The following is a 72,089-nucleotide window of genomic DNA, read 5'->3' as shown; positions in this document are numbered from 1 at the left end:
CCGCCCGGCAAGTGGAGAAATGGTAAAGGGGGGTGTGGATTAGAGTTAGGAAATCCTATTTTAATACCTGGCTGGAAACAAAACAGCTGAGATGGTGTAGGCTGGTTTCTAAAGGGGGAGAAGAAAGAAAAGGATGAGTAGAAGAAAGAAAAGGATGAGTAGAAGACCTTAGGCAACCCTCATGGGTCAGTCTGTGAAGAATAAACTCATGGGCAGGGAATGTGTCTGTTCGTTGTTATACTGTACTCTCCCAAGCACTTAGTACAGTGCTTTGCACAGTAAGCATTCAGTAAATACAATTGAGCTAAATAGCATGGCCTATTGGAAAACGGATTGGGTGTCTGGAATCCCAGCATGTGACTGACGGATGATCCTGCACAAGTCACTTAAACTCTGGGTGCCTCAGTTTCCTCATCTGCCAAATGAGGATAAAATAATTGTTCTCCTTATCTCTAAGTCTGTGAGCTCCATGTGGGACAGGGATGGGGTCCAATCATTTTTGAGTATTCACTCAGGGCTTGGCACTTGATAAATCACAACAATACAATTATTATTAGCCAGTGGTCCATCCAGAACAGTATTCTGTCTCCAACAATAACACCAAATGATTGTTCTGTAACATTGTATTCTCCCAAGTGCTTGGTACATTTCTCTGTCCATAATAACCACTCAATAAAAATCAGTGATTGATTAATTGTAAGTACCAAATTATGGTTAAAGTTGGGCCATTTAACAATTCTAACCTCTTCTCACCTTAACTTTCCCTTTTTTATGGTATTGTTAAAGTGCTTACTATGTTCCAGGCACTGTTCTAAGCACTGGAGCAGATACAAGTTTGTCAGTTTGGTCTCGGTCCCTGTCCAGCATGGGGCTTACAGTCTTAATCTCCCTTCTACAGGTATGTGAGGCACGGAGAAGTTGTGACTCGCCCTAAGTCACACGGTAGACAAATGGCAGCACCGGGATTAGAACCCAGACCCTTCGGACTCCCAGCCCTGTGCTCTAGCCACTAGGCCACATTTCTGACAATATGAATCTGCATCCCTTTCATCTACTCACTTGTTGTTCCCAGAGCCCCAGTGAAAATGCAACTAGCAGGAATGAGTGTGAGGGTACTGCATAAATTGTTAGCCCTAGAATCAATTCCTTCCCCAACTTCTAGGTCTCAAAGTCTTCACTACTAGACCCAGGCCCCTCTTGAACCTACTAAAAGTTCGGCCTTCACCACGTGCTATCGTTACTGACTGCGGTAACTCTTTGGGGTAACTTGCTCTGGTAGCTTTTTGTGGCAAATGGCTGTGGTAGCTGGTTGTGGAAACCGGTTGTCATAACTTTGTGGTAACTGGCTGTGGTTAGTGTGATTACTCTGTGGTAACAGTTTGTGGTAATTGATTGTGGTTATAGGCTGTGGAAACTGACTGCGGTAAGCGGTCGTGGTAACTCGGGGACACCTGGTTGTGGTAACTGCGTGTAGCAGCTTTCCATGGTAACTGTGATCATTTTGTGGCAACTGGTTGTGGTAACTGCGTGTGGCAGCTTTCCGTGGTAACTGTGGTCATTTTGTGGCAACTGGTTGTGGTGACTCTTTGTGGAAGAGTCTCTTTGGGGAAGACTCTCCCCCTCTTCCCCCTCTCCATCCCCCCCCGCCTTACCTCCTTCCCTTTCCCACAGCACCTGTATATATATAGATATATATATATATGTTTGCATGTATTTATTACTCTATTTCTTTATTTTACTTGTACATATTTACTCTATTTTATTTTGTTAATATGTTTTGTTTTGTTCTCTGTCTCCCCCTTCTAGAGTGTGAGCCCACTGTTGGGTAGGGACCGTCTCTATATGTTGCCAACTTGTACTTCCCAAGCACTTAGTACAGTGCTCTGCACACAGTAGTGCTCAATAAATACGATTGATTGATTGATTGATTGATTGATTGATTGGAAGCTTTCTGTGGGGACTGCAATAACTCCATGGTAACTGTTTTTTTGTTGTTGTTTTTTGTTGTATGTGTTAAGCACTTACTATGTGTCAAACACTGTACCAAGGGCTAACGTAGATACAAGCTAATCAGGTTGGACACAGACCATGTCCCACATGAGGCTCACAGTCTTAATCACCATTATACAGATGAGGTAACTGAAGCACAGAGACGTGAAGTGACTTGCCTAAGATCACCCAGCAGAGCAGATAAGTGGCAGAGCCAGGATTAGAAACCAGCTGCTCCTTCCTCTACTCTATCCACCAGGCCACACTGCTTCTTGTGGTAACTCCTGGTGGTAACTCACCATGGGCATTTCCTGAGGTGACTTTCTGTGGTAATTCGCTTAAGTAACCAAGTCCCAAGGGTTTACCACAAACTGTGGACGGATGTCCTCAGAGGAGATTTAAGGATCTAGAAAAAAGTCCCAAACTGACATTTGCAGGCAGATTAAAAGGAGTAGGTGGAAGAGAACCAAGTTGGAAACAAACAGGAAGGAATGGAAATGGGCTGAGGCCACCCCTTTCACAGACCGGAAGAAAACAAGCTAGAGGAAAAGGCAGAATGATCAGACCTGGACGCTGTCCAGGGAGTCTCCTCTTCTTACAGAGTGGGGCCAAGGAGATGACCAGCAACCACAAACCTCGACCGAGACTGTGGGATTCTCACATCTGAAGTCAAGCCGTGCCCTTGTCCGTTTACTCGGGCCTCCTTTGATCCTGACTCAGAGAGCAGGTCACCACCTACTGAGCCACCACCCTCTGTTTGCCTTGGAGTTTTCTTCAAAGCAACACAGCTCACATCCTCTGCCAAGACCATAGTTCCTAATAACACAGTTGTAGATCACGAGGAGGTCAACTGCCCAGTGCCAGACTGATGTGGGCTTCCCCCAGGCGGAGAGGGGAGCTGAGGTGGAAGGCTCTGGTGATATTCTTATCTCCACTAAAGCTGTCGTTCACCTGCCCAGAAAAAAGGTGAGAAAAGAGGACCACCAAAGGTGCCAACCCCATGTGTTGAGGCGGCAACAGTGTAAGCTCCTTTTGGGCAGGGAAGGTGTCGTTTCTTTATTTTGTATTTCTCAAGCACCTCGAACAGTGCGCCCTACCGAGCTCAATAAAATGCTACTACTACTACTACTGCTACTACTACTACTACAATATTACTACTACTTCACCATGGGCACTGCTGTGCTGGTTTTGAAATAGCATCTGTCCCAAATTCCACCTTCCTGAGGGAATCTCGCAATTATAGGCTGTTCAGAATGAAGTCACCTGGCCTGGCAGATCCTCTTCTTTAAAGCACTCAATCACCTTGCCCCCTCCTACTTCACCATGCTACTTTCTTACTCCAAAGTTTCGCTCCTCTAATGCTAACCTTCTCACTGTACCTCAATCTCATCTATCTCACCACCAACCTCTTGCTCATACCCTGCCTCTTGCCTGGAACGCCCTCCCTCCTCATATCTGACAGACAATTATTCTCCTCTCCTTCAAAGCCTTATTGAAGGCACATCTCCTCCAAGAAGCCTTCCCTGACAAAAGCTTCCTTTCCTCTTCTCCCTCTCCCTTCTGTATCACCCTGACTTGTTCCTTTTATTCATCCCTTCTCCCAAACCCATGCACTTATGTACAAATCTGTAATTTATTTCTATTAATGTCTATCTCCCCCTCTAGACTGTAAGCTGCTTGTGGGAAGGGAATGTGTCTGTTTATTGTTATATTGTACTCTCCCAAGAGTGAGGTACAGTGCTCTGCACACATTAAGTGTTCAATAAATATAATCGACTGCCTGACATCCTCAGACCCTAGAGAATCTCTCCCTCTTTACTCCCTACCTCCTTCTCTTCCTCTTGCCCGCTTTCTCAGTCCGCTCTACTCCTTTTGGCTTTTTTCCCTCTCTCCCTTTAGTCTGTCCTCCCTCTCCCTCTTTTTTCTTTTTTCCAACTCTCTTCAACTTTATGTCGACGTGAGGCAGAAGGTCAGCAGGCACGCTCCCTCTCCACTAGCTCCCGTCTTTGCCCCGACCACAGTGAAGAAGGTGCAGTTTAGCCAGGTGAGCAAAGATGCTAACTGGGACAGGGAACGTCCTCTGCCACCCACGCCGGAGGGCTGTACTCTGTATGCTTTGCAGCAGGGCTCAGAAACTTCACAGAGAGAATCCTCCCCTTGGCCTGGGGCTACATTACGTAGTCCCCGGGGATTTAGGGAGCGTCTGTGGGAGAGACGACTCGCCCAGTGAGAGGAAAAAAAATTGGCTTCTGATACCCAGACTAGCTTGTTTCCCTGGCCACAGTGAAGGTTTCATTCCACTGTCTCCAGGGGACTTCTCTAAGGGCATAGGGAAAAGGAGATCCTTCCTTGATCCTCTGCAATCTGTCCTTCATTCCCTTCACTTCCTTGAGACTAGTCTCTCCAAAGTCACCGATGACCTCCTTCTTGCCCAATGCAACAGACCACTCCTCCTCCTTGACCTGTCAGTAGTCTTTGACACTGCAGACCACCTACTCCTCCCGGAAACACTATCTAATCTTGGTTTTACCAACACTGTTCCCTCCTGGTTCTCTTCTTACCTCTATGGCTTCTCTTCTTACCTCTATGGCCGATCCTTCTCGGTCTCCTTGGTCAACACTTTCTCTGCCTCCCACCCACTAACTGTGGGGGTTCCTCAAGGCTCAGTTTAGATCCCCTTCTCTCCTCAGTCTACACCTGTTCCCTTGGCAAGCTCACCATCTCCCATGGCTTCAACTCCCACTGCTATGCACAGCCTCAGAAATCTACCACGATAGTCCTGACTTCTCCCCTCTTCAATCTTGTATCTTCTCCTGCTGCCAGGACAACTGTACAAGAATGTGACATTAGCACCGCAAACTCAATATGTCCCAAGTGGAACTCATCTTCCCTCCAAAATCCTCTTCTCGGCCTAATTTTCCCATCACAATTGATACCACGATTCCCACTTTCTCTCAATCATTTAACCTTGGCATTATCCTTGACTCTTTTCTCCCTTTCAGCCTCCAAGTTTGGTCTGTCAATGAATCAATCAATGGTATTTATCGAGCGCTTACTCTGTGCATAATGCTATACTGAACACTTGGGAAAGGACAATAAGAAAGTCTGTAGAGGTGGTCCCCATGGTACTTCCCAAGTGCTTAGTACAGTGCTCTGCACACAGTAAGCGTTCAATAAATACGATTGAATGAGAGCTCACCTCCTCCAGGAGGCCTTCCCAGACTGAGCCACTTCCTTCCTCTCCCCCCCTCATCCCCCCTCCATCCCCAACTTACCTCCTTCCCTTCCCCACAGCACCTGTATATATGTATATATGTTTGTACATATTTATTACTCTATTTATTTTACTTGTACATATCTATTCTATTAATTTTATTTTGTTAGTATGTTTGGTTTTGTTCTCTGTCTCCCCCTTTTAGACTGTGAGCCCACTGTTGGGTAGGGACTGTCTCTATATGTTGCCAACTTGTACTTCCCAAGCACTTAGTACAGTGCTGTGCACACAGTAAGCACCCAATAAATACGATTGATTGATTGATTGAATGTAGAAGCTTATCTTCTACAAGGGTGGGGCAGAGGCAGACATTAAAATAAATTATGGATAGGGAAAACAGTAAAGGATATTTACATAGGTTCTGTGGGGTTGAGCTGAATTTCAAAGTACTTAAAGTGTAGGCAGTCAAGTGCACTGTCAACTAGAGTGGAAAGCAGATAAGGAAATTAAGGACTTGGTGACAGAAGGCTGATTAGTTGATTGTTTGACTGTTTGCCACTATTGTCTCAGCAGTTCATTGTTCTACTATAATGTTTGCATCTGGGCTCCCCTGTATCCTCCCTTTCCTAAGTGCTCTATTCCTAGCCCCAGTATGACAACTGGTTGGATATTCTTCTTCAGGCCCACCTCAAATGTCCCATCCAGAGGAGTCCCTCCCAATAGCAAGAATGTACGTAATGTGTTTTAAATTCCTTCCTTGGGGAAAGGAAGATGGGGAGGAGAGGGAGATCGGTGAGAGGCCATAATAAGAAAGCCTAATGAGTTTTTTTGGCTTGGGATTCTAAACAGGAGGCAACTAGAGATCAAATACCACTACACTCAGTGCTAGAGATCAAATACCACCAAACTCGGTCTCCAGCCGAGAGCTTGTCGTGGAATGGGGGAGATGCAGGGTGTGGAGCAGGGGAGGCGGTCCGTCCTTTTCTTCAAAGTGTCCAGAGGGAAGAAAACACCTCAGGAATGCATTTCACAGAATTCTTTATATCCTAAAAATAAACGGAAATGAGAGCAGGGTCCCGAGGAGTCCAGAGAGGGAGAGAAGAAAGCCAGAGGAAAATGATTATCAAAAGGAAAAACAGTCTTCTGTTTCCAGTCGGGGCTTGAAGCTCTACATGATGCAGTTTCCAAGGTTTTCTTGGCCTATCCAGAACCCTGCCAAGGCCACCCAGCCCGTGGGGAAATGAGGGAGTGAAGGGGAAATGTGTCTACCAACTCAGTTACACTGTACTCTCCCAAGCGCTTAATATAATACCCTGACAAGGTCAGTGCTCAGTGAATGCCATTGATTGACATTAGTGGCAGACACTTTTACCCCCACTACTTGTCCCCGCTTGTTTTTTTTTGTGCTCAGAACCCCTTTTTCAGCCATCCAACCTCGAGCCACTCCAACCCTAGAAGAGAGGAATCCCCTTCTCCTTTCAACTGGGGAAACCGGGGCTCAAAGCAGTAGCTAAACAGAGAGGCAGGGAATATTGTTAGACGGTCATTATGTGACACTGTGTTTCCGATGTAACCAAATCACATGCACCATAGTGTCTGCTCTTCCGTGAGGTTACCGACATCCCTCCTAGCCACGTCCACAAAATAACCTTAGACAGATCCTGCACCAAGATACTTAGCCAAGGTAAAAAAGCTGATTGGAGAACTTACGTCTACTGTCTGCACATTTTTCAAACTTCCCTCTACATCTCCTCCCCACCTCCTCACGTGTATTTTTTATTTATTTTTTATTGGGGTTTGTGGCGTGCTTATTATGTGCCAGGCACTGTACTAAGCGCTGGGATAGATACAAGGTAATCAGGTTGGACAGAGTCCATGTCCCACATGGGGCTCAGATTTTAGTGCCCATTTTACAGATGAGGTAACTGAGGCACAGAGAAATGAAGTGACTTACCCAAGGTCAAACAGCAGACAAGTGGCAGCATGGCTCAATGGAAAGAGCACGGGCTTGGGAGTCAGAGGTCATGGGTTCAAATAGCAGCTCCGCCAATTGTCAGCTGTGTGACCTTGGGCAAGTCACTTAACTTCTCTGGGCCTCAGTTACCTCATCTGTAAAGTGGGGATTAAGACTGTGAGCCCCATGTGGGACAACCTGATCACCTTGTATTCTCTCCAGCGCTTAGAACAGTGCTTTGCACATAGCGCTTAACAAATGCCATCATCATTATTATTATTAAGTGGTAGGGCTGGGATTAGAATTGAGGCCCTTCTTACTCCCAATCAATTTATTGAGCGTTTACTATGTACTAGGCATCCCAGGCCTCTGCTGTATCCACTAGCATATTGAGGAAACCTCAGGCAAACCCCGGGTGAATGTAGCTTATGCACATATGCAGCAACTATTCAAAAAGCTGTATCCTAGCCATTGCAGACACTTACCAGATTATTCCACAGTGAACAGTCGGTATACAATCTCAGAGTGGCCTGCTGCTGTTTTCAAAGGGATTTGTCTTCAGAATGACGGACTTGGGTGGAAGACATTTCAAACGGAACGAGAGCAGACTTCAGGAAGATTGGCTCTCACTAAAGATCCACTGCTTCTCTGTTCTGGTTAAAGCAAAGTGCCCAGGAGTTGCATTGTCCTCTAGGAAAGAACCCAAAAAGCCCTGCAGTGATAATAATAATAATGATAATAGTACTTGTTAAGCATTTATGTCAAACACTGTTCTAAGCACTGGGGTAGATACAAGGTAATCAGGTTGGACACACTCCCTGTCTCACATGGGGCGCACAGTCTAAATAGCGGGGAGTAAGGTTAAATCCCTATTTTAAAGATGGGATAACTGAGGCACAGAGAAGTGACTTGCCCAAGGTCTCACAGTGGACATGTGGCAGAGCCAAGATTAGAAGCGAGGTCCTCCCAAGCCCATGCTCTTTCCACTAGGCCACGGTGCTTCTCTCTTACTGCCTTTCTGGGAGCGTTTGGGCTTTCTGGTCTTTGTTTTCGGTGAAACAAAACAACTACATTAAGGTGCTCATATCCAACGCTTCAAGCCCCTCATAACTCATAACTCCCAGGCCAAAGCTTGATTTCTGAGTTCTCCTTTGAAAATTTGTTTTTAATAGGAACAATCAGGTGATACCAGACACTGTCAAAACACCGCACAATCAGAACTCGCTGAAGGGTAAATTTTTAATGGTTCAACATACTACAAGACCTTTCAAAGAAGGTCTGAATTCTGGCTATTTTGCAAAAACCAAGTATAACATTGGGACATAAAATAAATAAATATATATTTGCTCAGAGGCCAGGAAGCTACATTGGTAAAACCAAAAAAAGGCAACCTCATAAAACAATTCTCAAGCATTGAACTTTATACACATCTTTCTTTGAAACACAAAAGTTGTTTAGAGAATCTTACAAAGATCAAAGTTATTGATTTGCACCAAGCCAAGACTGATGAAGTGTTATCCTTTTTCAACCGAATTACCCACTACAAGACCCAAATAAGTGTCAACCTTTTGACTTCCCTCCCCCAAATACTGTGTATCAATAATTTATCGTTCAGGACCCCATTTTGCCCTTTGCAATAGCTGGCAAGCTTCCTGTTTGTTGAAAAATAGGACTCACCAACCTCAAATAAGCCGTGTATAGCACTGGGTAACCATAGTGGCAAGGAGAAAATTTGAACTTTTGTGTTGGAATTGCTTTGTGCATCCTTGGGGCATCCTTAAGAAAGCTACATGATCACGTTCATTTCTAAGTTGGAAACAAATGAGGTTCCGTAACAAGCAGCTGAGAGAAGTGGGGGAAGAAGAATGCAGTTTTTCTGGTCGGAAAAAAAACAGTATGCTGAGAATAGCCAAGCTCAGGATTATGTACTGTTGACTTTTGTATTTGAGAAAGCCATTTCTGACTGTGAAAACTGACATATGTGTGTTTGTGAGTTTGCACATGTGTGTGTGTGTGTATCTGAAAAGGCCAATGCAGGACCCACAATCCCAGTCATGTTGAGAACACATTAAAGGTGTCCCTCTGTCCCATTGTTATGTCTGATGCTTTCAAGGCCTGGCTCTATTTTTGTCTTGCCTCTTTGTCTTGGATCCTTATCGAGGTTTTGTTCAAAAAGAGATGCTCTTTTCTTGCCTGAGAAATGAACTTGATCTTTATAGTGTCTGTAAACTTCCTTATGAAAGTACTGGACTGTGTATCCAGATTTGAAGGTTCCTGGAAGGGCGCCTGGCTAGATTTATCCCATTAGAAAAATGTAATTTGCTAACACTGTGTTTCGTGGTGCTGGGAGGAAATCCGGGTTCGTTATGTGATAGGTAAGAAAGGTTTTGAAATCCACTACGATGTCGATCATTAAAGATAAGCTTGAGTCTATGAAACTTTCTCTCGCTCTCAAAACACCAAAACTCTGCTTGCAGCAGGCCAGCAACAGTGGCAGGATTAGAACCTATGTCTCCTAACTCCCAGGCCAATGCTCTTTCCGTCCCGCAAATACCCTCTGATGAAAACCGGTCAAATTTTATAGATGACAGAATCATAGCAGTAGGTGGGGGAGGACCATTTTTTAATATTTAGAAAAGAACTTCTGGTTTCATGCTGATTTACCTGATTTCCTCTAAAAAAAACCTACGGGAAATGTCTCTGATCTCCCTAAAGATCATCAGAGCGATATTCTCATTTGGGAGAGAGAAGTTCCAGTAATTGCTGACAGAATAATTTCCTACTGTGACAACAAATTGATCACAAAATGATGGGAAGCATGTGGCCTAATAATCAGAGCATAGGCCTAAGAGTCAGAGGACCTGGGTTCTAATCCCATCCAGTGCGTGTCTGCTGCGTGTCCTAGGATAAGTCACTTTACTTCTCTGTTTCTCAGCTTGCTCATCTGTAATATGGGGATTAAATCCTACTCCTGTCTACTTAGAGTGTGAGCTCCATGCAGAACAGGGACTATGTCCAATCTGATTACCTCTTATCTACCCCAGGGCTTAGTACAGTGTTTGGTACTTAATAAGTACCATAATAATGGACTCTCCGGCGAGGAAGGAAGACAAGCCTCGATCCTGAGACACTTGTGTTTAATCTCCTCCATTGTACCCTCCCAAGTTCTTAGTACACTCTTCTGCGCAAACCAAAGTGCTCAATAAATACCGCTGATTGACTGACTGACACTGCACAAGGGAAGAAGGCAGGTAAAGTAAGGCTATTCATGGTTTCAGTGGAAAAAATTTCTGGCCCACCTCCCCATTTTTGGACAGGGGCCTTTTGTCCCACTGACCGCTGAATTTCATGTAAATACAGAAGTGTTTCGCCACACACAGATCATCCTTTATGGAAGTGTACGAAAACTTGGGATTCAGAAAATAACGCTTCACATTTTGAATCATAAAGATCAATGGAGACCTTTTCAATCCTAGAAAGGAAGGTTCTTTCAATGAACTCTTTCAAGATGTTGAACCTCAATGCAGTTTCAGCAAGCATTACCAAGAAGGAACCAAATTCAGAAAGGCAATTCCTAATTGGCTGACTCTACCTCAGTCAATCATATTTATTGCCCGCATACTGTGTTCAGAGCACGGTACTAAGCGCTTGGGAGAGTACAGTAGAATAATGCAAGAGACACATTCCCTGCCCACAATGAGCTTTAAAGTCTAGAGGGCCCAGAAAGATTGATCTGAAAGGAAATGTAAAGACAGGGAAGTAAACTCCCTCTGATCTCCTCAACAGCACCCATCCAAAAACCACTCCCGAGAATTCTTCACTCCACGACTCTGATCCCTAATTTGAAGGCCTCACCCCAGAGCCGACCAGCATGTCTCCAGGGCTTTCTCCAGTTGGGATGCTTGACTGGAACGATGGAGTCCCAGGAAGGCACGGGGAGGGGATTTAATGTTGCTCACAAGAACCGTTGATCCCCAGGAGCAATTCCAAATCTGCCACAAGGTTGATAAATAAATGTATTTATATTAACGTCTGTCTCCCCCTCTAGACTGCAAGCTCGTTGTGGGTAAGGAATGTCTCTGTTTATTGTTATATTGTACTCTCCCAAGCGCTTAGTACAGTGATTTGCACAAAGTAAGAGATCAGTAAATACGAATTAATGAACCTACCTCAGTTTAAGCATCCTGAGTGCAGAGGGCTCCAGGGTCCACTCTAGTCTGATGGAGATGGTTTCAGTGGGAGCAGTAATGTCATTTATTGAGCGCCTACTGAAAGCAACACACTGCACAAATTGCTTGAAATTGCAAAGATGCAGACTTTAGGTAGTGATGTGGCTATTTCCTCAGCAACCTTGGTTTTCTCCCTGCTCGATCCACTCCATTAATCAATCAATCATATATATTTAGCGCTTACTGCATGCAGGGCAGCACTACAATACAGCAGACACATGCCTCGCCCACAATGACTTTCCCTTTCCATCCCACCCCAATGGACACTTGGTTTGGGTTAGGACAGAACCACAATCAATCAATCAATGGTATTTGTTGAGCACCTGCAATGTGCACTGTACTAAGCGCTTGCCCCAATGCTTTTCACATAGACTCCTCGGCCCCAGTGAGATGAATCTTTCTCCGGTGGTCAGCCACTGCTCTCCCCTATCTTGATCAGCACCAAGGTAGAGGTCTTTTTCATGAAGCAGAACCAGAAAGTAGGGCATAATGAGCTCTGCAAAGAGTTCAGGATGGCAAAGTGACCCACCCACATTATTACTGAGTGCTGTGTGCAGAGCGCTGTACTAAACACTTGGAAGAATACAACAGATGGTAGACATGTTCCCTGCCCACAGGAGGCTTACACAGTGGAGGAGCTTACAGCTACAGGGGAGGACTTACAGACCGGGGGAAGACTAGGAAAGCTGACATTGCCCACTATTCTTGGAGTTCAGTATTAGATTTAAGGTCATAAACATGATTGGTCTCCAACACACCCATACCACCGGTAACAAGTTTGTAACAACTGAAAACGGGAGCTTTTAGGTACAGAAAGCCTAACTTTGACCCTTTTATTGGTAACCATTTCTTCGTGATGTTAGGGATTTTCAGTATGGCTGCACATGCGCTAGCAGGGGAGAAATCACTCTGGAGCGGTCAACAGTGACTCAAAACTAGACGTACATAGGTATACCATATTTACTCACTTGATTGCCTCCACCACATAATTTCCCCTCCCTGATTTTGGAGGAGGAAATAAAAGGTTATTTTTCATACCACACAATTATAAGAAGTAATAACGGTAGGCCAGAGAAGGAAGAGCAGAAGGATGAGAATGTGGCATCACAGTAGAGCGGGATGTTAATTCACCGAGTGCCTACTTGGGAGACTGCGATAGACGAGACAGCCCCAAGCGCCCTTTAACTTTCCTTCTCCTCTCCATTTTTGTTCCTTCTCCTCCCCGCTTACTGCTAGACTTAATTGTTACACAACCCGTGTAATTTCCCTACCCCATTTTCATTTTTACAAAAACTACCCCCAAAAGTGGGGCAATTACATTAGTAAATACAGTACACCTACACACGTGTACGTACAGGTGTATTTTTGCTTTCAGTTCATGGTAGGTCAGCTTCACATCTTGAGCTCTGAGGACTATAGAGTCCTTGGGACCCCTCTACAATCCTTCACCGGAGGAAGTACAAGTCTGGGGACCACCACACCGATTCCCGAGCAATGTGGGCTGAGGAGGAACTCAATGTGACCCTTTGCACAGTGTAGGGACTGAATGGGCAGAATGCGGGGAGGAAGGCTTCTATCGCTCTCCCTGCTGCAGGGATATTCCTCCCTCCATGCTACTTCTGCTCCACGAGAAGCCCACTAGGGTTCAGGAGAGGCACTGTGATGAGGAAGTCCATCCCTCACCCACAGAGCGGGTTCATTTCAAATTGCCGAGGTGGATCCAGTGGCCCAGCGCTCCCGTCCCCACTCCCCCATCATGAAAGAACAGGTACTGAGAAGCAGGGAGAAGGTTAAACGACTGAGGTTTGCCTCTCCAAGCACTGGCAAAATATGCTCGTGCTCAGACCACGGCAAAATTCTGCTCAGCACCATTCCACTCTCTTAGCTCAGTCTGAAAGTGAGCCCTTAGAAACTGGTGCCCATTTCTTTGAACCTTTCCCTTGCACGGAGATGCTTCGCTTTGCTTTCCTCTCTCCTCCTCTTCCTCAGAGAAGGCAGGTAATGAATTATTCTCCTCTTCTCCTGCCAAAGGTGTCAACCACCCTATCGGCACCATTCAGAAGACAGAGTGGATCCAAACGGGCTCTTCCCATTGGCCGGACACAGAACGATGGGTAAGTTCACTGAGGACGATGCCCACCGCTTGGCCATGGCAGCTTTCTGTATCCGCCGTGATCCCTGTTGAAGGTACCATCCCAACTCCTCTGGGCAAAGCTACTCAACGCCCCCCGCCCCCCAACTAAAGCTTAGCTTTTCCCCACGCTGCATTGAGTTCATGATCTGGGCAGATCCTGGCAGGTGTTGGGAAAGGGGAGGGTGCCCTGACTAGGTCTTTGAGCTTCCCCACCCATTCTGTACACACATACATATACACGGGCCCTGGGGGCAGGTGGTTCTAGGTGGTGGGTGGATCGTGTTTCTGCTTCCGGCTCCGACAGGACTTGCAGACACAGCAGATGATGCAAGGGGAGGCCAGGAGCAGCAGCGGAGAGGTCACCAAGGCGATGATTCCCAATCCCACCAGAATCCCCACCACCTGAAAAGGGAAAGAGGGTACATTTTAAGCCAAGAGCACTTGAAGTTGTTTCCACCCATTGCGGGCAGTGCATTCGTTCATTCATTCAACCATATTTATTGAGCAGAGCACTAAGCTCTTGGGAGAGTACAATACAATAAGGAACAGACACATTCCTTGCCCACAGTGAGCTTACATCTAGAGACTGCAGTGCACCCCATCGGTCCACAGAATGGTAGGAAGCATTGGTTATTATCTGGGTGCAACTTGAACCCCATGAGAGGAGGTGCAGGAAGGTTCACCACAAACTCAAGAAAAACAATCCCATCCCAGTTCCAGCTCTAGAGGGGCAAACTGCATTCCCTCCCGACTTCAGCTACCACACAGAAGGCTCGAGGAGTCCCAGAGCAGGAGTTAATCAATCGATCAATGGAATTTATTCAGGCCTTTCTGGGTGCAGGGCTGAGCGCTTGGGAGAGCACAAAACGGCAGAGTTGGTAGACACGCTCCCTGCCCACAAGGACCTTACATGAGCAAGTAATTAAACAGGCAAATTGCCACCATCTGACAGATCATAAGGTAGTACAAGCTCAATCTGCTGGTTTTATTTCCAACTCAGATTGCGGCAGGCTGCGTGGAAGAGCAAAAGATGTGCTCTACTATATAGCTCAGTGAGGCTTTTGATTCTGCACCTCACGATCCCTCGCAATAATAATCGGGAAAAGTTTGGTCTTCAACCCACTGTTTCCTGCTAGGGGAGGACCAGCTGGCCTAGGCTGAACCTAAAGGGGAGTCATCAATCAACCGATGGCATTTACTGAACGCTTACTGTGTACAGAACGTCAGGCTAAGCTCTTGGGAAAATACAATAATGTTGATAGACGTGATTCTGGGCCACAAGGCGTGACTCAGTGTCATTCGTTGGCCTGCTCTGTTCAATTAGTAACCGGGCCAGGAGGAATGGAGAAAGCACTGACTGGACTTACAGACAGTGCACAATAAGACGGGTTTACTAGTAATTAGAAGCTCTCGGAAGAACAGTCAACCTGGAATGCCTCTGTTCCTTCCCTCCTGCTGGTAAACTGTAGCCTGATAAGATTGCCTTCCCTAAAGTTATGTTCATTATGCTGCTGATTCCTCTCCTCACTTTTTTTTTTAATAGTATTTGTTATGTACCAGGCACTGTTCAAAGCACTGGGGTCCCTGTCCCCGACAGGGCTCACAGTCTTAATCCCCATTTTGCAGATGAGGTAGCTGAGGCCCAGAGAAGTGAAGTGACTCCCCCTAGGTCACACAGCAGACAAGGGGCAGAGCCGGGATTAGAACCCGTGACATCTGACTCCCAGTCTCATGTTCTTTCCACTAGGTCACACCGTTTCTTGGGATCTCTAAAGAGATGCTTCTGGGATCGCTCCCAGTGAGATTTTAATCCACCTTTAGATCTCCTTTCTCTTTTCTCCCCCTTCTAGACTGTGAGCCCATTGCTGGGTAGGGACCATCTCTATATGTTGCCAACTTGTACTTCCCAAGTGCTTGGTACAGTGCTCTGCACACAGTAAGTGCTCAATAAATACGATTGAATGAATGAATGAATCTCCCCCTCCTCCCCCTCCCCATACCCCCCGCCTTACCTCCTTCCCCTCCCCACAGCACCTGTATATATGTATATATGTTTGTATGTATTTATTACTCTATTTTATTTGTACATATTTATTCTATTTATTTTATTTTGTTAATATGTTTTGTTTTGTTGTCTGTCTCCCCCTTCTAGACTGTGAGCCCGCTGTTGGGTAGGGACCATCTCTATATGTTGCCAACTTGTACTTCCCAAGTGCTTAGTACAGTGCTCTGCACACAGTAAGCGCTCAATAAATATGATTGAATGAATGAATCTCTGATCTTCAGATGGTGATCCCCTTTCTTCCCTGAACTAGCAAAGCCCCTGCCCCTTTGGAGCTTAAGGCATAACGTTGAGGCTACGGACCATGCAAGCAGCCACTGCTTCCTCCCCAAGCTCTCTCCCTCTAGACCGTAAACTTGTTGTGGGCAGGGAATGTGTCTACCAACTCTGTTGTACTGGACTCTCCCAAGTGCTGTCCTGCCTCTAGCCTGGAATGCCATCCCTCCTCATATACGACAGACAATTTCTCATCCCACCTTCAAAGCCTTAGTGAAGGCCCATCTCCTCCAAGAGGCCTTCCCTGACTAAGCCTCCCTTTCCTCTTTTCCCACTCCCTTCTGTGTGACCCTGACTTGCTCCCTTTATTTAGGGAGAAGCAGCATGGCTCAGTGGAAAGACCATGGGCTTTAGAGTCAGAGGTCGTGGGTTCTAATCCCGGCTCCGCCACTTGTCAGCTGTGTGACTTTGGGCAAGTCACTTAACTTCTCTATGCCTCAGTTCCCTCATCTGTAAAATGGGGATGAAAATCGTGAATCCCCTGTGGGACAACCTGATCACCTTGTAACCTCCCCAGTGCTTAGAACAGTGCTTTACATATAGTAAGTGCTTAATGCTATTATTATTATTATTACTTACCCCCCACCCCCAGCCCCACAGCACTTATGTCCATATCTGTAATTTATTTACTTATATTAATGCCTGCATCCCCCTCTAGAACATAAGCTCCTTGTGAGCAGGGAATGTATCTGTTATATTGTTCTACAGTACTATCCCAAGTGCTTAGTAAAATGCTCTTCATACAATAAGCACTCAGTAAATATAATTGATTGACTGACTGCTTTGTACACGGTAGGTGCTCAATAAATACGATGGATTGGCTGATCAATCAGCGAGACATTTGTTCTGGACTGAGCTAGGCCAGGGAATCCGTGCAGCTCCCCATTCCTCACCTATTCCGACTGAGTTTTCTCAGCTGAGGCCCCTGCCACGGTGAAAGGCCGAGACAATTATTCCTCACCGTCCACCCTTCCCATGCTCTCCTGCTTCCCACATAGGTTCTCGGAGCGTCCCCGATCCGGTTCAGTGGGTTCATTTCCAGCGTCCGGACAGCATACCTGTGTTCGGTTCCACATCACTGAGGCTCTGGAATGGCCGAGTTTATTTCTGCAGGGCCCTTTGTCGTAGTGTCTGAGGAAAATGTCATTCTGAAAGACAGGGAGGGAGCTTTCAGCCAGCACCGTAATTTTGGTAATCATGAAGTTCATTCATTCAATTCATTCATTCATTCAATCGTATTTATTGAGCGCATACTGTGTGCAGAGCACTGTACTAAGCACTTGGGAAGTCCAAGTTGGCAACATATAGAGACGGTCCCTACCCAACAACGGGCTCACAGTCTAGAAGGGGGAGACAGACAATAAAACAAAACATGTGGACAGGTGTTAAGTCATCAGAATAAATAGAAGTAAAGCTAAATGCACATAATTATCAAAATAAATAGAATAGTAACTATGTACAAGTAAAATAGAGTAATAAATCTGTAGAAACATATATACAGGTGCTGTGGGGAGGGGAAGGAGGTAGGGCGGGGGGGATGGGGAGGGGGAGAGGGAAGAGGGGGCTCAGTCTGGGAAGGTCTCCTGGAGGAGGTGAGCTCTCAGTAGGGCTTTGAAGGGAGGAATCAATCAATCAATCGTATTTATTGAGCGCTTACTGTGTGCAGAGCACCGTATTAAGCGCTTGGGAAGTACAAGTTGGCAACACAAAGAGACGGTCCCTACCCAACAGTGGGCTCAGAGTCTAGAAGGGGGAGACAGAGAACAAAACAAAACATATTAACAAAATAAAATAAATAGAATAGATATGTACAAGAAAAATAAATAGAGTAATAAATACGTACAAACATATATACATATATACAGGTGCTGTGGGGAAGGGAAGGAGGTAAGGCGGTGGGGGGATGGAGAGGGGGCCGAGGGGGAGAGGAAGGATGGGGCTCAGTGTGGGAAGGCCTCCTGGAGGAGGTGAGCTCTCAGTAGGGCCTTGAAGGGAGGAAGAGAGCTAGTTTGGCGGATGTGCGGAGGGATTGGGGGCATTCCAGGCCCGGGGGAGGACGTGGGCTGGGGATCGATGGCAGGACAGGCGAGAACGAGGCACAGTGATCAGAGAAGCAGTGTGGCTCAGTGGAAAGAGCCTGGGCTTGGGAGTCAGAGGTCACGGGTTCTAACCCCAGCTCTGCCGTTATAAGCTGTGTGACTTTGGGCAAGTCACTTAACTCCTCTGTGCCTCAGTTACCTCATCTGTAAAATGGGGATTAAGACTGTGAGCCCCATGTGGGTCAACCTGATTACCTTGTATCCCTCCAGTGCTCAGGACAGTGATTGGCACATAGTAAGCGCTTTACAAATGCCATCATTATTATTACTCTATTTATTTTACTAGTACATATTTACTATTTTATTTTGTTAATGATGTGCATAGAGCTTTAATCTATTTGTTCTAACGACTTTGACACCTGTCTACATGTTTGTTTTTTTGTTGTCTGTCTCCCCCTTCTAGACTGTGAGCCCGTTGCTGGGTAGGGACCGTCTTTATATGTTGCCAACTTGTACTTCCCAAGCACTTAGTACAGTGCTCTGCACACAGTAAGCGCTCAATAAATACGAACGAATGAATGAATATTATTTTTATTGAGCACTTTATGAAGAGCACTGTACTAAACGCTCGGGAGTTCAATCTAACAGTAGACGCATTCCCTGCCCACAGTGTTGCTAAAAGCCAAACTAGTACCAAGCACTTGGAGTCAGTCCAAGGCGATCAGATCAGACATGGTCTCTATCCCACATGGGGTTCGCACTCAAAGTGGTACAGCAAGAGAGTATGTTTGGTTTTGTTCTCTGTCTCCCCCTTCTAGACTGTGAGCCCACTGTTGGGTAGGGACCGTCTCTATATGTTGCCAGCTTGTACTTCCCAAGCGCTTAGTACAGCGCTCTGCACACAGTAAGCGCTCAATAAATATGATGGATTGATTGATTATCCCGGTTTTGCAGATGAGGAAATCCAGGCCAGGGGAAGAGTGTGAGAAGAAGCCAGTAGCAGCTGCGGCAAGCTCTGGCCATGAGACTGGTTTTGGAGAAACGCTTCGGGGTGAGTCTCTTTGTTGGTGAGACATCGGTGACTAAGCAGGCCTGTGCTCCAGGACTTCATGAGAAGAAGAACCTGCAGGTCCTGAAGGGTGGAGGACTGAGAGACACCACCCAAAGGGAAAGCGAAGACTGCGAAGACTGTCCAGACTGGCTAGTTCATGGTAATTCTCAAAAGAAAGTGAAGCAGCGTGGCTCAGTGGAAAAAGTCCGGGCTTTGGAGTCAGAGGTCATGGGTTCAAATCACAGCACCGCCAACTGTCAGCTGTGTGACTTTGGGCAAGTCACTTAACTTCTCTGGGCCTCAATTACCTCATCTGTAAAATGGGGATTAAGACTGTGAGCCCGCCGTGGGGCAACCTGATCAGCTTGTAACCTCCCCAGCGCTTAGAACAGTGCTTTGCACATAGTAAGTGCTTAATAAATACCATCATTATTATTAAAGAGCAAGCAGCTAGCTAATCAATCGTATTTATTGAGAGCTTACTGTGGGCAGAGCACTCTACTAAGCACTTGGGAGAGAACCCTATAACAGTATACCTGTGGGACAACCTGTTCAGCTTGCAACCTCCCCGACGCTTAGAACAGTGCTTTGCACGTAGTAAGCGCTTAATAAATGCTATCATTATTATTATTAACAAAGTTGGAGAACTCTGTCCCTGTCCTCAACAAGCTTCTGGCGAGCTCATGGGAAGCCCTGCCTTAAATCACGGACGTGAGTTCCCAGGATCCTAACCGCCCACCTAAACGGTGCCACGCGCGGCTCAGCCCCGAGTCCCTCGCCGAGCGGAACTTACGTCCAAGTTCTGGAGGCAGTACCAGCAAAACGTGTGCTTGCAGTTCTTGCACATCATCTGAGCACACCCTGCGTTGCGTTCGATATAGATCCGACACACTGGACACTGTTTAATCGGGGCTTCTGGGTCCGTACCTATCAGGGCACTGGAAAGAGCGGACACAGACAAAATATCACACAAAGCTGACCCCTGGCACTGTCTATTTCTTTTAGTGGTATCTGTTAAGCACTTACTGTGTACCGGGCTCTGCGCCAAGCTCTGGGATAAATAATAATAATAATGTTGGTACTCGTTAAGCGCTTACTATGTGCAAAGCGCTATTCTAAGCGCTGGGAGGATACAAGGTGATAAATATAAGATAATCAGGCGGGACAGGGTCCCTCCATTTTACACATGAGGCCCAGAGAAGTGAAATGGCTTGCTCAAAGTCACACAACTTACTGTGTGTCGAGCACTGTACTAAGTGCTTGAGGAAGTACAACAGTCGGCGGAGCCGGGATTAGAATCCAGGTCCTCTAACTTCCAGTCCCGTGCTCTTTCCACTAGGCCGCTCCGCTTCCGCCGTTATCCTTATTAAGAGTGGGAAAGAGTGGTGACGCTCTTCGGGCTGGTTCTTTTTGGCAAGGCTACATCAAACCTTTCACCTCGCCCACCTTCCCAGGAGGGAGGGCTGGGATTGCAATTCAGCCCGGTTTCCGTGAAATGTTAAGAACGGATGACTCAGGAAGGCAGGGTGAGGCTCGTTGAGTTGACTGAGCCGGAACGCTAGGCTAGTTCGGGCTTCCCAAGAACGACCACAGCCTTGGGCGCTCACGGATCAAACCTAAAATATCAAAGCCTCTCTGAGGCCCACCAAAGCCACTCCCGTCTGGATTCGGTCTCTAGCTGCTAGGGGGTCAGGGCTGAGCCAGTTTTTCTCCAAAAGGAGACCAACGTGGCCAACGAACCCGACACGGGATAAGGTTTAAGATAAAACTGGGCCAACGCGATCTATCGATGGTATTCACTAAGCACTTACTGTAGGCAGAGCACTGTACTGAGAATTTGGGAGAGTAATAATAATAATTCTGGTATTTGTTAAGCGCTTGCTATGTGTCAGGCATAGGCGCTGGGGTGGACACAAGCACATCAGGTTGGACACAGTCCTTGTCCCATATAGGGCTTAAAGTCGCATTTTACAGATGAGGTCACTGAGGCCCAGAGAAGTGAAATGACTTGCCCAAGGTCCCACGGCTTACTATGTGCAGAGCACTGTACTAAGTGCTTGAGAGAGTACGATAGAGTTACTTTATGCACCTTCGAGGAGCTTATAGTCTATAGTGCCTGGCCTCTCGTAAGTGCATAACAAATATCACATTATTATTAATAATAATAATAATAATAAAAAGCATTAGGCATTTCTGGGATAGATGGTTCCCACACTCACCCTCGCTCCGTCGGGATTCCCACGGGCTGGCTATCGCGACAGGGGGGCTCCGAATGCCAGGCGTCCTTGCAGGAGGAGCAGAATTTGAGATGGCAAGTCGGGCAGTCTACGGGGACGGGCAGTCCCATGTCGCTGGGTCCGACGAGGCAGACCGTTTGGCAGTCAGCGGCTGGACACCATGTCCGGCAAGGGTCCAGATGGATCTCTGCGATGTAAAAAGGAGACGAGGTTAACCGGCTTCCCTCCCACAGACTCATCCACCTGTCTGTGTGCTTCCAGCTCGACCGATTAACCGAAGGTATAGCCTGGATCTGCTGTCAGTCTGCTGTGTGACCCCGGGCAAGTTACTTCACTTCTCTGGGCCTGTTACCCCACCTGGAAAATGGGGATTAAGACTGTGAGCCCCATGTGTGACAGGGACTGTGTCCAAACGGATTACCTTGTATCTATCCCAGCGCTTGGCACATAGTAAGCTCTTAATAGCAATAATAATGATAATGGCATTTGTTAAGTGCTTACTTTGTGCCAGGCACTGTACTTAAATACCACAATTATTACTATTGAGCATTGACAGCATGCAGAGCACTGAACTAAGCACTTCGATCAATCATATTTATTAGGCACTTACTATACGCAGAGCACTGTACTGCTTGGGAGAGTATAACATAACAGAGTTGGTTAATACGTTCCCCACACATAATAAGCTTACAGTCTTAGCACTTAGAAGGAACAATATCATAGAGTTGGTAGGCCTGATTCTTACCCACAAGGAGCTTACAATCCAGTGAGGGAGGCGACATTAAAATAAATTAGATAGGGGAAGTGGCAAAATATAAGGATATGCCCATAAGTGTTGTGGAGGTGGGGTGAGTCCTTAAGGGGCCTCACTTAGCCAAGGGCCTAAGTGATGTAAGAGGGAGGGAAAGTGGGGTAGGAAAATGAAAGGTTAGTCAGAAAGGCTTTGAAGGTGGGGAGAGTGGTGGTCTGTCAGATATGAAGGGGGAGATTTTTTTTTTGTTTTGCTTTTTTTCTATGGTATATTATGGTATGGTCATGACCTCGAGCTGAAACACACACAACTCAGAGGCACTTAAAATCCAAAACAGATATTTGAGGTTGGACCGGCTGTGGATTTTTCTTCATTTGAATCCCAGTGAGACCCACTGACTCTTTTCTGTGACTCAGGGAAGGCAGGCTAAACCTTCACTTTCTGATCACCAATCTGTAAGGGCAGAAAACCGTGTTTATCTGTCTGCCGATCTGCCTGACCAAAGGGTTGGGGCAATCGATGTTTGTGTTTGCAAAGCACTTTGAAGGGTTTTATTTTAACTCTTCCCCGTAATCATCAGCGAATCACTAGATGGCATTCTTCGAAAATCTCTCTGGGTCCTCAATAACCCTAACCCTCCTCGACCTCAAACTGGTTCTTTTAATGGACGCTTACGGGTTTAGCTGGTTGACACTTCGGAATCTCTTCCCACTGGTAAACTAAATGCACTGAGACTAAGACCTAATCCCATAATAGAAACTTTAAATGATGCTTGTTTTCCTCTGCCTTCCCCATTATTCAGACTAAATCTGCTTGCCTGTAGGGTAATGCCATGGAGAAATGAAAACCGAGGGTAAGTTTAGCCTTTTAAGTTCTCCGCCGGTAAGTATTTATCAAGAGCCCGGAGGGTTCATGACAGTTTGGCAGGTCCTAGGCATTGGGAAGGCACTGAGCAAAGAAAAGGATCGTGGGGAAAAAACCGTTTACAGCTCAGAAGGCCATTGTGAGGCCGTCTGAAACAGCAACACTAAGATCTGGTAGGGGATGAACCATCACCTGGAGAAATAATAATAATGACATTTAATCCTCATTTGGGACTCATCACCCTGTCCTACCTGAAGCTATGGTGTTCACCTTCTCTTTCCCTCGAGCACTGTTCTAAGCACTGAGAAGATACTCTGCACACGGTAAGCGCTCAATAAATTTGATTGAACGAATGAATGAAGTCAATCAGGCCAGATACAGTCCTTGTCCCTCCTGGGGCTCACAGTCTATGTAAGAGGGAGAACAGGTATCGAATCCCCGTTTTTTGCAGTTGAGGAAACTGAGGCCCAGAGAAGTTAGGTGACTTGCCTAAGGTCACACTGCAGGCAAGTGGTGAAGCCGGGATTAGAACCCCAATCCTCTAGCTCCCAGGCCTGTGGTTTATCCACTAGGTCAGGCTGCTTCAACATAACTGAAGAATCTTAGTTTTACTCTTCGACCAGGACCGAGAAAATCCTTCAGATTATCAAATCCGGGGGCGGGGAAATCTGGTGAGATTCATTCATTCAATCGTATTTCTTGAGCCCTTACTGTGTGCACAGCACCGTACTAAGCTCTTGGAAAGTACAATTCAGCAATAAAGACAGACAATCCCTGCCCACCCCGGGTTTACAGTGTAGAAGAAAATAGGCTACAGACTGACAGATTTTTCAACCCGATCAACAAGACTGCGATTATCTTTTCAAATAATAAAACTGTAACTGCATTTGTGCATAACTTACAAGTCTGAACATGCTTCACTGGAGTCAGAAACCTCTCCCTGATGTGTATACATCCTAGTTGCCGAATGCACCAAGTTCCCTTATATAACACGAGGTCTATTTTAGAGAAGTAGCATGGCTTCTCGGAAAAAGCTCGGGACTGGAAGTCAGGAGTCCTGGGTTCCGATTATGCTGAGTCGCTTCAGTTTTACGTGATCTCGGGCAAGTCACTTAGTTTCTCTGTGCCTCTGTTTCCTCATCTGTACTGTGGGAATTCAATACATGTCCTCCTGTCCTCCCTCCCATTAGACAGGGTGCCTCTTGGGGGACAGGGACCGTGTCTGAGCTGATCATATTGTATCTACTTAGTTGTTGTATTGCGATACCCTGGGTTAAGGAAAACTCACGCTATAGCCTGCACCTGTGCCTGATGCCATACCCCCATATGCAAATATTTTCCGCAGCACCGCAGAACACCATATTCAGACAGGCTCACGGTGTCAGAAATAACCTTCCCCAGTTCCGTAGCAACAACCTTGCCAAAACACAAAGTGAAAACACACAACACGGCAGAGCCCAGTGAAAGTGTTTCCAGGTGCGATTCGTCCACACCCAAGATCCACGCGATACCTGGAATGGCCCTTCGCACATTATTTTCCCAGGCCTGATTGCTGTCATCTTCAGACATGCCTGAGAAGAGTCAGGTTGGCCCAGTATTCAGTTCTGGGCAGTTTCCCATTCAGCCAGACTTAGGCTCCCTCCCACAGTTCTTCCTGTTCTCACTAAGGAGTCAATCAATCAATCAATCGTATTTATTTATTTTATCAATCGGTCAATTGTATTTATTGAGCGTGTGCAGAGCACTGTACTAAGAGTTTGGGAGAGGACAACACAACAATAAACAGACACACTCCCCTGCTCACAATCAGCTTACAGGCTGGGCTAGTGGGGTCGTGTCTGGGGATTCTAGGTTTTCCCAAGAGTCACTTACTAAAGAGCCACTCATGTAGTAAGTGGCATAGAGGAAGGGCTTAACAAATAGCACTTTTACTAATAATAACAGCAACCACTTCTGACGGTAAGTGGGTGAGGCAACTGTCTTGGAGTAGAACGTCAAGAGGGCTGTGGGGGTTAAAAAGAAGATTGCGAGGTGTTGGAACACTTCCTGATGCCGTAAGAGTTTTTCCGGTCCACAGTACCCTTGGTTCCTGGGGTGAGTCTCTGGGGCTGCTTACCTCAGCGTTCAGAGCACTGTACTAACTGCTTGGGGGAGTGCAATACAACAGAGCTAGTAGACACGTTCCCTGCCCACAACGAGCTTACAGTCAATAGTGGGAGATGGACATTAATATAAATAAATTATGGATGTGCTTGAAGGGCCATTTTGCTACTGTAATGCTAACCTTCTCACTGTGCCTCGATCTCTTCTATCTAGCCGCTGACCCCTCTCGCCCACATCCTGCCTCTGGCCTGAATGCCCTCCCTCCTCAAATCCGACAGACAATGACTCTCCCCTGACTTTCGAGCCTTATTAAAGACCCATCTCCTCCAAGACACCTTCCCTGAATAAGCCTCCCTTACCTCCTCTTCCACTCCCTTCTGCGTCACCCTGACTTGCTCCAGCCCCACAGCACTTATGTCCATATCTGTCTTTTATATATTTCTATTAATGTCTTCTCCCCACTCTCTAGACTGTAAGCTCGTTGTGTGCAGGAAATTGTCTCTGTTTACTGTTGTACTGTACTCCCCCCAACGCTGCACACAGTAAGCACTCAATAAATACAAGTGAATGAATACAGATCCTAGCGTAACTTGGACAATGTAAAAATAACCAGAGGACACCATCACTTGCCATGGGAAAGAAACAGAGCCCACCTCGTTCAAACTTCAGCCTTTGGTAGAGTTGAAACTGGTCAGTGGGCACTAGGGAAGCGATCTGAAAGAAAACACACCAGAATATTAGATTAACAAAACCTTCCAACTTGTGATACAGACTCTCTCTCACCCATGGTCGTTTCTCACTGGTCTTTTAGACTGTGAGTCCACTGTTGGGTAGGGACCGTCTCTATATGTTGCCAACTTGTACTTCCCAAGCGCTTAGTACAGTGCTCTGCACACAGTAAGTGCTCAATAAATACGAGTGATTGATTGATTGATTTCTCTCCTTTGGCTAAGTGTCATTTTGGAGTAGGAACTAAGTATTCTACAATCTCCACATGCCCCAAACACCAGACTGCACTTCGCATGTTTCAGGACTGTCCCAGACTGAGCCCCCTCCTTCCTCTCCCCCTCCTCCCCATCCCCATCCCCCGACCTTACCTCCTTCCCCACAGCACCTGTGTACATGTACATATGTTTGTACATATTTATTACTCTATTTGTTTTACTTGTACATATTTATTCTATTTTGTTAATATGTTTTGTTTTGTTGTCTGTCTCCCCCTTCTAGACTGTGAGCCCACTGTTGGGTAGGGACCGTCTCTATGTGTTGCCAACTTGTACTTCCCAAGCACTTACTACAGTGCTCTGCACACAGTAAGTGCTCAATAAACAAGATTGAATGAATGAATGAACCGCAGTATTAATAATCATAGTTATAGCACCGTGAATTTGCATGGCACTTTTTAATTTTTCCCCGAATGCTCTCACATTTTCCCCAAGTGCTCTCAACTTCACTATATCTCTGAGAGGCAGGGAGGGGAAAGTTTTACTGTCCCCATTTTACAGATGGGATAATTGAGGCCCAGAGAGGAGAAGTAGCTTGCCTATGGTCACCTGCCAGGCTGGGGGCAGAAATGGAACAGAAATCCTGGCTCCCAGGACCAATGCTCTTTTTGCTAGTCCAAAAAGACAGTGCTCTTTTTGCTGGTAGGCTGGGGTAATAATAATAATAATAATAATAATAATAATAATAATAATAATAATAATAATAATAATGGCATTTATTCAGTGCTTACTATGTGCAAAACACTAGATACAAAGTAATCAGGATGGACACAGTCCATGTCCTCACACTCTTCATCCCCATTTTACAAATGAGGTAACTGAGGCAGAGAGAAGTTAAGTAACTTGCCCAAGGTCAGTGACTTGCTCAAGGACAACTGATTGAGTGATGGGAAAGAACAGTACAGAACAGAGGACGTTGGCAAATCTTCCCCAACTTTGACAACCAACAGTCTGCAGCTGACCCTGAATGAAGTTTGTATCTAAATGACATTTACGACTAACCAGGTTAAAATGTTAAAAGGGCATATTGGGGAGAGGTATTAAAAATGCTCAGCAGCCTTAAATTTAAGCTCTAAAAAGGGTTAATCCTCTGATGTCAAAATGAAATGCTTTGGGGTAATTTGTGGAAATCAAGGGCTCTGATATCAGGAAAATTACTAAAGCTGTACCAGATCTCTCTCCTTCGACTCTTTAGTTTGAAGGGCAGATTACAGCATTTAATGCTGAGTTAAATATATTTGCCCAGGACAGTGGGAACTGCAGATAACTTTTCATGGGTAAAGTAAATGCCAATGTGATTAGAGACTCACCCAGAAGGAAAAAACTCCCTTTGAGCATTTCAATAAACAGAATTGGGCTAAGCTGGCTAAAATGCAAGACTAACCATGATGTAAAGGTGGTTTGGTTTCCCCATTGCACATAGAGTAACAACAAAGCGTGGCGTTTAGGAATAAAAAATGTGTTCTTCCCCCTCTGACCGGAAAATTAATAGCATTGCTTGCATGTTCACTAAAATCAAACTACTTAGCAATGAACTACCCAAAACATTCAACCTGATCACCTTGTATCCCCCCAGCACTTAGAACAGTGCTTTGCACATAGTAAGCGCTTAAGAAATGCCAGTGTTATTATTAAAAAGTCAGAAAGGACCAACGTAGAAATGCCTTGCTTTGCTTTGGGCACCGCAGCCCACACATCCAACTTGAGAAAGCAGGGTCTGGTGGGATGGGACAGGTAGAGGGGAAAACCAAGATGGAAAGGGGAAAGGGAGAGGGTCATTCGCCTGCTTCCAGTTTCACCCAGATAATCCGTGGGCAGGTCACAGTCCATGGCTTCTGCCTCCCTTCTCTGGCTCCCAGGAATGCTGCTACCTGAATCTGTCCGATCACAGGACGATAACGTGGTTAAATGGCAATAGGCCTGACTTCCTTGAAGAGAAGCATTTTATAAAACACATAGCCCAATCCTGGATTTTTCTTTTCTTGGCACTCGTCAGACCCTGGAAACCTGCTGAACTAAAGGATCTGGTGGTGGTGGTAACAGTAGTAGTAGTAGTAGTGGTAACAGTATTGAATCCCACATCCTCTAAAACCTTAAAGTATTCACCATTCATTCCCCTTCCGCAATACACACAGTAAGCGCTCAATAAATACGATTGAATGAATGAAATACATGGGATTTTACACTTTCCCACTTCAGTGTCAATTTTTCATTCATTCATTCATTCAATCGTATTTATTGAGCGCTTACTGTGTGCAGAGCACTGTACTAAGCGCTTGGGAAGTACAAGTTGGCAACAAGGGCCCATTCTCTGTGCAGCTGGAAGCATCTGTCCCACTCAAACCAGTTACCTACTATCTTTCTATTTACGGAGTGAATTACTGCAGCGGCCTTTACGATTCCAAGTTTTTTTTGCAGAATCTCTGTGGTGGGTGAGTCACAAGCGGGCACTTGATGAGGATCACTAACAATCAATAGTATTGGAGTGCTTACTCCATGCAGAGCGCTTGATTTTTCTACTAACTGCCACCGTTAAGGGGCAGATTCATTCTGTGAGGAAAGAATGAAGCACTGTACATTTCATTAAGTTCTGTTGCAACCCTCTGTCTGTGAATTATTTTTGTTTCAGCCCCCCACTTTGGACTATACGCTCCCTGTGGGCAGGGATCAAGTTGCCTAACACTACTGTACTCGCCCAAGTACTGAGGACAGCACTCTGCATGGAGTAAGCACTCCAATACTATTGACTGTTAGTGATCCTCATCAAGTGCCGGCTTGTGACTCACCCACCACAGAGATTCTACAAAAAAAAACTTGGAATCGTAAAGGCCGCTGCAGTAATTCACTCCGTAAATAGAAAGATAGTAGGTAATTGGTTTGAGTGGGACAGATGCTTACGGGTGCACAGAGAATGGGCCCTTGTTGGGATGAGCATCAGAAAGGCAGAGGTTGAATGTGTCAATGCCTGGAACTGGGAGAGGCCCAGAGTACGTGTTGAATAGAAAATGAGCTCAAGGAGGAGGCGAGACGGTACTTGAGATGAGCTCATCTGCCTGCCCACAGGTTGAGCAGTCTGCCCCAAGGAGGGGAAAAAATTGGCTGCCCCATCGCCCATTCCATATGACATCATTACCTTATAATAACAAGAACTATTATTATTATTTAGGCATTTGTCAAGTGCTTACCATGTGCCAGGCACTGTACTAAGCACCGGGGTGGATAATAATAATAATAATTATGGCATTTTTAAGTGCTTACTATGTGCAAAGCACTATTCTAAGCGCTGGGGGGGGGATAAAAGGTGATCAGGTTGTCCCATGTGGGGCTCACAGTCTTAATCCCCATTTTACAGATGAGGTAACTGAGGCTCAGAGAAGTTAAGTGACTTGCCCAAGGTCACACAGCAGACACGCGGTGGAGCCGGAATTCGAACCCATGACCTCTGACTCCAAAGCCCGTGCTCTTTCCACTGAGCCACGCTGCTTCTCTGGATGCAAGCCATTCGGGTTGGATACAGTCTCTGCTTCACATGGGGCTCCCAGTCTCAATCCCCATTTTACAGGTGAGGTGACTGAGGCCTAGAGAAATGAAGTGACTTGCCCTTCTGCATTGCCCTGACTTGCTCCCTTGCTCTTCCTGCTCCCAGCCCCAAAGTACTTATGTACATATCTGTCATTTCATTTATCCCTTTACTCTTCCCCCCTCCCAACTCCACAACACTTATATACATATCTGTAATTTTATTAATTTGTATTGATGTCTGTCTCCCCGGCTCTAGGCTGTGAACTTGTCATGGGCAGGGAATTCATGCATTCAATCGTATTTATAGAGCGCTTACTGTGTGCAGAGCACTGTACTAAGCGCTTGGGAAGTACAAGTTGGCAACATATAGAGACGGACGGTTCCTACCCAACAGAAGGCTCACAGTCTCGAAGGTGGAGACAGACAACAAAACAAAACATATTAACAAAAAATAAATAGAATAAATACGTACAAGTAAAATAAAGAAATAAATAGAGTAATAAATTTGTACAAACATATATACAGGTGCTGTGGGGAGGGAAGGAGGCAAGGTGGGGGGATGGGGAGGTGAAGGAGGGGGAGAGGAAGGGGGGGCTCAGTCTGGGAAGGCCTCCTGGAGGGAATGTTGTACTATCTTTTCCCAAGCGCTTAGTATAGTGCTCTGCACACAGTAAGCACTCATTAAATACGACTGAATGAATGAATGAGTAAATAAAATGAGAGCATTCCTGTTTTCCCAGCCTCTTAGACTGTGAGTCCTGTGTGGTACGGGGAACAGGGACTGCATCCCATCTGATTATCTCATATCTACCCTGGCACTTAGCAAATAGTAAATAGCATTATCATGGGACTTTCCACCACACCAACCGTGTCCCAACCCTAGGAAACCTGCCCTGCTTAAACCCTATCTTGAAATACTGCTGGGTGGATTCCGCTCTCACACCTCGTTCGACTGCCCGCCCAAGGCTCCTCTCCTACAGGGAAAGTGCACAGCCCTAGGGATCAGGAGGCTTGACTTTGGAAAAGTCACTTAACTGTCTCGCAATTCCCCGCTGGTAAATGGGCGACATTAATCCCTGGACCTACCCATTCGTGGGAGTGCTGTGAGACTGGAGTGACATCAGTTGTGAGAGAGGCTTAAGGGCTAAACAACTAACGGAGGCCCTAATGCATTTTTGCTTAGAAGTTTTCCACACTCCCTCCTCCTTATTTCTTCCAAACATGCCATTCTAACTGCTACCCAGCCAGATCACTGAGGGTGTTTTGAGTGCAAACACAGACTCACGCTACTGAAACTCAGTTTCACACAACAATCATTCATTCATTCCTTCAATCGTATTTACTGAGCGCTTACTGTGTGCAGAGCACTGTACTAAGCGCTTGGGAAGTACAAGTTGGCAACATATAGAGACGGTCCCTACCCAACAACGGGCTCACAGTCTAGAAGGGGGAGACAGACAACAAAACTAAACATGTGGACAGGTGTCACGTCATCAGAATAAATAGAATTAAAGCTAGGTGGACATCATTAACAAAATAAATAGAATAGTAAATATGTACAAGTAAAATAGAGTAATAAATCTGTACAAACATATATACAGGTGCTGTGGGGAGGGGAAAGAGGTAGGGTGGAGGGGATGGGGAGGAGGAGAGGAAAAAGGGGGCTTAGTCTGGGAAGGTCTCAGTAGGGCTTTGAATTGAGGAACTTAACCACATAACCCACCCCCTCACATCTACACACACCAGTCCTCGCCCGCTCCTTGCCCAACACTAAAGGGGAGAAGCCATATCATAAGAGGATCAACAGGAGAGAGGGTCTTTGAAGCACGTCCATACCTCGGCATCCTGCAGTGTCCCTTGGTTGAGGCACACCAGGTCCGGACAAGTGATAGGTGACCCACAGCCTTCTCGAATCGCCAACCGCAGGTACTGTTGGAGGCACTGGAGACAAGACGGGAGAAAACAAGAAAGTTCAAGACCCTATTCCGGAAGCGCATGGAGAGCCACCAACTCCACTTCCTTCACTGGTGATCCCAAACTCTCCGGGGTGAGGAAACATAAATTCAAGTGAGAAGGTAACACCTCGCGAAGAACGCAAGGAAAGGTGATAGAGTCAAATCCCTTGCTTCCAGTAAACACCTCTTCCATGCCTGGCCTAGTCTTGAGAGGAACATTGTGGACAGGGAATGTTCCTTGTGTTAATAAGGAGGAAGAGTAGCAATAGCTTAGTACATTGCAAGTACAGTTAATAATAATAATAATAATAATAATAATAATAATAATAATGGCATTTATTCAGTGCTTATTATGTGCAAAGTACTGTTCTAAGTGCTGGGGAGGTTACAAGGTGATCAGGTTGTCCCACGGTGGGCACACAGTCTTCATCCCCATTTTACAGATGAGGGAACTGAGGCACAGAGAAGTTAAGTGACTTGCCCAAAGTCACACAGCTGACAATTGGCAGAGCCAGGATTTGAACCCCTGATCTCTGACTCCAAAGCCCGGGCTCTTTCCACTGACCCACGCTGCTTCCCTTTAGTACAGTGCAAGTGCAAATTTAGGACAAGAGTTTAATAAAGAGCTCTGCACCCAGTAGGGATGAATAAATACCACTGATTAATACTTACTGAGCTCCCACTGGGGACACTGTATTAAGCGCTTAAGGAAGTACAATAAAAGCACAAAAATTATTCCCTGACCATGAGGAGCTTTCACTCTAATGGGGAGATAGACACAGAAATAATTCTTAAGTCATGGGATCAGAATAAATAAGATTGAATGTTTAATTGATTGTACGTAAACCCGCAAATATTTCTGTTGTACTTTCCCAAGTGATTAGTACAGTGCATGGTTCCCAGTGGATGCTCAATAAATACCACTAAAACTACCAGGAAACTAGTATGCTGAATGGGTAATCTTACTCATCAATGGTATTTACTGAACACTTACTGTACACAGAGCACTATACTAAGCACTTAGGAGAGTACAATACATCCGAGTTGGTGGACATGTTCTCTGCCTTCAACGAGCTTACAAGTCTACAGGGCAAGCAGACAATAATATAAATAATTTGTGATTTAATAATAATAATAATGATATTTATTAAGCACTTACTACGTGCAAAGCACCATTCTAAGCGCTGGGGAGGTTACAAGATGATCAGGTTTTTCCACAGGGAGCTCACAGTCTTAATCCCCATTTTACGGATGAGGTAACTGAGGCCCAGAGAAGTTAAGTGACTTGCCCAAAGTCACACAGCTGACAATTGGCAGAGCTGGGATTTAAACCTCTGACTCCAAAGCCTTTCCACTGAGCCATGCTGCTTCCCCCATTATTTCATTAAATCTGCTAATGTTCACAGACACTGTAAAATCAATATACAACAGTTTTAAAATGCAACTATCTTTCACTTTCCCCAGAGGATTTGTTAGACTTAAGAGTACTCACTGAGGCTGTCAGGAAATTTTCATTCAGACCCGGTTTGCCTTACCTAGACATAAATTGAGGTATTTAACTGTCTTTTCTTTAGAGAAAAATCACAAAAACTAGAAGGGGGGAAAAAATTCTAAGAAAATTCTTGTGGTTGGGAGTTTTGAAATTCTGCCCACTCACAACTCCTTAAAACAGCCCTGTATGAACCCAATCTCAGAGTCTGTGGATTTTGTCATTACTCGTTGGCCACAAGAAAATTTGCACTTCAAACTTCATTGACAAGGAAAAACTAGATAGTTTCCGCTATGCCCGGGGTTATCTATTTGCTACAAGTGAGCTGAAACACCTCAGTTCTCCCCTTTTACTTCCATCAAACCAGTTTGCAAAAAAAAAAAAAAAAAAATCTTATGCCTGAAATTTGTAATTCAACAGATCTCGTTGCATTCTTCCTACTTCCCCAAAATGACTCAGACATTCTTGCAGTTTAACACACTCCCTCTCATCCCCAGTGCAAATTTCTGTTTTAGCAGTGACATTCTATGCTGGACTTTGAGGACTGGGATGGTTTTTAACCAACTCTGTTGTAGTGTACTCTCCCAATCGTCCAGTACAGTGCTCTGCACAAAAGTAAGCTCTCGATAAATACCACTGACTGACAGAGATCAAGGATTCCAGTCATCACTTCACCACTGATTTAATTATGAAATCTTGAACAAGTCTCTTAGTCTCTTTGCACTTAATCAATCAATTGTATTTATTGAGCGCTTACTATGTGCAGAGCACTGTACTAAGTGCTTGGAAGAGTACAGTACCGCAGTCCCTAATGCACTTCACTCCACAGAGCAATCACCTGAGCGGAGAGTGGCCTATACTTCTGAAACTGAAGAGAATACATGATGAGATAGTATACCTTGTAGTAGTATGGATATTTATTGAGCATTGCTGGAATAAGGCACTAATCAACAGCATTTATTGAGCACTTACTATGTACAGTGCACTTTACTAAGCGCTTGGAAGAGTCCAATGCAATACAGTAGATAGCCATGATCCTTGTCCCTAAGGAGCTTACAGAGTAGAAGACAGACAATAAAATAAATTACAGATAGATATGTATTTATGCAGCAAGGCCTACTGACCATGACTATCCTGGAAGTCAAAAGATGTGGGTTCTAATCCCAGCTCTGCCACTTGTCTATTGTGCCCTACACTTAACTTCTCTGTGCCTCAGTTTCCTCTTCTGTAAAATGGGGATTAAATCCTACTCCCTCCTACTTAGGCTCAAGAAAAGCAAGAAAGGTGTTCACAGTCCACAAGGAGCTTACATTCTAATGGGGGAGACAGACATGAAAATATCCACAAATAAAATGTTTGAAATGAATGTACAACTGCCTACTCACACATGCTGAGGCTGATGTAATATTATTTGGGGTGTTGGGAATTCATTCAAAAAGGCAGGATTTTAGAAAGGCTTTAGACGCGGGTAGAACTGAAGTCTCCCAGTTTTGGCAGGGGCCGAGGGAATTCCAGGCCAGGAGGGGAAGGGTGTGAGTGGAGGCACGAGAATTGAAAATGAGGTAACCTCAGGTTAGTTTTGGAGAAACAGATGAAGAGAGTTGATATATCCCTTTAAGAGAGGAAGTTCCTATGAGGCGTAGGACAAACTCATTCATTCAATCATATTTATTGAGCGCTTACTGTATGTGGAGCTCTGTACTAAACGCTTGGAAAGTACAATTCGGCAACAAATAAAGATTATCTTGACCCAACAACAGGTTCACGGTATGATTCAGAGAAACAGACGAACACAGTTTAGCCCAGGTTCTCTCGTAAATTAATCTAATCCTTTAAAGAAACAAGTTATTGGTTTTTCAAACCGGCGGTGACTGGTCTTTTTCTCAGCAACAGACGCATAACAATATTTACCTGTAAGTACCTCAGAGGAATGCTCTGGAGACTAATGAGATCATGTTTCTTCAGGATTTTTTCCCCCATCTCTTAGGGAGAACAAATCAGTCAAAGATAACCAGTGTTTCTTTTCAATTAATAATATAATAATAATGATGATGGTATTCGTTAAGCACTTACTATGTGCAAAGCACTGTTCTAAGCGCTGGGGAGGTTACAAGGTGATCAGGTTGTCCCACGGGGGGCTTTACAGTCTTAATCCCCATTTTACAGATGAGGTAACTGAGGCCCAGAGAAGTTAAGTGACTTGCCCCAAGTCACAGAGCTGACAGTTGGCGGAGCCAGGATTTGAACCCATGACCTCTGACTCCAAAGCCCGGGCTCTTTCCACTGAGCCACGCTGCTTCTCTCCTCCTCCTGACTAGCCTGAAAGCGACCATCCAGGAGTTAGGCATTCTGCCTCCAGGTTAATGTTCCCAGCCCTTGGAAAGGGTCCTCAAAAGATAGAAGGCCTCATCCCTCTTAGAAAGCTGTCGATTTTAAAGCCCTCAATCGGCTTTCCTCTTCCTACTTCATCCTGCTGATTTCCTACTTTGACCGAGCCCGCCCATTTCACTCCTGTAAGGCCACTTGACCCACAGTGTCTCAATCTCATTTATCTCACCACCACTGACCCCATTCCAGGAATGCCCTCCTCCTCCATAGCTGACAGATCTCAACTCTTCCCACCTCCAGAGCCTTACTGAAATCCCATCAAGTGGCCTTTCCCACTCCTTTCCTCCCTCTCCTTTCTATGTCACCTATTTACTTGGATCTGTTTTTGAACATTTGCTAGTCACCCCACCCTGAGCCAAACACCACTTATGTACGTATTTGAATTTATTTTAACGTCTTCCCCTGTCGACTATAAACTCATTGCGGGCAGGGAACACGTCTACCAACTCTTTCACATTCTCCCAAGCTCTTAGCATAGTGCTCTGCACAAAGTGAGTGCTCAATAAATACTAATTATTAACTGATGCTAGTTTTAGCCCAAAGGGGGATTTTTAGGTGAGTTTCAAATGCCTGTGGTTCTTAAGGAGGCTTGCGTCTCCCGGGAGAAAAAAAAAGTCACTTGAAACAGACTGCTTTCCTAGGGCAGAGTATACAGCTTCCCATTTCAATTACTGCCATTAATTATGCTCAAAAAATAATTACTGCTCAAAAAATAAAGAAACAGTTGTTCAATATTTGGAACTTAAGAGCCCATTACCAGGTAACGGCATAACCAAGGAGACTCAATTTCTTCCTGAAAGCTCACATTCCTATTCCAGGATAAAGAGTGATTGGCTGTTCATTGTCAAAGACTTCAAATTCATGCTTGGCCTACCCTTATTTTTAGTTCCTGAAGTTCAGCCCGTCTCCCCACTCACCTTTCCTTGCCTCCGCCCCACCACACCTACTGAAAACAAACGAGGACAGCGAGAAGCTGACAACATCAGCCTCACATGGTAATCGTGGTCTAAAAGAGCCAGTCATGGAGGAAGAGAGAGACATATTTTACTTGTTTGGTGAAGAACGTCTCATTAAGAGATGGCCTGTTGACCCTGAAATTTGGTAGCCACCTGAGAAGACCTAAATTCCAGAAAACTAGGTAGCAGCAGCGTATGCAATTGTCCACCGATCACAGAACAGCAGAGGTTTCTGAGATAACCTGCCCTTCTCTGATTTTACCTAAATCTGCTATGCCAGGTGAAAGAAAGATGGCATAAATTTAGAATGCGAGCCCCATGAGGCATAGGGACTGTGTCCGATGATTCAACTTGTGTCTATGCTAGCACTTAGAAGGGTGCTTGGCACATAGTAAGTGCTTAAATACAATAATAATAATAATAATAATAATGGTAGAGGTGCTGGGGGAAACACAAGTAAGTGAAAAGGGCAGTTGAGTTAGTGTCTTTGCCCACTCTGCAAGCAGTCCAGGGAAGAGAACTCAATTCTGTGGCAAACCAAAAGCAGGGGAAGGAAGGAGGAAGGGAAGATTGTAGTCGCCTGTGGGTTTTTTGGTACCGTTGGGAAAGTTGCCCAAAGGACCCATTTCTTCTGAATTTTCTCCCTGGGGGGATAGTTCTATGGGAAAAATTCCTGAGAATTAGGTTGAAATTTAGAAACAAACTGTGAAAAGCTCCACTCTCCCTTACCCTACCAAGACTCCTATCTAGAATCTACTCCAGGACTTGGCACGAAGAAACACTTAATAAATAAAATAAAAGGAGCATAAGACTAGAAGAACATAAGACTGTGGAAAGAACACAGGCCTGGGAGTTAGAGAACCTGGGTTCGAATCCTGACTCTGCCACTTACCCACTGTGTTGCCTATCTGAGGATATTTGGAGAAGGCATTCATTCATCCAATCGTATTTATTGAGCACTTACTGTGTGCACAGTGCTGTACTAACAGTGTGGCCTGATGGATAAAGCTCAGGCCTGAGAGTCAGAGGACCTGGGTTCTAATCCCGGCCCCGCCGCTTGCCTACCCTGTGACGCTGAACAAGCCACGTAACTTTTCTGGGTCCCAGTTCCCTCATCTGTCAAATGGAGATTTGATACCCGTTCTCCCTTCGACTTAGACTGTGAGCCCCATGTGAGACAGGGACTTTGTCCGATCTGATTATGTTGTATTGACCCCAGGGCTTATCACGCTGCTTGGCACATAGTAAGCACTCACTGAATATCACCACCACAACGTGGGTGGAAACTGGGGTGGGGAAAAGATTCTGGGAATGGGAAATCACCCTCCTCACTCTTGTTTCTGCCACGTTCTGGGCACCAAAGTAGGAGGTCACAACCCCAGCATTGCAAAACCAGGTCATTGATGTTTACCCAACTCAGCTGCTATTCTGGGGAATCACAGATTGCTTTTTTTTATGATATTTGCTAAGGGCTTACTATGTGCCAGGCATTGCACTAAACGCTGGGGTAGATACAAACTAATCAGGTTGGACCCAATCCCTGTTCCACGTGAATCTCACGGTCTTAATCCCCATTTTACAAATGAGGTAACTGAGGTTCGGAGAAGCGAAGTGACTTGCCCAAGGGCATTCAGCAGACATGTGGATTAGAACCCGGGTGTTTTTTACTCCCAGGCTAGTGTTCTATTAGGACACACTGCTTCTCGCTGTTATCAGTAGGAGATATGGAAAATTGCACTGTCGTTTTCTACCCTGGAGCAGAGTGAAATGGAGGGAGCCCATTTCAATCCGACGATCCTTTGGTAGTCCAGGGTTCAGTCAGTTGCCCGGTGGATGGCTGAATCGGAGCTCTCTGGAGGGCAGGGGTCATATCTACTGACTCGATTGTTCTCTCCCTGGCTCTTAGTACTACGCTCTGCCTGTATTTATTTAATATTAATTTATTTTATACAGGTATTTAATAAATACCCCCGATTGCTTGGTTGACTGAGCTGCTGTCTGACACCAGCTTGGCTCGGCCAAAACCGCATCGAAATTAACTAAACCAAAGGGAACAGGTACAGGAATGTAACTCCTCTTTCAGGTCTTGGATTTCAAGTGTGTGAAGTAAGGGTGATTGGGGGTGGTGGGGAGAGAAGGCAGTGAATGTAAGAAACCAAGATTCTCTGTTACATTGTACTCTCCCAAGTGTGTGGTACAATGCTCTGTATCCAGTATGCACTCAGTAAATAGTACAGTGCCTGACACATATAAGCGCTTAACAAATACCATAATTAATTATTATTAAATAGGACTGATTGATCGAATGCCCTGATGAGATGGAGAGTCTTCAGACTCCCAGGCCAATTCTCTTCACACCAGGCTAGTGAAATATCTTCTGATAGATGGAAAAGGCCACCAGCTGAGCTGATGCATCTCTTGGCCATTCCACAAAGTGGCCGGCCTAGCCAGTGTGAGATTAGGGATTGAATAAAGCGTAACGAACCAACAGCCACTTCGAGCCCTTATGAATTCATTTTATTTAACTGAACATTCAATTATCTCTTCTGATCCCTCTATGGGTCTATATCAATCAATGATATTTATTAAGCGTTTACTATGTGCAGCGCCCTGCACTAAGTGCTTGAGAGAATACAACAGAATTAACAGACACGTTTTCTGCCCATAACAGGCTTAATATATTTATGTTCATCTACCTCCGGCTAGAGTGCAAGCTCCGTGAGGGCAGGGAAAGTGGATCTTATTTTGTCAAGTGTTTAGTGCAGTGCTTAGCACCATTACTGCTAGGAGGAAAGGGGACAGAAGCATTAAAGCAGGGGCTGCTGAGACATCTTCTCTTCCTGAGAGTGACCTGGGGCTCATTTCCTCAAAGGAAAGCCAGGGGAGTGGTGAGGTAATCAGCTTTGAAAAGTAGCCAGGCTTTGTGGATATGAGGCAAATCCCCCTCTGCTCCCAACTTTAAGGCAAACCTGAAAGTCAATCATCATCATCATCATCATCAATCGTATTTATTGAGCGCTTACTATGTGCAGAGCACTGTACTAAGCGCTTGGGAAGTACAAATTGGCAACATATAGAGACAGTCCCTACCCAACAGTGGGATCACAGTCTAAAAGGGGGGGGGGGGGGGAGGGTACATATCATCATCATCATCAATCGTATTTATTGAGCGCTTACTATGTGCAGAGCACTGTACTAAGCGCTTGGGAAGTACAAATTGGCAACATATAGAGACAGTCCCTACCCAACAGTGGGATCACAGTCTAAAAGGGGGGGGGGGGTACATATAAACCCACGACAAGGAATCTTCCCCATCTCTCATTTTTTCCACGTCACCCTCCCGAATTCCTTTCGCTTTTAACAGCGGTAACGGTATTCATTAGGTTCCTCCTCGGCCCCACGTCCCGGGAAAAGCCAAACCAAGTGGGCGCGAAACCCGGCGGGGTTTCTGACGCTCACGCAATCTAGCCTTTCTGTCAACTGGGGCAGGTGCTGGGGGAAAATAACGGAGGCGGGACTGCGGGATCCGGAGGCGGAATCAGGGAGCTAACGCTACGGAAGGAAAAACGTGCTTTCTACGATCCAATGCCTGGAAAGGGAAGCGTTGCCCCCATCAGAACTGCACAGTCATAGCGGCAGGCCCCGGCCATTTCCAAGCACGCGCCGGGAATCTTCCCGGCCTGACGGCAGCGGAGAGTCACACAAAGACAAGGGACGGGCAGGAGGGCGCGAGGGATGCCAGGAGGGGGAAGAAACTTGAGCCAGGGCTGTCAATCAATGACTCAATGGTACTTATTGAGCATGTACTGTGTGCAGAGCACTGTACTAAGCACTTCAGAGAATACAATGCAGTTAGTGAACACAGTCCCCGCTCTTAGGGAATTTACTATCCACCGGGGGAGACAGACAGTACAAAAAATTACAAGAAAGCACAGGCCTTGGGAGGACACAGGTTCTACTCCCAGCTCCGCCACTAGTGACCCTAGGCAAGTCACTTCACTTCTCTGTAGCTCAGTTCCCTCATCTGTTAAATGGGGATTAAGACCGTGAACCCCACATGGGGCAGGGACTGTGTCCAACCCGATTTGCTCATATCCACCCCAGCTCTTAGTACAGTGCCTGGCACCTAGTAAGCGCTTAACAAATAACAAATATCATCACTTTCAAGGTCCTGCGGAAACCACCGAGTTGGAGATTTAGAAGAAGGGGGCTTTAACGTCCACCAGTCATGCGCCAAAATGTGTCGCACAGAAGGAGACCGTTTTCATTTTGCCCGGCACATCCTGTCTTTAATCTGAAATGCAAACAGGCTGTGCCCAAGCATAACAACTCTTTTCAGGTAAATATCTAGGTTATGAAAACAGGCTGTGCAAGCCAGGCGGACGACTTCCTCTTTCCTTAACTCTTGAGGGACAGGCCGCTTCCAAAATAAACGGGAAAGGCGTTGTTCAGCAGGGAGCAGAATGACAAGCTCTCGCTGCTGGGAAGCACGCCCTGGAGAGCAAATACCTCCCGTTTGGATTCCCTTTCTATTTCGTGAAGATAGGGCAGGGTTATCGCCAAGAGGCCATGGGTAGAAGGAGCCTGGCCTAGTGGAAAGAGCACGGGCCTGGGATCGGAACGACCCGGGTTCTAATCCCAGATCTGCCACCTGTCTGCTGTGTGACCTTGGGTAAATCACTTCACTTCTCTGGACCTCAGTTACCTCATCTGTAAAATGGGGAGTAAGACTGTGAGCTCCACATAGGACAAGGACTGGCCAATCTGATTTGCTTGTATCTACCCAGAGTTTAGTACAGTGTCTGGCACATAGTAAGCATGTAAATACTAATTATTAGTGATAATACTGTAAGTGGAATTTTTTAAGTGCTTACCATGGGGTCAAGCACTGTATTAAGCACTGGGGCAGATATGAAATAATCAGATAAGACACAGTCCCTAACCCACGTGAGGCTGGTGATGGGGAGGAGGGAGGGAGCGGAAGAGGAGGAGGAATTTAATCCCCATTCTCCAAATGACGAAACAAAGCACAGGGAGGTTAAGTGGCTTGCCCAAGGTGTCAAAGCAGGTAAGTGGCATAGCCGATATTCGAACCCACGTCCTCTGATTCCCAGCGCTGAGCTCTTTCCACTAGGCCACGTTGTTTCCCACTAAAGCTAGAATACCTTTTGTGCCTTCACTTTCAAAACCAATCAGAAGTCCAGAGGGAAGAGTCCACTCCTCTTTCCAAAGCCAAAAATCAAAGGCTTATTCTGAGAGCGAGTTTTTCCTCCAACACAACCCTTGCATATCACAAATAGGTTACTAGTTTGGCAGGAAAAGGGGTTAGAGGAAGGGGGAGGGCAAGTTAATGTTTAGAGATTCAGCAAATTCAAAGCTGGAAGAACACCAGATACCCAAACCATTTAATGTTTTATACTTTTGAGTGCTGGAGTCAAAAGAGAGGAAGACTGTTGAAATAGAGGGCTGAATAATCCACTTTCGTTATCTCCCTCCTCGAACATTCAACAGAAATGGGAAGCAGAATTTTCGGAGAGGAACTAATCGCCTTTTTCCAGTAATAACATCAGTGTTACCGTTCCCGACTCTCTCCCCACTTCACTACAATAAGCTGACCACAGGCCACTGGGTTAGGCAATCTCCAGCCATTGTTGACTTACTAAGTCACAGATCTTTAATTGTGCTTGAGTGGGCAAGGTTGATCAGGATCACACACACGAAAAATGAATTTTATTTCCTGCTTTAAACATCTGTCCCCCTCGAAGGGTCTGATTGGTTCGAGCTATATGAAGTCAGCGCTTAGAAGGGTGCTTGACACATAGTAAGCGCTTAAAAAATACCATCATTACTAGGGAGAGGGCCATAGTTGTAGAAGACACACTCTCTCCATTCCTGAAACTAAGGAGTCATTTTCCTGGAGGAAATAGGAACTGTGAATAATAATAATAATAATGATAATTGCAATATTTAAGTGATTACTATAATAATGATGGCATTTATTAAACACTTACTATGTGCAAAGCACTGTTCTAAGCACTAGGGAGGTTACAAGGTGATCAGGTTGTCCCATGTGGGGCTTACAGTCTTCATCCCCATTTTACAGATGAGGGAACTGAGGCCTAGAGAAGTGAAGTGACTTGCCCAAAGTCACACAGCTGACACTTGGCGGAGCCAGAGTTTGAACCCATGACCTCTGACTCCAAAGCCCGGGCTCTTTCCACTGAGCCAGGCTGCTTCTCTATGTGCCCAGCACTGTACTATGCCCTGGGGCAGCTACAAAATAATCTGACTGAACATAGTCCCTTTCCTAGATGGGGCTGACTCACAGTCCAAGGGGGAGAAGGAACAGATATTGAATCTCCATTTTACAGATGAGGAAACTGAGGCATGGAAAAGTGAAGTGCCTTGCCCAAGGTCACACCCAGCAGGAAGGGAGCTGATCAACCATTCATTCATTCAATCATATTTATTGAGCATTTACTGTGTGCAGAGCACTGTACTAAGCGCTTGGGAAGTACAATTCAACAGTGTTAGTGGAGATGTTCCCCATCAACAAGGATCTTAGAGTCCAGTTGAAGTTTTTGCTTCAAGTTCCACATTCGGGAGGGGGCAAAGGGGAGTGGGAGTGATTTCAAGGATCAAAAGCATTTGGTGGCTAAAGTGGCATCTACTAGAGATGATACTAGAGAAGCAGCGTGGCTCAGTGGAAAGAACACGGGCTTTGGAGTCAGAGGTCATGGGTTCAAATCCAGGCTCTGCCAAGTGTCAGCTGTGTGGCTTTGGGCAAGTCACTTAACTTCTCTGTGCCTCAGTTACCTCATCTGTAAAATGGGGATGAAGACTGTGAGCCCCCTATGGGACAACCTGATCACCTTGTAACCTCCCCAGTGCTTAGAACAGTGCTTTGCACATAGTAAGTGCTTAATAAATGCCATTATATATATATATACATATATAGATATATATATCTACTTGTCACATGACAAACTGACCTGGTCCCTGAACTCTGGGCTGTCAGTCAATGGTATTTATTGAGCACTTACTATGTGCACTGTCAAGCATGGCCTAGTGGACAGAGCACTGGCCAGGAGCCAGAAAGACCTGGGTTCTAATCCCAGCTTTACTACTTATCTGTTGTGTGACCTTTGGCAAGTCACTTCCCTTCTCTGTGCCCCTGTTACCTCATCTGTAAAATGGGGATTAAGGCTGTGAGTCCCATGTGGGATATAGACTGTGTCCAACCGATTACTTTGTATCTACCCCAGGGCTCAAAACAGTGCTGGGTACATAGTCAGCGCTTAAGTACTATTAAAAAATTAAAGAAAGAAACAATAAATCCAGCACAAGCCAAGATGTGGGATTCACCATCCTCTCTGTGAGCTCTGTACCTAGTAGGTGCTTAATAAATACTATTATTACTAGTCCTACTCCACCACAGACACCTTTCTGGGTAGTTAGTAGGGGGCTCGCTGACAGAATTGCAGAATTGCAGACATCCTCTCCCTCCCCCCACCTTCCCCAACACAATGCCACCCAACTAATATTCCATTGGGTAAATAAGGGCATCCCGAGGACACCCACGTAATGGTTCTCTGCAGGAAGTCGCGGAACCGATTCTGTCATGGAGTGTGTCACCTTCCCCTCTCCACTGCTCAAAGGCATTGTCTTCCTCTTCCCGGTCCCCGTAAACACAGGCACCGTTTCCAGTTCATGGAACTCGGCAACAAAAGTGGAGTTTGGAGGAAGACTAGTGGCGGGGATTTAATGATGCTGGTCATCAAAGTCAGTCAGTCATCAGTCAGTTGGATTTACTGTATTAAGTGCTTGGGAGAGTAAAATATAGCATGAACAGACACATTCCCTGCCCACAACGAGCTTACAGTCAAAGGTTCTGATGGCATATCTTCATCAGGATGGGAGAGAGGGTGGACCAGTTGAGAAACGGACTAAGGACAAAGCAGTATAAAAGGCCATTCTACCTGTTGGCCTGATAAAAAAAAAATCCTGCAGAAGTGTATCTGCCCCTCTGGCATTGGAGGCCTTCCCAGACTGAGTCCCCTTCTTCCTTTCCCCCTTCTCCCCCTCCCCATCCCCCCGCCTTACCTCCTTCCCCTCCCCAAAGCACCTGTTTATATGTATATATGTTTGTACGGATTTATTACTCTATTTATTTATTTATTTTATTTGTACATATTTATTCTATTCATTTTACTTTGTTAATATGTTTTGTTTTGTTGTCTGTCTCCCCCTTCTAGACTGTGAGCCCGCTGTTGGGTAGGGACCGTCTCTATATGTTGCCAACTTGGACTTCCCAAGCACGTAGTACAGTGCTCTGCACACCGTAAGAGCTCAATAAATACGACTGAATGAATGAATGAATTTTGAACCACACTCCAGGAGCGCGGTGATACACAATGACACAAGAGATTGTTTGCCTATTTCATAATTTTCCCAAGATTCCAGAGAACCCGGGAAGAAGCTGAAAGGGAGAAGCAGCTACTTTTACATGAATCTGGGAGAACTACATGCCATAAACTGAAACACTGCTACCCTTAACCCAACAGTTAGAGAAAAGCCTAGTTTTTTTTAATGGTATTTGTTTAGGCACTTACTATGTGCCAGACATTGTACTAAGCGCTGGGGAAAATACAGGGCAATCAGTTTGAAATGAGAAAGAAAAATGGGCATAACTTTTGCAAGGTTAAAAAAAAATGCTTTTATATGGGCTTTCATGGGAGAAAGAATCCGAACATCCCAGGTGCCCAAGAGGAAAACAGGTTTGATTCCATAAATATTTTATTGATTCTGTATAAAGTGTTTACAGGCAGGCAATTAAAAACAGCCCCTACCACCTGACTCCTCCCTAAAATTCCATCATTGCTCAGACATCCCCCTCCTCCCCCTCTCCATCTCCCCCGCCTTACCTCCTTCCCCTCCCCACAGCACCTGTATATATGTATATATGTTTGTACATATTTATTACTCTATTTATTTATTTATTTTACCTGTACATATCTATTCTATTTATTTTATTTTGTTAGTATGTTTGGTTTTGTTCTCTGTCTCCCCCTTTTTGACTGTGAGCCCACTGTTGGGTAGGGACTGTCTCTATATGTTGCCGACTTGTACTTCCCAAGTGCTTAGTACAGTGCTCTGCACACAGTAAGCGCTCAATAAATACGATTGATTGATTGATTGATTCAGTCAGCCACTTTCTGAATCGAACATGATTGCATGCTGCTACCCTTTGTGGCCTAGTGGAGTCTGAGACCTGGGTTCGAATCCCAGCTCTGCCACTTGCCTGTTGTATGACCTTGGATAAGTCACTTAACCCCTCTAGACCTCAGTTTCCTCACCTCTAGAACGCCTGTTCTCCTTCCTTTTTAGATTGTGACCCCTGTGTTGAGCAAGGACTGACCAATCTGATTTTGTGCCTTCCCCAGAGTTTAGCACAGTGTTTGGTGCCTAGTAAGCACTCAGTAAACACCGTCATCCTTGCTTCAGTGAATCAGAGGAAACAGGGTCGCACAAATGTACGAACCACACATATTTATTGAGCGCTTTCTGTGGGCAGAGAACTGTACTAAGCGCTTGGGAGAGTATGATATAACAATAAACAGACACATTCCTCGCCCAAACAAGCTTACTAGGCGACTCTGCTACCTCTTCCGTGTTATATTCAGTCCCTGATGTGCTTTTAAAGCCCAAATAAAAAAAACTGGTGCACAACCACAGGCTGAAAATTACCCTGGAAGCAAAGCCTTCAAAGGACACATTCACTGAACGGGATCTTGGCAGGATGTGAAGTGAATGATAATTGCCCTTGACTTGGCTGACGCTTGCAGTTGTTATGCTTTGGGGAATCTCTAGAATGGCCCCCTACGGTCCTAAAGTCAGGGTTGGGGGCTGTAATATTGAGTTCTGGAACGTGGTCCCAACTTAGCCTGAAGTCCCCAGAAGACTTTGGGTGACTGTCAGAGACGTCTGAGGTGAGGCAGCCTCCTATAGGCTATAAGCTCCTTGTGGGCAGGGATCATTTTGCCGTGGCCTAGAGGAAAGAGCACAGGCCTGGGAATCGGAGGACTTGGGTTCTAATCCCGGCTCCGCCCCAGGTCTGCCGTGTGACCTTGGACTTCTCTGAGCCTCAGTTACCTCACCTGGAAAATGGGGATTAAGACTGTGAGCCCTATGTGAGACAGGGGCTGTGTTCAACCCAATTATCTTGTATCTACCCCAGCGCTTAGTAGTATTCTCAACACAGTAAGTGCTCAGTAAATGCAACTGACTGACTGACTGCTCTGCACAGAGTAAATGCTCAATAAATACTTTTGATTGATTATTTTTCCCTGTGGGCTGCTGAGACTTAGAGTCCCAGCACACCCAATAACATTTCCTGCCCAGTTTTCACACAAGCCCAGCCAAACCAGAACTACCTCATTTTCTGAAGACAGCCATACATCCTTTCTCCGCACCCACTCGCTGGTCCCTGCAGGACTCGACAATCTTTTAAAAACTAACTATTTACAGTGTTGGCCCAAGGCAAGATGCTTAGGTTAACCGAAAGACCCTAAATGTCCGGGTAATTATTAAAAGTTATTTTTCCCCTCAAGGGAGAAATTCCTAGTTGGCCAATCTCAGGAAGCTGGGCTAGGCCAGGTAAATTATGAGGTTCAAAAATTAAATTCAGAGGTGAGCTGCCTGTGATGGACTATTAATTAGGGGAATTCTGGGTTGTGGTGGGGAAAAATGTCAGGGAGGAAAGAGGGTCCATCCCTAAATGTTAGGATGGATGTGAGGAAGGGAAACTTCACACAGTTCTGCAAGTTATCCCAGTGCCACTGTGGAATAATAATAATAGTATTTGTTAAGTGCTTACTAAGTTCCAGGCCCTATACTAAGCCACTTGTCCTACTGTGTGTCATGGGAAGGTCACTTGACTTCTCCTTGCTTCTCCTCATCTGTAAAATGGGGGTTAAGACTGTGAGCCCCCATTCATTCACTCAATCAATCAATCAATCAATCGTATTTATTGAGCGCTTACTATGTGCAGAGCACTGTACTAAGAGCTTGGGAAGTACAAATTGGCAACACATAGAGACAGTCCCTACCCAACAGTGGGCTCACAGTCTAAAAGGGGGAGACAGAGAACAGAACCAAACATACCAACAAAATAAAATAAATAGGATAGAAATGTACAAGTAAAATAAATAAATAAATAAATAAATAGAGTAATAAATATGTACAACCATATATACATATATACAGGTGCTGTGGGGAAGGGAAGGAGGTAAGATGGGGGGATGGAGAGGGGGACGAGGGGGAGAGGAAGGAAGGGGCTCAGTCTGGGAAGGCCTCCTGGAGGAGGTGAGCTCTCAGCAGGGCCTTGATTCACTCATTCAATCATATTTACTGAGCACTTACTGTGTGCAGAGCACTGTGCTAAGCACTTGGGAGGGCATAATGAACAGGCACCTTTCCTGCCTATACGGGCTTAGAGTCTAGAGACCGAGGGACATGGACTCCGTCCAACCTGATTAGCTTGTGTTAGTGATAGCGAAGCAGCATGACATAGTGTACAGACCACAGGCCTGAGAGTCAGAATGTCATGGGTTCTAATTCCGGCTCCACTCCTTGTCTGCTATGTCACCTTGAGCAAGTCACTTCTCTGTGCCTCAGTTACCTCACCTGCAAAATGAGGGTTGAGACTGTGAACCCCACGTGGGACAGGGACTGTGTCCAACCCGATTTGCTCGTATCCACCCCAGCATTCAGCACAGTGCCTGGCACATAGTAAGCACTTAATAAATACCAGAATTATTATTATTATTGCATCTATCCTAGTGCTTTGAGCAGTGCTTGACATGCAGTAAGTGCCTAACAAATGCTACAAATATTATTATTGTTACTACTATTGTTATTGGGTGAGTACAATACAACAGAGTTGGTAGACACTGGATAAGTCTTCCTGCCTTTTTTCTTGTGCAGAGCAAAATCAGAGGCCCAGGTCCCCATTCATTCATGCATTCAATTGTATTTATTGAGCACTTAGTGTGTGCACAGCACTGTAGTAAGCACTTGGGAGAGCACAATACAACAACAAACAGACACATTCCTGGCTCACAATGAGCTTACAGTCTAGGGGTAGGGGGAGACATAAATAAATGAATGACAGATATATACATGACCCCATTCATTCATTCATTCATTCTATTGTATTTATTGAATACTTACTGTGTGCAGAGCACTGTACTAAGCACTTGGGAGAGTACAATACAACAATAAACAGACACATTCCTGGCTCACAATGAGCTTACAGTCTCGGGGCGGGGGAAACATAAATAAATAAATGACAGCTGTGGACATAACCCCATTCATTCATTCATTCAATTGTATTTATTGAGTACTTACTGTGTGCAGAACATTGTACTAAGCACTTGGGAGAGTACAATACAACAATAAACAGACACATTCCCAGCCCACAATGAGCTTAGTCTGGGGGGAGGGGGGAAGACAGACATTGATATAAATAAATAAATGACAGATCTGGACATAAGTGGTGTGGGGCTGGGAGGGGGGAAGAATAAATGGAGCAAGTCAGGGGGATGCAGAAGGGAGAGGGAGAAGAGGAAAGGAGGGCACAGTCAGGGAAGGCCTCTTGGAGGAGATGCACCTTCAATAAGGCTTTGAAGGAGGGGAGAGTCATGTCTGTAGGATATCGGTAGGGACCGTCTCTATATGTTGCCAACTTGTACTTCCCAAGCGCTTAGTACCGTGTTCTGCACACCGTAAGTGCTCAATAAATATGACTGAATGAATGAATATGAGGAGGAAGGGCCTTCCAGGCCAGAGGTAGGACATGGGTGAGGGGTGGGAGGCAAGATAGGCGAGATTGAGGCTCAGTTAGAAGGTTGGCTGTGGACCAGGATGGAGAGAAGCCCCCGCGCAGATGCTTACCTCTGTGCAAAAAGAGCACTGGCATTCCCTCAGCCTCGTCATCTGGCCCCGGGGATGCTCACACAGGCAGAGTTTGCAGGTCACCAAGGTCTCCAGCACCGGTTCTCCGGGGGCCGGGTCAGCGGATGCCGCCTCCCCCGTCGTCATGATGCGGTGGCAGATGCCCCCTGCAGAACCCATCGATCGGCCTCCGGGGGGGTCCTCTCCTCTTGGGCTGCTCTCCTCTGTCCCTGTGGAACAAGAAACACATCTGAAACCTTGCACGCCTACACCTGGCCACTGTTTTAGAAAGAAGGAGGGCATCAACTTCTCTGTGCCTCAGTTCCCTCATCTGTAAAATGGGGATGAAGACTGTGAGCCCCAGGTGGGACAACCTGATCACTTAGAACAGTGCTTTGCACATAGTAAGCGCTTAACAAATACCATCATTGTTATTATTATTATTATCTGTTGTAGACTCGTTTCGATCAGTCCATCAATGGTGCTTAATGAGCGCTAACTATGTGCAGGTCAGTCAATCATATCTCGAGCGCTTATTAATAGTAATAATGATGGCATTTATTGAGCACTTACTGTGTGCAAAGCACCGTTCTAAGCACTAAGGAGGTTACAAGGTGATCAGGGGCTCACAGTCTTAATCCCCGTTTTGCAGATGAGGGAACTGAGGCACAGAGAAATTAAGTGACTTGCCCAAAGTCACACAGCTGACAATTGGCGGAGCTGGGATTTGAACCCATGACCTCTGACTCCAAAGCCCATGCTCTTTCCACTGAGCCACACTGCTTATTGTGTGTAGAGCACTGTACTAAGTACTTGGGAGAGAGCAACACAACAATAAACAGACCCATTCCCTGCCCGCAACGATCTTACAGTCTAGAGGTGGGAGACAGACATTAATGGAAATAAATTACAGACTTGTACATAAAAAATGAACATCCTTACTATGTGCCGAGCACTGTACTAAGTACTAGTGTAGATATGAGCCAATCGGGTTGGACACGCATTCAGTTATGTAAAGGGGGGGCACAGCCTGGAGTATAGAGCTTATCGGACTAACCACTTACAAAATCAAAGCTCAGTCCAGTTCTTTCTTCCTTTGTTTATCTTTAATGGTTTTTGTTAAGCACTTATGATGTGCCAAACACTGTTCTAAGCACTGGGATAGATACAAGTTAATACGGTTGGACACAGTCCCTGTCCCACATGGGGCTCACGGTCTAAGAAAGAGAACAGGTATCCCCGTTTGACAGTTGAGGAAACTGAGGCATAAGAAAGTTAAGCCACTTGCCCAAGGTGACACAACAGCAAGCAATTGGCAGAGTAGGGATTGGAACACAGGTTCTGCTGACTCCCAAGGCCAGTGTTGTCTCCACTAGGCCACTCTGCTTCTTTCAAACAGCCAAACATCTTCCACTTGACAAATGTAGAGTAGGATGCTGCCATTAAGAACTTGAGCACTCCGACTCTCACCCCAACCCCACGATACTTCCGTAAATGTTCTTACCCTCTCTGCCCCCCTCCCTCATCTATTTCAATGTCTGTCACCCATCGCAGACTGTAATGTAAGCTCCTCGTGGGCAAGGATTGCATCTACCAACTCTGCTGTATAGTGCTCTCCCAAGCGCTTACTCCAGTGCTCTGCACACACAGTATGTGCTCAATAAATACCACTGATTGATGCATTGGCCTCGGCGGAGCCCAGAGCTTGAGTCGAGGGCTGGAAACATCCTCCCATTTCCATTTTGGCTCTGGGATGCTGAGATTGAGGAAACCAAGCCAGGGACTTTCTCCCTACATCTAGCCAAGCAGCAAAAGATACATTTCGGAATGAAGTCAAACTAATGTCACCTCCCCAGTTCTGCTCTGTCCACTCCCGGGGACTTTCTTTAGCTCTGGACGGTGTGCTGGTCATCAGCCAGAGGGAGAGGTAAAGCTACAAACAGATCTTGCACCACCAACCAAAGTTCAGACCGAAGTCCAAACGCTCTCAAATTCTGAACTACCTTTTTTCTCATCCTTCCACCGTTTCTCGGGAGTACGGCAGTAGCTGGAGAATGGGTTTTTCTGGATGGTGTTGGTTAAGCGCTTTCTATGTGCCAGGCACTGTACTTAGCGCTGGGGTACGTACGAGCTAATCGGGTTGGACACAGTCCCTGTCCCCCACGTGGATCACATTCTTAATCTCCATTTTACAGATGAGGGAACCGAGGCTCAGGGTATTAATTAATAATAATTAATGGCATTTGTTAAGCACTTTCTATGTGCCAAGCACTGTTCTAAGCTCTGGGGTAGATATAAGGTAATCAGGTTGTCCCCGGTGGGGCTCACAGTCTTAATCCCCATTTTCCATATGAGATAACTGAGGAACAGAAAAAAAAAAATAATAATGGTATTTATTAAGCTCTTACTATGTGCAAAGCACTGTTCAAAGCACTGGGAGGATACAAGGTAATCAGGTTGTCCCACGTGGGGCTCACAGTCATCATCCCCTTTTTACAGATGAGGTAACTGAGGCACAGAGAAGTTAAGTGACTTGCCCAAACTCACACAGCTGACAAGTGGTGGAGCTGAGATTAGAACCCATGACCTCTGACTCCTAAGCCCGGGCTCTTTCCACTAGGCCACACTGCTTCTCTAGAATATGAGGATGCTTTTGAGAAGATCAAGGGTCAGGCTGTGACTCTCCTTGTCTAAATGATTAGCTAATTAAACGGGAATACTGGTTTGGAAAACCCCTTACCCTAAGGGGCTTTCCTTGTGTGTGATGGAGAGAAATATCAACCTGGTCTTTCAAGCCACTGGGACGCTGAAGAATAACTTCCCTTTAAGGGTGACTGCCAAAGGGAACTTTCCAGCCTGAGAAGAGTTAACTGCTATTGTAAAGAGGAGCAGGATTCCAATCCCAGCTCCACCAGTTGCCTGCTGTGGGATCTTGGGCAAGTCACTTCACTTCTCTGCCCTCGGTTTCCTCACAAGTTTAATGTGGATTCAGTAAGTAGTTTCCCTCTGACTTAGACTGTGAGTCAGAAGGACCTGAGTTCTAACCCCGCTCTACCACGTGTCTGCTATGTGACCTCGGGCAAGTAACTTCACTTTTCTTCACCTCAGTTACTTCATCTGCAAAATGGAGGTGAAGACTGTGAGCCCCACATAATAATAATGGAATTTATTAAGCACTTACTATATGCAAAGCACTGTTCTAAGCACTGGGGAGGTTACAAGGTGATCACAGGGGCTCACAGTCTTAATCCCCATTTTACAGATGAGGTAACTGAGGCCCAGAGAAGTCAAGTGTCTTGCCCAAAGTCACACAGCTGACAACTGACGGAGGCAGGATTTGAACCCATGACCTCTGACTCCAAAGCCCGTGCTCTTTCCACTGAGCCATGCTGCTTGGGGACTACGTCCAATGCAATTAGCTTGTATCTACCTCAGCGTTTAGAACAGTGCTTGACACATGGTACGCGTTTAACAAAGATACCATCACTATTACTATTATTGGCTTGTAATTATAGGTATCTTCCAGGCTATCAAATTCTGGGCTCAGTCTCGAAGTCACTGGGGGAGGTAAAAATGTCAGATTGAGGATGTGAGGGCTAAAAATGTTCCTCTGGAAACTACCTAGCATCACCATGTTCAAATTGGGCCAACGCTGTCCAACTTTCCCTTCAGGCTCCCTGGAAGGGTCAGGCAAAATATGACTCTCAATGCAGCTTAATGATCATCGATCAATTAAGTGCTTAACAAATACCACTGCATGCTAAGCTAATTCATTTCACAAACCCGCAGAAGACGGCCATGGGGAGAACAACCTGCTAGGATCAGGGTGGCTTTGTGGAAGGAGCACGGACCTAGGGGTCGGAAGACCTGGGTTCGAATTCCGAATCTGTCACTTGCCGCTGTTTGACCTCAACAAGCCCCACAAGACTCACGAACCAACCCTTCCTCTCTGCCATTTTCCCCATCTGGAATTGATTTTAATATCCGTGTCCCTCTTTAGACTGTAAACTCCTTGTAGGCGGGGAGCATGTCTACCACCTCTATGGAATTTACTTTCCCAAGCACTTAGAATAGTGCTATGCCCCTAGCAAGCTCTCAATAAATATGATTGACTGACTGAATCCTTCTTCCCTGCCTTGCGACTTTCCACTAGGCGATTAATCAATTAAGTAATTGATGCTTCTTGTCAACAATGTAAAAGAATGGCCCTTTTTCCACCGAACGCTTGCAGAACCTGAATATGAGGAAAAGCTACAGGACAGCTGTCAGGGCATCGTGTGCAATGCTAGGTGCATTTTTCAGCATGCCTCGGCACAAAAGAGCATGCAGGTGGCGGTTTGAAACTTGCAGGTGTTCTGAAAAACCCTGCCGATAGCTGGCCTTTAAGCCCTATGAAAAAGCAAAGGCATTCCTCCCTGTCTGATTTGTCACCAGGAACGTACATACATAGACCGAAAGAATGTCAAACACATCAACTTTAAAAAAACCCAGAATACTAGACCCTGAGGTACTGCACTTCTTAAAAAAGAAAACCCTTCTGTTGAAGGAACAAAGTTGTTATATGCACTCTAAAAAGAGTTCAACTGACAACAACCATGCCCCTACTAATCTGATACTCTGGAAATTACAAATTGTCATTCCATCATCTTTATTTTTTAAATGACAACTGTTAAGTGTTTACTATGTGCCTGCACTGTGTTGGAGTAGAGACAAGATAACCGGGTTGGACAGAGTTCCTGTCCCACACAGGGCTCACAATCTTAATCCCCATTTTGCAGATGAGATAACTGAGGCTCAGAGATGTGAAGTGACTTCTCCAAGGTCACAGAGCAGACAAGTGGCAGAGCCGGGATTAGAACCCAGGTCCTTCTGACTCTGAGGCCTGTGCTCTATCCACTAAGCCATGTTGCTTCTTAATGATGTGAGACCTAATGAAAATAACCCGAGGTGTTAGACACATTCCCTGCCCACAACAAGCTTTCAATCTACAGTCTCATTATGAGACAAGAAGCCAGCGCTATCAGCTATCCAACCCCGAATGGGAAAGGTATTTCCTCCCGAATCTTTCCATTAGGAGCTCTGAAGAAAAGTGCACTTAAGAAGCTGGTCAGGAAACTTAGGCTATCTAAAGAGTTTTCCTACACTGCCGGTGATCCAAAAAAGCAACCCGATCAGAAAATACATGCAGTGGGAGGGCGAATGCTGACACCCCGAAGTATTTTTAACTGGTGCAGCTGCAGCCCGCTACAGTAGCCAGAACCCTGCTAATTAGCACTTCATGTCACGGGATAAATTAAGAAGCCCCATCACGAGACAGGGCTGTTTCCCTCCTCCCGACAGGAATTCCCCAAAATGGAATTCCAAAACCTATCTGGTGGGAGGTGAAGAGAACCAACAGATGATCAGTAGGTATCCATGGGCAACGGCTGGAATGCCAACATCTGACCAGAGCCGGAGAAACTGGTCTCTAGACCCAACATAGAGGAACGCTACAAGCTCACGTGTTCTCAGATTTTCTCTGAGAGTCAAAGCAAGGGACAGAAGAGTTGATTGTGCCTTATTGAAGGCATATCTTCTCCAAGAGGCCTTCCCTGACTGAGCCCTCATTTCCTCTTCTCCTACTCCCTTAGTAGCTAATTTATATTATTATCTGTCTCCCCCTCTAGACTGAAAGCTCATTTGGGCTGGGAGTGTGTCTTTATTGTTACATTGTACTATCCCAGGCGCTTAGTATAGTGTTCTGCACACCGTAAGCATTCAATAAATATGACTGACTGACCTTATTGTCTCTCCAATTTGATCCCTTTATTTCCCCCTCCCTCAGCCCCACAGCACTTATGTACTTACTGGTAATCTATTTATTTATATTAATGTCTGTCTCCCCCTCTAGATTATAAACTCATTGTGGGCAGGGAATGTGTCTACCAACTCTGTTATTCTGTATGCTCCCAAGTGCTTAATTCAGTATGCTCCCCTCTAGACTGTAAGCTCATTACGGGTAGGGAACGTGTCTGCTTATCCTGTTGTATTGTACTTTAGTACAGGGCTCTACTCCTAGTAAGCACTCAATAAATAACATTGATGATTGATTGCTCTGCACATAGTAAGTGCTCAATAAACACAATCGATTGATTCTGTTAAGTACTGACTCTAGGTCAAAGCACTGTACTGAGCACTGGGGTAGAGCGTAAACTTATAATACCCAAGCTCTCTCCTCCATGGGGCTTACAGTCTAAGAGAGAGGAACCCCATTTTGCAGATGAGGAAAATGGGACAACAGTGAGATTAAGTCACTTGTCTAAAGTCTAGAGCCAGGACTAGAAGATGGGTTTTCTTATTCCCAGTCCCGTTCTCTTTCCACAACACCACATTGCCTCCTGCGGAAGATTCTCTCTCACTTCTTCAGTTCTTTTCTGAAGGGGAAAGTCCAGCTAATCAGTTCTTCCCCTTTGAAATTCCTACCCGCTCCTGTTGAGAAATACATCAAAACCTCATGAATACAAACCCCATCTGTGCACATCCAGAGAGGGGAATGTACTTTGTAGTTCCTTCCTTTACCCTCTCTGCTGCCAAAATCAGGTCGGTTTTGATCTCGAGGAGGAACCCCAATTCCTACCATGGTTTAATGAAGGTTCAGATAAATGGCACACCTAATAATAATTAAAATGGTGGTATTTGCTAAGGGCTTACTATGTGCCAAGTACTATACACTAAGTGCTAGGGTAGATAAGGAGATAATCAGGTCCCACAGGGGGCTCACAGTCTAAGTAGGAGGGAGAACAGGTATTGAATCCCCATTTTGCAAATGAGGGAACTGAGGCACAGAGAAGTCAAGTGGCGTGCCCATGGTCACGCAGCAGGTAAATGGTAGAGCCGGGATTAGAACCCAGCTCCTCTGACTCTAAGGTTCTTGCTCTTTCCACCAGGACACGCTGCTTCAACCAAACAACAAATTTGCTTTGGGGAAGAATTGGAGAGCCAGTAAGGAAGACAGACACAAAGAATCGATCCATCAATCATATTTACTGAGTGCTTACCGTGTGCAAAGTACTATACTAAGTGCTTGGGAGGGTATAATATAACAAAGTTGGACTCTTATGAGAAGCAGCGTGGCTTAGTGGGAAGAGCACGGGCTTGGGAGTTAGAGGTCGTGGGCTCTAATCCCGGCTCTGCCACCTGTCAGCTGTGTGACCTTAGGCAGGCCACTTAACTTCTCTGTGCCTCAGTTACCTCATCTGTAAAATGGGGATGAAGACTGTGAGGCCAGGTGGGACAACTTGACTACCTTGTATCTACCCCAGCGCTAAGAACAGTGCTTGGCCCATAGTAAGCGCTTAACAAATACCAACATTAATTAATTAGACATGTTTCTTTGCTCACATTAAGCTCCCCTGTGGCCTTATAGATTTAAATTTATAAGTCTACCATATACCTAGCTGTCCTTTGTACTTTTCTTTAGATTCTTCTTTAAGTAGAATCCTTAGAGTCACTAGAAAGAATACACAAGAAATATACAGTGCTAAAAGATTGCCTTAAAAACCACTCGGATTCATTCCCCCTTGAGTCTCACTGTCCTGTCTTTCATCAGTGCCATTTCAATCAATCAGCAGTATTTATGGAGCACTTACTGGAAAAGTACAAAATTACAGCTTTAGTAAATAAGCTCCCTGCCCACAAGGAGCATACAGTCTACAGGGGGAAATCAGATATTAAAAAAGATTGATTGATTACTCCTCCCTACATCTCCCTTAAATCCAATTTAGGAAGGGTTTACTATAAGGGTGGACCAGAATCAGCCATTTCCCAAAAACGAACAGCTTTCTCAGTTTCATTTGCATCCCTAACCAACTTTCTTTTTCCATACAATAATCTTTCACAACGGTCGAAAGCAGCACTTTCTATCTGTTTGCTAATACACAATTTTCACTTCTACTTTCTGTGCAGCAGTCTTTAATCCATACCTACCCTATCTGCCATTATTAGACAGATTCCTGTGCGTAAGAGAGAGTGATCACGTACCAGTGGTTCATCAGGACCCAAATACCAAAGCTTACCCTGTCACAGCCCCCGGAAAACTAATAATACCGTCTGGCAAACCAAACGTCATCCCTTGGGATTTGACACTCACTTGGAAAACACTTCCTTTTCAGCAGATGACTCACGCTCCGCTTATATCTTGTCGTCATTCCTCGTGTTCTCAGTCTGTCACTGCCAAGCTACAGGTGCAAATCTGCTCAGCTTCCGAAGCAGGGTTAGCTTCTTTTTTAATAGTGTTTGTGAAGTGCTTACTATGTGCCAGGCACTGTACTAAGCGCTGGGGTAGTAATCAGGTTGGATACGGTCCCACATGGAGCTCACAGTCTTATCCCCATTTTACAGAAGAGGGAATGGAGGCAGAAAGAAGTTAAGTGAGTTACCCAAGGTCACAGAGCAGACAAGCGGCGGAGCTGGAATTAGAACCCAGATCCCTCTGACTTCCCAGGCCTTTCCACTAGGCTATGCTGCTTTTCAAAGCAGGTCGGGGTACAGGCAATGCACTCAATTTGGGGCTCAAGGTTATTCTGAATTCACCGATCCCCCTGCCTCCCTTAAAACCATTCTTTCCATTATCCATTTATTCAATCACATTTACTGAGTGCTTACTGTGTGCAGAGCACTGTACTAAGCTCTTGGGAGAGTACAACAATAGACACGTTCCCTGTCCACAACGAGCTTACAGTCTAGAGGACTCTGTTTGCAAATGCTTTCAGATTTGCCTTCCCCAATCCTTGTGGTCAGGGAAGATGTCATTTCTCTGCTTTCTCCTTCGCAGTGCTTAGGACAGCATACTTCACCCAGTGCGTGCTCGATAAAAGTCTGGCTGTGGCTACTATTTTCACAGCCCTCCAGGAGAATCTATCTTACCTCTGTCTGGCACACAATGACCAAGATCAGCTTGGGAGGAAGGAGACAGACAGATAGCTACAGACAAAGGCGAGGTTTCATTCAGAAAACTCCATCTACCAGATCAAGCTATTGAATTCCAATCACAAATGTTTACCAAAAAAAAAACACACCAAAAAAACTCTACAACATGAATAACATGAGAGAACTTGGTTGAATACACAAATCCTTGTGAAAGGAATATAAAACTCCAACTCACAGCAACTTCTAAGAACTGCCTGTAAAGCTGGAAACTTTCCTTTGTTTGTTTTTAATTAAAACCCCTTTCTAAATACCGGTTTAGCTGCAAATCTGCCCCAACTCGGGCCTTCTCTGAACTAAGTACGGAACAATGACTCCTGCCTTTGTTAAGGCATGGTTTCTCCTAATGAGGAAGCTATAACACAGGAAAGGAAATAAAGTAACAGAAAGGTTGCTATGTCATTGTTGATTATCTTCCTGCTCTATGTCACCACTGGATGTCGAAGTCCTGATTCCCAGCATAATAACAGCAGGAAAATGATATTTATGTGCAGTTCAAAACTGATGGGAATTCCAGGTCTTCAATGGCCTGGATTTTTTTCTCGAGGACTCTGAAAACTATTTTCATTTAAGGAAAACTCACTGTAATGTAAGTAGAGCCGACAAACCCTGAGTATGAATAATAATAATAACAGTAACTGAGGTATTTGTAAAGAGCTTACTTGGTGCCAAGAATTGTACTAAGACCTGGAGTAGATATGCTATAAACAGATCGGCTACAGTTCCTGTCCCATATGGGGCTCACAAAAGTAAGGGGGGAGAACAGGCATTTCTTCCCCATTTTACAGAGCAGGCAACCGAGGCCTGGAGAAGTTGTGAGCTCCTCAAAGTCACATAGCATGTTAAGTGGTGGACCTGGATGACTTCTCAGTTCTGTCCTCTTTCCAAGTCATTCACCTTCTTGGCTTTGAAGGGCTCAGTAAAAAAGAAAACAAGCCCTCTGCCCCATAAAGCCCTCTGCCTAGAAGAAACGAACCAAAGACTCAGATAACCGAGAAATCCTCGCTATCGTAGTGATGAGAAATGTTTTTCACGTTGGGTTCTTGATCAGATATGACAGCCATGAGACCTGGCTTTGGGCAAGTCACTTCACTTCTCTGTGCCTCAGTTACCTCATCTGTAAAATGGGGATTAAGACTGTGAGTCCCACGTGGGAAAGCCTGATTACATTGTATCTCCCCCAGCGCTTAGAACAGTGCTTGGCACATAGTAAGTGCTTAACAAATACCATTATTATTATTATTATTATTATTATCTGATGCACCCCTCCCTAGGTTTGAGGAGACAGGAATTTTACTTGTGTAGCTTGTTGGGCTTTTTTTGCGGGAGAGGTTGTTCACTTATTTGTTGTTGTTTTTTTTGTAAAGCAAAACATCAGGAAAGTGACTCAATCACAAGGTGAGAAACGTTTCTCACACCATTTAGAGTAAAAACAGCCTGAGACTTGGTTATTTTCATTGACGAAGGGATGCCAGATTTTTTTAGAAAGCTGTCACTTCTGAAAATGTTGCAGTAATGTGACAGGGAGAGTGTTCAGGATACATCGCGTTCAGTTCTCCCTTTTTGATGAAATGCAGGTGAATTTAGCAGTGCAGTGCACATGTGAAAATGGCCAAGTTTATAGCCCCATGATGGAACTCACCCTCCCTTCAATAGAGAAGCTAGAAGTTCTGTGTATTCAGCCATGCAATTTAGCAGAAGCCCATACCTCTGATCTGATAACCCAGTTAGGGGACCACATGTTCCTATTGTTTTTGGTTTGCTTGTTTGGGGTTTTTTTTAATGGTGTTTGTAAAGTGTTTACTATGTCTGGCACCTTATTAAGTGCTGGGATAGACACAAGCCAATCAGGTCCAGGTCCCATAGGGGGCTCCCAGTCTTAATTCCCATTTTACAGATGAGGTAACTGAGGAACACAGAGAAGACAAGTGACTTGCCCAAGGTCACAAGGTAGACAAGCAGGAGATGAGATTGGAACCCAGGTCCTTCTGACTCTCAGATTATATATGGAATATATAACCCCCATGGGCTCTATTTCTGTGATGTTCTTGGACATGGAGGAGCAGCGTGGCTTAGTGGAAAGAGCATGGGTTTGGGAGTCAGAGGTCATGGGTTCTAATCCTGGCTCTGCCACTTAGCTGTGTGACTTTGGCCAAGTCACTTTACTTCTCTGTCCCTAAATTACCTCATCTGTAAAATGGGAATTAAGACTTTGAGCCCCACGTGGGACAACCTGATTACCTTGTATCTATCCCAGCACTTAGAACAGTGCTTGGCACATAGTAAGTGCTTAAATACCACCACACCATCATCAGGGCTGTTCAAGCTGAAAATATGAGTGACCTGAGATTTTCCCTAATTCTATTTGGATATTTTAAAGCATGATGAACAGATGTAGAGCTCTTGGTATCCCACTATCATCTGAATTTAAAATGACTCAAGCAATGAAATCCTTGCTTGAGAGCAAGAAAGAAGACAGCGTGGGCCTGGGAATCAGAAGGACCTAGGCTCTACTCCCAGCTCTGCCATTTGCCTGCTGTGTGACCATGGGCAAGTCACGTCACTGCTCTTTGCCTCAATTACTTCATCTGGAAAATGGAGAATAAGAATGTGAGCCCCATGTGGGACACGGACTGTGTCCAACCTGATTATCTTGTATCTACCCCAGTGCTTAGTACAGTGTCTGGCACATAGTAAGCATTTAATCAATACCATAAAAAAGTCATCAATCAAGAATACTTATTGAGTGCTTACTCTGAAAAGAAAGAACTGTACTAAGCCCCTGGATGAGCACAAGAGAGTTGGTAAACATGATCCCTGCCCTCAAGGAGCTTTCGATTTTTTACCCCTCAATTTTGCTCAATCAATCAATGGTATTTATTGGGTGCTTTTTGTGTTCACAGCATTGGACTAAGTACTTGGGAGAGGACAAGAGAGTTGGTAGACAAATTCCCTGCCCTCAACAAGCCTGCAGACTAGAGGTCTTACACAGAGATCTCCGCTGAGTGGGACAAGAATGTCATGACATATGGCCAGAAGAATCCATAATAATAATAGTAATTAACAACAATAATAATAACCAAGCATTACAAAATAATCAGATTGGCCTCAGTCCCTGTCCCACACAGGCCTCCTGGTCCAAAGGGGAGAGCAGGAGATGAGGAAACTGAGTCACAGAGAAATGAAGTGACTTGCCCAAGTCACACAGCAGGAAAGTGGTGGAGCCAAGATTAGACCTCAGGTTCTCTGACTCCTAGGCTCCTGCTTTTTCCACTAGGTTATGTTCCTTCTTCCACAAGCCAAGATTGAAAAAAACAAAAACTAAGCCACTACTGACTCAGCTTTTAATAATGCATCTGTGTTCCTAAAGGTTCTCACCTAAATAATGACCCTATTCTATGGTGCAGGGAGTGGAAGTTTGAAAAAACAACAGTCTCTCCTGGAGAAAAAGGGGAAACTTTTTACAGAGTGAAGCTTCTCCCAAGATTCAAACGGTCATAAATTAAAAGAACCCTTCTCTCCCAAAAGGCTCTTTACTTGATGTACAACCTGAGATTGGAGACAGTTGATTTTTTTTTCAAGCAGCATTTTTCTTGCTGACCTATTTGCCTACCAAGCAGTAGCCACTGCACTCCCAAAGAACTGAAGCCATTCATGAGAAAGGAGCTATTGAACACTGGGAATGTTCTCAGCGGATCAGCACAAAGATATTTGGCACAGATGACTGTAAATATTTGTAAAACGCTGGGTAAATGGGCAGGCAGTGTTTGATTCCCTTCGCTGCATCTCCAGGGTTGGAGTCTGAAGGCTAGTTAGTCTGGAGGGGTTTGATTCCCTTTGCTGCATCTCCACTGTTGGAGTCTGAAATTTAGTCAATCTGGAGAAGAGTTGGACTTTGACAACGCTTTTTAAATCTCCATTCTGGCTGTTTCACGGGTGTTACACATACTTTTTATACTGGACCGTCTGGATGTACGTGTTCCTGCTTTCGATGCTGATTAATCCCAGTTAACCAGGCTACTTCTGAGGCCAAGATTTTTTTCCCCTCCGCCCTAAACTCCATAAAATGCTAGACTGGTCAGGTAAGGAAGCAGCCTAGCCTAGTGGAAAGAGCATGAATCTGAGAGTCAGAAGACCTGGGTTCTAATCTCAGCTTCATCACTTGTCTGTTGTACGACCTTGGGCAAGTCACTTGATTCACACCTCACTTTCCAATAGGGATTAAATATCTGCTCTCCCTCTTAGACCACGAGGCCCATGCAGTAAAGGGACTGTGTCCAACTGGCTTGTATCGTATCCAACCCTGTGCTTAGTACACTGCCGGACACATAGTAAGCGCTCAGCAAATACTACAATTGGTAATAGGCCTAAGGGGTTGTGGCATATGGGGAATGATTGTATTGAGTGTTGCAATGCCATCCCCTCACATGGGGATTGTGAGTCTGTCTGTTCCATGTTTTAATGCCATTATTGTTTTGGAACAGTAATGCCATTATTGTTCTGGAACAGTTAAAGCATGTGGCACCTACAAAAGCAAGCAGTGAGGTTAAGAAAGCTAAATGAATAATACTGAGAGTTTTTTGCAGTATCCTGTAACCCTCCTAGAACTGGAGAATTCACCAGGAGTATTGACTCAGGCTGGTTTCTTCTCCTCCTTCATCCTCACCAAGAAAACTAACAGCCTCGGTATTTATTAAGCACTTATTAAACCAAGCATTGTACTAAGCCCTGGGGTAGATACAATATAAGAATACTGGACATAGTCCCTGTCTTACATGAAGCTCACAGTCTAAGGGAGAACAGATCCTGGGTCCCCATTGTATAAGTGAGGAAACTGAGGCTCAGAGAAGTGAAGTGACTTGTCCAAGGTCATGCAGTAGAAAAGGAGCAGTGCCAGGACTAGAACCCAGGTCCTCTGGCTGTGATGCCCATGCTCCTTCCATTAGGCCACGGAAGCAATTTCCATATGTTAGTTGGTATTTGGCAGTTAAACATACAATCGGTCTACCTTTTCAGGGTGGCCTATGAAGTTGAGTATTTTCAGAAGTTGGGCATTTTTACTGGTCTTTTTATCCCAGAAGTGCCCCCATGGGACAGGGACACCTATTCCAAAAATCCACAAAAACCCAAGTGGGGCCAGAAGCCAGAAGCGAAAATGTATCTCCTTTTAAAAGAGTTCAGCAGCCAGCGTTCATTAGAGTCTGGGCCAGGATGACTAAGTGATAAAGAAAGCGAAAGCGACAGCCCATTGTATAATGAAGGTTTTGTAACTCCTAAAAAAACCAATTCTCATCAGGAATCAGCCTAAGTTTTCCTTGGAATGCGATGTTTAGGGGGCCAGGGCCTCGTAAGTGCTGGGTGGTATTGCAGGAATGTTTGAATGCCCACAATTAGAGGTGGGATCATCGCTGATTCCCTACAATTATAAAAAAAAAAGTAGCACACCTTAAAGATCTCCACGGTTGGGGCTTTTCAAAGGGTTGCCTCGTCTGAAATCATTTGGAAACCCGTTTTAGGCATTAACTACATTCCCTCTCCAGAAAATCAGGGCAAAAGAACAGAATAAAAACTTTTCCAGCGGCCCCCACTAAACCCCAGGCTCCTTTTCCACCCGCAGATTCAGTTCCACGGGGCGCTCTCTAAAAAGTTCACAAGAATATTGGCGTTTGTTCGGCACCTACTAGGTGCCAAGCACTGTGCTAAGCGCTGGGGAAGCTACAAGATGATGGGGTTAGGCAGGCGTCGATTTCTTTCCCTCCCCGGGGCTTTCCAAGCACAAGCCCTTCATCGGCACTTCATTCTCAGAAAGCCAAGTGGAGGCACAGCAGGGGGACGTGTCAGCCCATTCTGTTTAATAATAATAATAATAATAATAATAATAATAATATTGGCATTTGTTAAGCACTTACTATGTGCAAAGCATTGTTCTAAGCGCTGGGGAGGATACAAGGTGATCAGTTTGTCCCACGGGGGGCTCCCAGTCTTAATCTCTATTTTACAGATGAGGCAACTGAGGCCCGGAGAAGTTAAGTGACCTGCCCAAAGTCACACAGCGAAGTGGCAGAGCCGGGATTTGAACCCATGACCTCCGACTCCAAAGCCCGGGCTCTTTCCGTTGAGCCACGCTGCTTCTCTAGTAATAATAATAATAATCCTGGTATTTGTAAGCGCTTACTATGCGTCAAGCACTGTTCTAAGCGCTGGGGGAGACAGAAGGTAATTAGATCGTCCCACGCTGTCCCACAGTCTTAATCCCCATTTTACAGATGGGGGGACTGACCCATTTTACAGATCATCAATCGTATTTATTGAGAGCTTACTATGTGCAGAGCACTGTACTAAGCGCTTGGGAAGTACAAATTGGCAACATATAGAGACAGTCCCTACCCAACAGTGGGCTCACAGTCCCGGAGAATCAATCAATCAATCAATCGTATTTATTGAGCGCTTACTGTGTGCAGAGCACTGTACTAAGCGCTTGGGAAGTCCAAGTTGGCAACATATAGAGACAGTCCCTACCCAACAGTGGGCTCACAGTCCCGGAGAATCAATCAATCAATCAATCGTATTTATTGAGCGCTTACTGTGTGCAGAGCACTGTACTAAGCGCTTGGGAAGTCCAAGTTGGCAACATATAGAGACAGTCCCTACCCAACAGTGGGCTCACAGTCCCGGAGAATCAATCAATCAATCAATCAATCAATCGTATTTATTGAGCGCTTACTGTGTGCAGAGCACTGTACTAAGCGCTTGGGAAGTCCAAGTTGGCAACATATAGAGACAGTCCCTACCCAACAGTGGGCTCACAGTCCCGGAGAATCAATCAATCAATCAATCAATCAATCGTATTTATTGAGCGCTTACTGTGTGCAGAGCACTGTACTAAGCGCTTGGGAAGTCCAAGTTGGCAACATATAGAGACGGTCCCTACCCAACAGTGGGCTCCCAGTCTAAAAGGGAAGTGAAGAAGTCTAGAAGTGAAGTGACTTGCCCAAAGTCATCCAGCTGCCAAGCGGGATTAGAACCCACGACCTCTGACTCCCAAGCCCGGGCTCTTTCCTCTAAGCCACGAGCGCTCAGCACAGCGTCCCGCACAGTGCAAGCGCTCACTACATACCAATCAATCAACCAATCGTATTGATTGAGCGCTTACTGCGTGCAGAGCACTGTACTAAGCGCTTGGGAAGGACAAGCTGGCAATCACCGATCGGTCGATTGGGGTGGGGGATGCTTTGAACTCCCCCCTCCACCCCCAAAAGGGAAGGGTGAAGCTGCCAATGCAGCCGGGTGTCTGGGGTTGGGTTTAATTTTTTTTTCCCCTTTAAGGGAGGGAAAAGAGGGATTTTCCAGGCCGCCCCTGACACCTACCTTGCGCGAAGGGTTGCGTTCCCTTGTAGCTGTCGGGGGGCTTTGTGGAGGGCCGCAAAGCTCTCCAGGGTGGCTTGAGGACCGGCTCCCTCCCCAGCCCTTTTGGCAGCCGTATAAATAGTCGTCGCTCCTCCCCTGCTCTTACGAGGACATTGTACGAGGAAATTATTTATTTATTTATCTTACTTGTACATTTCTATCCTATTCATTTTATTTTGTTGGTATGTTTGGTTCTGTTCTCTGTCTCCCCCTTTTAGACTGTGAGCCCACTGTTGGGTAGGGACCGTCTCTATGTGTTGCCAATTTGTACTTCCCAAGCGCTTAGTACAGTGCTCTGCACATAGTAAGCGCTCAATAAATACGATTGATTGATTGATTGATTGTCATTCCAGCGGCGAAGCCTAATTGCTCGGGGACGGACGCAGCGCTTTGCACAGCAACCCAACCCTTCCTCTTTCCTAGCTCTCTTCCTCCCTTCAAATCCCTGCTGAGAGCTCACCTCCTCCAGGAGGCCTTCCCAGACTGAGCCCCTTCCTTCCTCTCCCCCTCCCCATCCCCCCCATCTTACCTCCTTCCCTTCCCCACAGCACCTGTGTATCATCATCAGTCGTGTTTATTGAGCGCTTACTATGTGCAGAGCACTGTACTAAGCGCTTGGGAAGTACAAATTGGCAACATATAGAGACAGTCCCTACCCAACCGTGGGCTCACAGTCTAAAAGGGGGAGGCAGAGAACAAAAGCAAACATACCAACAAAATAAAATAAATAGAATAGATATGTACAAGTAAAATAGAGTAATGAATATGTATATACATATATACAGGTGCTGTGGGATATATATATATATATATGCTTGTACAGATTTATTACTCTATTTATTTATTTTACTTGTACATATCTATTCTATTTTATTTTGTTAGTATGTTTGGTTTTTTGTTTTTTTTTTCTCTGTCTCCCCCTTTCAGACGGTGAGCCCAATGTTGGGTAGGGACTGTCTCTATATGTTGCCAATTTGTATTTCCCAGGCGCTTAGTACAGTGCTCTGCACATAGTAAGCGCTCAATAAATATGATTGATTGATTGATTGATTGATTTCCCATCTGAGTCTCCCTTTAAATTGCAGGTGATCGCTTGCCTCACGATTTGCTCTGCTGTCAGCCTCCCCCCATCCCTCCCACAGCTCTCTGTGGGAAAGGATGGTCTCTCTCTGCACTGTTCTTTCTTTATTGCTGCCCAGCGCTTAGTACAGTGCTCTGCACAGGGTAGGCGCCTAAGAATAATAATGATGATGGCATTTATCAAGCGCTTACTCTGTGCAAAGCGCTGTTCTAAGCCCTGGGGAATTTACAACGTGATCAGGTTGTCCCACGGGTGGGGGGCTCACAGTCTTAATCCCCATTTTCCAGATGAGGGAACTGAGGCCCAGAGAAGTGAAGTGGCTTGCCCAAAGTCACACAGCTGACAATGAGCAGAGTCGGGATTTGAATCTTTTAGACTGTGAGCCCTTTTGGACTGTGAGCCCACTGTTGGGTACAGACTGTCTCTATATGTTGCCAACTTGTACTTCCCAAGCGCTTAGTACAGTGCTCTGCACACAGTAAGCGCTCAATAAATACGATTGATGATGATGATGACTCCAAAGCCCGTGCTCTTTTCCACTGAGCTCTGCTGCTTCTCAGATGAAACGCCGGATCCCAGCCGCTGCAGACACACACACAGACACACACCCTTTTTTGGGTAGCACCATTTCATTCCTTCATTGAATCGTATTTATTAAGCACTTACTGGTGCAAAGCACTGTACTAAGCACCTGGAAAGTACAATTTAGCAACAAAGAGAGACAATCCCTGCCCAACAACGGGCTCACAGTCTAGAAGGGGGGAGGCAGAGATCAAAACAAGTAAACAGGCAACTCTAGCATCAATATGAATAAATAGAATTATATATATATATTAATAAAATAGAATAATAAATATGTACATATATATGCAAGTGCTGTGGGGCGGGGAGGGGAGTAGAGCAGAGGGAGGGAGTCGGGGTGATGGGGAGAGGAGGAGGAGCAGAGGAAAAGCGGGGCGTAGTCTGGGAAGGCCTCCTGGAGGAGGTGAGCTTCTGAGCCCCCACCATACGAGTGGAAGGCAACTAGAAACAAAGGATCTATTAAACAGTCAATCAATCAATCGATTGTATTTATTGAGCATTTTCGGCGTGCAAAGCACTAAACTAAAGAGTATGCTATAACAATAAACAGGTACATTCGCTGCCCACAAGTTTACAGTATAGAGGGGGAGACGAGATCTAGAGTCCTCCAGATTCTGGCAGGAAAAAGCATCTTCAAGACCTTCTCTGCTTAATTAATTAATCAATCTATTGATGGCATCTATGGAGCACTTACAGTGAGCAGAACACTGTGCTAAGCGCTGGGGTAAGGTGCAAGCAAATCGGGTCAGACACAGCCCCTGTCCCACATAGGGCTCACAGGGAAAGGGACAGGGTCCAACCTGATTTGCGTTTATCTGCCCCGATGCTTAATACGGTTCTTGGCATATAATAATAATAATAATAATAATGACAGCATTTGTTAAGCGCTTACTATGTGCAAAGCACTGTTCTAAGCGCTGGGGGGATACAAGGTGATTAGGTTGTCCCACGTGGGGCTCACAGTCTTAATCCCCATTTTACAGATGAGGGAACTGGGGCTCAGAGAAGTTAAGTGACTTGCCCAAGGTCACACAGCAGACATGTGGTGGAGCCGGGATTCGAACCCATGACCTTTGACTCCAAAGCCCGGGCTCTTTCCATTGAGCCACGCTTCTTCCGTAGTAAGCGCTTAACAAATACCATTATTTATTATTATTATTATTATTATTAGAGTCAAGCTGGTCCTAGATGATGCCAATTCCAACAAAAACCAAGAGAGGTAAAGGCCAAAGAGAGGTCTCCTTCGCACCTAAGAGAGACCCAAGGGGAGCGGTCAAGAAGTAGCATGGCCAAGTGGATAAAGAATGGGCCCGGAGTCTAATCTTAGCTCCTCCACTTGTCTTTTGTGTAACCTTGGGCAAGTTACTTCACTTCTCTGAGCTTCAATTTCATCGTCTGCAAAATGGGGGTGAAAACTGTGAGCCCCTTTAGAGACAGACACAGTGCTTAATACAGTGCCTGGCACATAGTAAGCGCTTAACGAGTACCATAAAAAATAAGAGCGTCTCAAAAACCAATCCTCTATTGATAACCCTGTTCCCGTGAGGAAGTCAAGTTCTAACATACGTTTCGGCTGGCAGATTTCAGGAACCGATTATGTGGCAAGACCAAGGACTGTATCAGGAACAATAACACCAACAGGGGAAAACAAAAGGGCGTTGGGTAACTGGTTTCTGTAATAAGGTGCGATTCTTTTTGATCGGAACGAAATGCAAGATATAGGGCAAGGCTTCAGCCTGCCTTTGAAGGTGAGGTAACTCCTCATCTAAAATATAGCTATGTCTCCATCTCCAGCGCACCGTGTAGCTCATCTCACCCTTCCACGGACCGACAGCTGAGAAGCAGCGCGGCCATGTGAACGAGCTCGGGCCTGGGAATCAGAGGACCTGGGTTCTAATCCCAGCTCCACCGCCGTCTGCTGCGTGACCTTGGACAGATCACTTCATTTCTCTGTGCTTCAGTTACCTCATCTGAAAAATGGGGATTAAATCCTGTACTCTACTACTGAGACTGTAAGCCTCCCGTAGGATGGGGACTGGGTCCAACCTGATTAGCTTGTGTCTGTCCTAGAATTGAGAACAGTGCCTGGCACATAGTAAGTGCTTAAAAAACATCACTAAAAAAAACCAAACAAAAAAAAAAGAGGAAGTTGGAAAAGCACCCTAGCTCATGAAAAGAAGAAAGACAGAAGGCTAGCCGTTCAAGATAGAGAAGCAGCGTGGCTCAGTGGAAAGAGCACGGGCTTTGGAATCAGAGGTCAGGGGTTCAAATCCCGGCTCTGCCAATTGTCAGCTGTGTGACTTTGGGCAAGTCACTTCACTTCTCAGGGCCTCAGTTCCCTCATCTGTAAAATGGGGATTAAGACTGTGAGCCCCATGTGGGACAACCTGATCACCTTGTATCCCCCCAGTGCTTAGAACAGTGCTTTGCACATAGTAAGCGCTTAACAAATACTATCATTATTATTATTATTATTAGTGGATAGAGCACAGGCCTGGCAATCGGAAGGACTTGGGTTCTAATGCTGGCTCTGCCACTTGTCTGCTGGGTGACTTTGGACAAGTCACTTAACTTTTCCATGTGAGTTACCTCACAGTGAGGATTAAGACTGTGAGCCCCATGTGGGACATGGACTGTGTCCAACCTGATTAGCTTGGATCTACCCCAGCGCTTAGTACAGTGCCTGGCACATAGTAAGCAGTTAACAAATACCATTAAAAAAAAATCCCATGCTCAAGGACAGCTTTGTGGATCGGCTCTATGGAGCCCTGACCAAGAAGGGACTTGGCGGGGGCATCACCCAGGGTTCAGTTCAGCCCAGGAAGCTTTGGGGACCTGGCTTTGATCAAGCAATCAATACCATTCATTCATTCAATCGTATTTATTGAGTGCTTACTGTGTGCAGAGCACTGTACTAAGCACTTGGGAGAGTACAATACAACAACAAGCAGGCACATTCCCTGCCCACGAGGAGCTACTGAGCACTTACTCTGTATAGAGCTCTTGGGAGAGTATAATAGAGTATAAGTAGATTCAATCTCTGCCCTCACTGAGTTTACAATCTAGCGGGGAACTTTAGGCTGTAGGTATCCAGAGGGAGTGGGTATCCAAGCTGGAAGAGTCCCTGGTTTGGGGGCTCCTCTAGGGCTGGGGAGATTCTTCCCGCTAACTCCCACCCAATCCACTACGGGCCATTCACCTCATCAGAACCTCCTTCCCTCCCCCAATCCAGTCAGTCAGTCGTATTTATTGAGCACTTACTGTGTGCAGAGCACTACACTAAGCACTTGGGAGAGTGCAACAATACAATAAACAGACACACTCCCTGCCCAAAATAAGCTTCCTGTAAGTTGACTTTGCTACCATCATTACCATCATTGTTATTACCTCTTCAGTCCCAGATGTGCTTTTAAAGCCCAAATAAAAATTTGGGAAAGTACAATATAACAATATAACAAACACATTCCCTGCCCACAGTGAGCTTCCAGTATAGAGGGGGAGACAGACATTAATATAAATAAAATTTCAGATATGTTCAGATATGTGGGGCTGGGAGGGGGATGAATAAAGGGAGCAAGTCAGAGTGATACAGCAGGGAGTGGAAGAAAAGGAACGGGGGCTTAGTCTGGGAAGGTCTCCTGGAGGAGGTCTGCCTTCAATAATATTTTGAAGTGGGGGATCTTATCATCATCATCAATCGTATTTATTGAGCGCTTACTGTGTGCAGAGCACTGTACTAAGCGCTTGGAAAGTACAAGTTGGCAACATATAGAGACAGTCCCTACCCAACAGTGGGCTCACAGTCTAAAAGACTCATTTTATCCTCACTTTAATCCTCCCTTTACAGATGAGGTAACTCACATGGGAAAGTTAAGTGACTTGTCCAAAGTCACGCAGCAGACAAGTGGCGGAGCCAGCATTAGAACCCAAGTCCTTCCTATTCCCAGGCCTGTGTCTATCCACTAATAAGAATAATAATAATGATGGTTTTTGTTGGATTTGTTGGAAGTCTGTTGGATATAAAGAAGGAGTCCCCTGGTGTCTACTGGTCCTTTGAAGAGAAACTGGCCCAGGTCTCCCAACCTTCGAGGTGGTCTTGGGTGGGTGGGTGGAGGGGGGTCCCCAAAGCCACCTCAGGGGTGCAGGCAATTCCACCCTGCCCTCACTGTAGGCCCCTGGTGTTCCACCCGTCAGGATCCCAGCAAAGTGCATGACTGGGCTGGCAAACACTGAGGGGAAAATCCAAAACTGGATTTTTTTTTAAATCTCCTCTCCTGTCCCGTTGTGTTTTTCCCTTGTAAAATGCCCTGAAACTTGAAAGTCTGGATTCACTACATCTCCTGGTAGGTCTCCAAGACAATTAATTAAGAATCAACAGCCAGCAGATTGTATCGCCTTGGGAACTTACTGAAGAAATCGAAGGCCTAGGCAAGGGCTTCTTCCACTGCCCACAGCAAAGATCTGGAGGGAGTTTGCTTTTGCTCAACCTGGTTTCACCACCACCCAGTGATGGGGCCACCCCTGAGATGGTTGTCAACAAACCCAGGAGAAAAAAAAACCCATTAAGGTGTCAAGTCTGAAAGTGCCGCTGGGATTTCCAAAAATTGGAAGAGGGCCACGTCATTTCGGGTGTCAATAATAATAATACTAACAATAATAACAATAACTGTAGTAGTTGTTAAGCGCTTACTTTGTGCCAGGCACTTTACTAAGCACTGGGGTAGAGACAAGACAATCAGTTTGGACACAGTCCCTGTCCCACATGGGGCTCACAGTCTTAATCCCCATTTTGCAGTTGATGAAACTGAGGCACAGAGAAGTTAAGTGACTTGCCCAAGGTCCCACAGCAGACAGGTGGCGAAGCCAGGTCCTCTGACTCCCAAG

General features: G+C 45.5%; 1 protein-coding gene across 1 annotated transcript; it reads right to left on the bottom strand.

Moving 5' to 3' along the window:
- Positions 1 to 13,781: 13,781 nt before the first annotated feature.
- On the bottom strand, positions 13,782 to 65,573 carry RNF144B (ring finger protein 144B). The gene is made up of 8 exons (XM_038770956.1): positions 65,504 to 65,573; positions 49,172 to 49,401; positions 31,266 to 31,370; positions 25,557 to 25,617; positions 21,168 to 21,372; positions 19,742 to 19,886; positions 16,917 to 17,006; positions 13,782 to 13,922 (listed from the first exon to the last, which is right to left on the bottom strand). Exons 2-8 carry the CDS (start codon positions 49,349 to 49,351, stop codon positions 13,782 to 13,784), a joined length of 927 nt encoding a protein of 308 aa, XP_038626884.1. The 5' UTR covers positions 49,352 to 49,401; positions 65,504 to 65,573.
- Between the last annotated feature and the right edge of the window lie 6,516 nt (positions 65,574 to 72,089).

The sequence above is a fragment of the Tachyglossus aculeatus genome, chromosome X2 (assembly GCF_015852505.1).
Source record: "Tachyglossus aculeatus isolate mTacAcu1 chromosome X2, mTacAcu1.pri, whole genome shotgun sequence".
Taxonomy (NCBI): domain Eukaryota; kingdom Metazoa; phylum Chordata; class Mammalia; order Monotremata; family Tachyglossidae; genus Tachyglossus; species Tachyglossus aculeatus.
The sequence above is the reverse complement of the archived record's forward strand: the minus strand, read 5'-3'. Positions and strand labels throughout refer to the sequence as shown.

What these genes read in the sequence shown, in the direction of transcription:
- RNF144B (XM_038770956.1), bottom strand. Translation starts at nt 49,351, where the DNA reads ATGGGTTCTGCAGGGGGCATCTGCCACCGCATCATGACGACGGGGGAG. An exon ending in GGACACTGCAGGATGCCGAG is followed by an intron (nt 25,618 to 31,265) that starts GTATGGACGTGC and finishes GTTTTCTTTCAG; the next exon opens with ATCGCTTCCCTAGTGCCCAC. An exon ending in GGAATCCCGACGGAGCGAGG is followed by an intron (nt 19,887 to 21,167) that starts GTGAGTGTGGGA and finishes CGCTCTTTCCAG; the next exon opens with TGCCCTGATAGGTACGGACC.